Source organism: Chenopodium quinoa, unplaced genomic scaffold, assembly GCF_001683475.1.
Source record: "Chenopodium quinoa cultivar QQ74 unplaced genomic scaffold, ASM168347v1, whole genome shotgun sequence".
NCBI classification, from domain to species: domain Eukaryota; kingdom Viridiplantae; phylum Streptophyta; class Magnoliopsida; order Caryophyllales; family Amaranthaceae; genus Chenopodium; species Chenopodium quinoa.
In genome coordinates, this window is record NW_018744878.1 from 1333534 (window position 1) to 1405622 (window position 72089).

The 72089-nt window shown below is 35.1% G+C and overlaps 1 protein-coding gene across 1 annotated transcript; it reads left to right on the forward strand.

The window, feature by feature from the left end:
- Positions 1-11323: 11323 nt before the first annotated feature.
- LOC110705819 (LOB domain-containing protein 9-like) lies at positions 11324-12778 on the forward strand. Its single transcript, XM_021883751.1, has 2 exons — positions 11324-11817; positions 12637-12778. The coding sequence occupies exons 1-2, from the start codon at positions 11324-11326 to the stop codon at positions 12776-12778; spliced, it is 636 nt and encodes a 211-aa protein (XP_021739443.1).
- Positions 12779-72089: the final 59311 nt, after the last annotated feature.

Consider the following 72089-nt stretch of genomic DNA (forward strand, 5'->3'; position numbering starts at 1 on the left):
TCAAATTAGGAACATAAAGAACCCCGTTTAGGGTGAGCTTGTCCGACAAACGAACAGAACCAATTAAAGAAGCCAATACGGTGTCACCATTGGGAAGATCAACAGGACACTCAAAACCCTGCGTATCAAATAACCAAGACTTGTCTCCGGTAACATGATGAGTTGCCCCTGTGTCAATTATCCAAGAGGTAACATCAAATTTTCCTGTCAAAAAATTTTCGGGCATATGAACATTACCGAACAATCCTGTACAACACACATATAAAAGTTAAATTGGACAGTACAATTAAGCTCATCTGTAATTTGGGACACAGAAAGCAAATTACAACTCAAATTAGGAACATAAAGAACCCCGTTTAGGGTGAGCTTGTCCGACAAACGAACAGAACCAATTAAAGAAGCCAATACGGTGTCACCATTGGGAAGACCAACAGGACACTCAAAACCCTGCGTATCAAATAACCAAGATTTGTCTCCGGTAACATGATGAGTTGCCCCTGTGTCAATTATCCAAGAGGTAACATCAAATTTTCCTGTCAAAAAATTTTCGGGCATATGAACATTACCGAACAATCCTGTTATTGTCTCAACTGTAGTACTTGAAACGACATTAGCACGAATCAAAGTTCGTGGGTCTGGATGGTGCTCGGCCATGTATATGGTATTGTGATGTGTTTGTAGTGGAGGGAATGCATGAAAATCACAATTGGCCACTACATAGCAGCTTTTGTTGCAAATTTTATCTGATTTATCATCAAAATTGGTAGCTTTGAGTTGGGTAGAAGTTAAAAAATTCCTAGGTTGACCTTGCAACTCAAGGGACAACGGTGTATTGGTTGTAATTTCGAGATAATGAAGTGACAATAATGGAGACGTGTCTCCGACCATTGTGGAAAAAAAAATTCAACCTGCTCTTGATACCATGCTAAATTATAGAGAGAATATGATAAATTGAATAAACTCAATCACTTGCCTCCCATTGATACGGCCATAGCCAATATATAATACAAGGTTTCCCTAATGTGATAAAATTAGGAAATATCACAAAAATCTCAAAAGATTATATTCTAGGCACAAAATATAGCAACTAAATATTATCATATAATTTCCTAAAATATAATATTCCCAATACCTTTAAAGGATATTTTTTTTATATAGGTCAAATAAACTACAACCTATCAAACATGTTACTTTTTCTTATTCAAACACCACCTGTCCATTAGTTAACTTTTCAGGGGGTGAATTTAAATTTGGTTGTATTCAGGGAGGGCCGAAGGGGATGAGTAAGTTAATTTGTTGACTGGCCATAGGGAGGGGGTTTATTTTCGGTTGTGTTCAAGAAGGGAGAGGAGGAGAAAGTTGTTTAGGTAGTGGGTTTGGTCTACAAGTTGAGGTGAGGGATTGTCTGCGAGAGAAAGGGGGGCCGAGTAAGAAGTTGGTCTACAAGAGAAAAGGTCGGGCTCGGTTTAACTGACGTTTAAGAAAAGGGTATTGTGTTCGACGATGAAAGAAAGAGGGGGGAGGCGGTGATTTGGGAAGAAATGGGGAGATGGTAGATAGTCGAAGAAGAAGAGAAAAAGGAGGAAGGAAACTAGAGAAATAGGTGGCAGTTGAAAGGTATCTCTGGCGGGGAGTTGTCGGCAAGCTAGTGTGTAGTGGTGTGGCAGGTGCTAGGCTGGCAGGGGCAGGGGCAGGGGCATGGGTTTTGTTTTTATTTTTATTTTTTCAAAAATTAATCAAAATAATTCATATAATTTCAGTAACCAATCAAATTATGACATATGACATAATTTACCCAAACAATCGGTTAACCCCAAAACAAACAGGACATTACTCATTTTTGGAAGATCCTTTATAAAAGTCTACTTTTTTTTTTTAGTTTATCAAAAGATTGCTTATTAATTTTAAGCTAATCGTGCAAAGGTTTGCTTATTCTTGACAAATTTTTTCAATTTTACTATTCTAATACAATATCTATATTAATTTATGACAAAATTCTTAGGATATCTTACATAGAAGGCAAGAAATAACCAATTTCTAATGTCCTTAATTACATTATGATTTATGTCCTAAAGTGTTTGATACGAATCTACAATAATAACAAAAAAAGCGTATATTTTATGATACAAATCAAAGAGATTTGTATGATTTATTAGAAAATAATGTAACTAATTAATAATTAAAACCTAGTTATAGCGATTAGAGGGCTGGATCAATACTAGTTTTACTTTCAAATTATTTATCACTATGAAAACAACAGAAAGGTGGATGAAATTGGAACCGTGGTTTTTTGTCACGTTAATTCTTGATGTCGTGTCAAAGGATCAGTCCTTGATTTTGTCATCACATACATTATAAATACTACATCAAAATGACAAATTTATATATGTCTCTATCACTCTAGCGAAATCACTAACATTTTCCCCTTCTTTATTCCAATACTAAAATCTCTTTTGATCATTCTCCAATATCAATATTGATAGATCATATTCTTTATTGAATATGTGTATCCCATATATTCTTATTCTCCGCCGTTCTCAATTTACAAACTTTCATAATTTTCACTTGTTAGTTTACTGATTCACAAAGGCCACTTTCGAAAGAAAACAAAATTTAAGGCTTAATCTATCAAACCTTACAACATCAAATCAGTGAATTACCTGAATGTAAGTATAATTTCTATATTTTCTATGAAAGTAAACTTGGATGAACTAAAATTATATTAAATTAACCATTAAGTATTTACTTTGAAAAATTAATAATACTATGTTTATTGGTCATATTCTCGTAATAATTTCAATTGCATTTTTATTGATATTTATTTTAGCCCTAAAATTTGCTTGCATTGGTTTATTCTAATTTAATTGAAAAGTTAAGTTTATGCAAGATGGTCAATTTTTGGCATAATTTTGTTACAGATTTTTTTTTAAAATTTTTTTTTGAATTTTTTAGATTAAATTTTCTATTGTTTGATTTCAACAATACTAATGATTTCTTATTAATTCATTTAAATAAACAGATAAACTAAAATGTCTTCATCTTTGGATGAGCACGAGGAAGAGGAAGAGGAACAGTATAAGGACACTGGCAAGTATTACAGCAAATCAAGATAAATAAGGGGGACAACCCTCTCCCTACCCACACTTTTTAAGAAAATATCAATTTGTGTGCAATAATATAATTATTAATAAAGAGAAAGAGGTGGTTCTCCGTCAAAAAAAGAAAAAGAAAAAGAGGTGGTTTAGTGGTTAAAGTGTTTACAATTGTTGTTTAAGATCGTGAGTTCAATTCCTTTTACTTGACGATAAAAATATATTGTGATAATTGTTTGGTAAACATAGAATTATGAAATGATGACTTATGGTATTATGTATTTGATTCTAGCTAGGTTGTCTTGATTCGTTCTACACAACTACACATACTATATTCGCTTTTTATTATGTGGTACAAATGAATATTTTATATGCCAAAAATAATTCTTTTATTGCACATAATAAAAGACATAAGTAATACTCCCTCCATTTCATAATGTTAGTCTCATATAGAATCAATCACGTGAAATAATAAAAGAAATATATTAAGAATCTAATATTAAAGTACAACATAATTCATAATAAGTTAATTTTTTTAATTTTTATTAGGAAAACATAAGTCATAATTGCATAATTTAAGGTAAAGATTTCCTTATTTAGAGTCATGTCATCAATCCACAACTTATTAATTCCAAAAAAATCAAGTTATAAATGAAATATATTCAATATGGGTATATCTTTTTGAAACGCCCAAAATAGTATATGGGACTATCATTATGAAACGGAGGGAGTATATATTTTGGGCCATCGACACTACATTAATTAGCCGGCTGAGTAAATAGTTTTGCATTCAATTATTGATAATGAATTTTGAGTGTGTAATCCCCCGATATTTAAGAAATTTATTATTAAAATATAACCAGAATTATTTTCATGTTTTTTTGAGAAAATATTAAAAATTTGCTAATTATTTGAATTTTGAAAGTCAAAGTGTTATTGAAAGTTCTTGTATTCAATTATTTGTAAAAACATTGAGCCTACGCAATTAAGAGCAAGATTTGCGCAATCTTGTGTTAAGTCTATTATCCATTGCCACATTAGTTATTAAGTTATTTTTTTAATTTATAATTATGTTTAGACTTCTTAAGACTATATTTGATTTACATCTTTATCCCTAAATTCACTTAAAACTTCTCATACCAAATAATATTACTATATTATTTTATTTTTATTTTTTACACTTAGTAATAAAAAAAAGGAAAAATTGTCAGGAATAATCCGACCTTTGCCTCATCCGCCCAAAATAATCCCACCTTTCGATTATTTTTTAATAATCCGACTTTTATACTCAATATGCTCCTAATGGTCCCAAATGACTTGAAACCGGCTAAAGAGGTTACAATTTGTAACTTTTTGTTTGCACAGTGTCACCACGTGATTGGACCAAAGAGAAATAAAAAATTAATTAAAAAATATTGAAAAGTTAAACAAAAAAAAAACCACGGCCACCACCCCTCTGCGGCAGACCCCAACGAAACCACCTCCCCTACACAGCCCGGCCACCGGAATCTCCTCCTCTACACAGCCCAACCACTAAAATCTCCTCTTCTACACAGCCTAAGCACCGAAATCTCCTCCTCTACCCATCCCAACCACCGAAATCGTCCCTGTTTGCGATTTGGGTGATGCGGTGTGTTTGCAATTTTGGGTGGTGCGTTTGGTGTTTGCGATTTTGGGGCTGATTGGATGGTGCGTTTTTGGGGCTGATTGGGTGTTTGCGATTAAGGGGCTGATTTTGGGTGGTTCGTTTGGTGTTATCGATTTTGGGACTGATTGTGTGGTGCGTTTGCGAAGGAGTAACAGCAGGAGTATCGTTGCTGTTTTGGTGGTGTTGCAGGCTAGTGCTGGGATTGGTGTCGGCCGGAAACTGGGAGGGGAAGGAGAGGGGATTTGGTGGCCGGAAACAGGGAGGGGAAGGGATATGGTGGTCGGAATGGGTAGAGGGCGGTGGCTGAACTGCCAGAGGGTTTGTGGGTTTTTAATATTTTTTTTCTATTTTTTAAAGTTTTTTTTTAAAAAAATTTTAGACCAATTATAGGCCGACACGTGTCTAGCAACTTGTAATAACAGGTTGGATGACCGGTAGGGACCATTTAAAGCAGAAGAGGTATAAAGGTCGGATTATTAAAAAATAATCCAAAGGTGGGATTATTTTTGGCGGATGAGCTAAAGGTCGAATTATTCCGAGCAATTTTTCCTAAAAAAAAAATAAATAAATATAAAGCGCCACACTCAGGTCTGAAATATTTTGTTGCTTTTGTATGTTTATTGTTATGGTTTACAATGGATTATTATAGTTCTTTTGTTACAAAAGCTAGAAATATGCGAGAGTTAAATTGAAATACAGTATATAGAGTATCAAACAACATACACTATATAACTATTGAAATACCCACGTTTAATTTACCTCATCAAAATCCAAGAACAAATAAAAAAAATCACATGGTTAAAACAGAATCATTTCTTGAAACCCATTTCTTGATTCTTGATCGAACAAAAACCCAAATCATGTACTATATATATAATATATATATTAACATATACCTCTTAAAAAACCCATAATTCTACTTGACATTTCATAACATACTAAACCAACTTGATCATTTTCTCCCTTTGATCCACCGCAAAAACCATGGTCGTTCGAAGAAGTTCTTGCGCCTTTTGCACACTCCGTCGTAGGAGATGCGACGGTAAATGCCTTCTCAAGCCACATTTCCCCCAGGACGGCGGAAACGGAAAGGAGAAGCAAGCTTCGAAAATACTCAAAGTTTTTGGGTATGGTAGTCAACGAAACCCTTAAAACCCTCAATTCTAAGCTCCATACCGACTACATCACATCTATAACCTTCAGTGCTGACGCTCGTGTTCGAGACCTCGTTGGCGGTTGCGTACGTGCTCTTGAAAATTTGGCCGGAGTCCTAGCCTTCTACTCCGACCAACTTCATGTTGTTACCAACATGCTCTCGTACATTAAGCTTAATCCCGGTGAATATCCGACGCCTTTTCTTGTTGGTGATGATCTTGCTCAATCTTCACAATTGCTTCAGCCAGATGACCCATTTCTTCAACTTTTAAGGTTTCTATCATTTCCTTTGAATTTTTGTTATTTTAATTAATGATTTCATATGTCATAAGGCTTATTTATTAATTTTCTTGAAGTATAGTTTAATGAATTCTTATGATATTTTTATAGTGAATTGAACTTCTTTGTTATTTTTAAGTTTGATTATTGGTTTACTACTTAACCAACAAATTAAAGATTACAATATTACGAGTATAAATTGTATTAATTCCAAAAGTTGTCGATTGAAATTTTTAAAATAGATCTTAAAATGTAAATAGATCATAACTTATGATATTTCTATGAAAACTCTAACTTAACGGACATTCTTTAATTTATAGTGAACTTCTTTGTTCTTTTTAATTTTGATTATTGGTTCACCAACAAATTAAAGATTACAATAGTACGAGTGAAAACAGTATTAATTCCAAAAGTTGTCAATAATAAAATTGGTTATTAAACTAACTTTTAAAAAATAGATCTTAAAATTAAATTGGATATGCATGTATTTATTCTAATACGTAATGTGGTTCTAGCTATTGAATTGTTAATCACTTTTAATGTAACGTGTGGGATTTTTGTACGTCCAATAGCGAATTACGTGTTAATTCACATAAATCACATTATCGATCATGTTGCAGTGATCAAATTCCTAATGGTGAAGTAAGTAACGAAATTGAGATCGGACAAGCTCAAGCTACATTTGATCCGCCGCCTTATCGTGTTGGCGATAATCAAGCTCAAGCTCCACAAGAGTTCTTTCACTTCTTACCCGTGCCACAGCTTGATCTCAGGTTCGTTTCAATTATTTGCTTTTATTTTTTTTAATGCATTTATAAGGCTTATATAATTTTATCGATTAAAGTCAAAATAATTCTTAAAAGTATTTTTATGCACATTCTAATTAGATATTTGGACATTATTTATAGTGGACATCTTCCTCTTGTAGTTGTAATTGTTTGCCAACAAATTAAGACTATAAATAATCGTACTAGCTTAGCTAGGCTATATACTTATATTAGTTATTTGTTAAGTTGTAATTATATAAATGGATTTTGTACGTACACTTTAATAATTCAGATTCATTTTTAGAAAAAAGAAAAAAAAAAACACCTCTAAGTCTAGTTATAATTCACATTTTAACCATGTTGCAGTGGCCAAATTCCTAATGATGGGGTGGATAATCAAATCGACATTGGACTTGAGCCAAAACCTAATGATGTGGATGACCAAATCGCAGTCGGACTTGAGCCAGCATCTAATGATGGAGTGGATGACCAAATCGAACAAGAACCGGAGCCAAAGAGAAGACGATTCATCTGAAGATTCTACAAGATTAGCAAATTCTGATTGCCTGAGTTGAAGAAAATGTTTAATTTCTACGAATTTGTTGATAATTCTCTAGGTAGCTTTTACAAGTATGTAATAGTGTTATTGCAAATATCATTTTAATGCTTTAGTTCGTTTTTCACACCCTAGTTCGGATTATAAGAAATAATAAGTAATAATGCCAACGTTATTGTGGATTAACTACTATGTTAGTACTTTAGATTGTAGTGCTAGTGGCATTTGGCGTATATATATGTTTTGGACCTTGTAGTGGATTAAATACGTAGTTTGTATGCTCTATTCTGCATGCATCTTGGAATTAATGTAATGAGTATTCTTGATAGTCCATGCATTATATATTAGAGGCCTAAATTTTTTTTATATGGTTTTTATACTTTGATTTTAATTTAATATTCTAGTACATACGTCCAATATTTACACTGATTATGACAAAATGCTAAAGAGATTACACATACAACATAAGGCAAGACCTAACCGATTTCTTTGATTAAAAAATAAAATAAAATTAAAAAAAAATTAAAAAAAAACGTCAATATCCTATAATGCATAATTTATGTCCAAAAGTGTTTGATTCTTACCTAGAGTAATCTACATAACAACAACAAACATTCACACGATTAGCTCAAAATAAGCAACTTTTTAATAAACTGAGAGCAAGTTAACTTTTTTAGGGGTTTTTTTTCATAATGAATAATCAGTTGATTTTGAGGGCTACTGATTATTTAGGTTAATTATGACACATGTCATGATATTATTCGTTATTTTTAAATATTTAAATAGCCCTCCCCAGCACATAACAACCCCCACATCCTTTATCTGTTGGCTAGACCACCCCCTTGCCCACTGGCCAACCAACCACATGCACATATATACCACCCTTACTATGCTAACCCTCACCACAACCCCTTTCTCCCTCTTCCCTCCTAGCCGCCAAGCAACCCATCCCCTGCGACCAAACTCCCCCCTTCCCTAAATTAAATACCGACCAAACCCCCTCTTCAATTTCTCTCTTTCTCTCTTTCCTTCCTTTACCCTACCATGACCCCTTTCTTCCCCTTCCCTAAATTCAAGCAAACACGACCCCTCCTTGAATGCCAACTAAGGGGTGAAGCTGGCTAGTAGGTGGTTGGTTAAGTGGTGGTTGGATAAGGGTGGAGAAATTTTGAGAAAAGAGAATTAAGATGACTTGTTGACAGGTTGTAGGTCATTTTACCTGATAAAAGAACTTAAAATACTTTGTAATTTGTTAAATAAAAGGTTGACTTATTTTAAGCTAACCGCGTAAATAACGTTTGTTTAATTTTAAAATTTTAACTATTAGATTTATCATTGTTTAACATGTGTTAGATATCCTAGTATAACAATTTGTTGACCAACAGGACCTGTTAAAAGAATACAAACTCTTAAATAGACCTGGTTCACACTAATTTATTGTGGACCACTTAAAATAGAGATAATATGGTCATTTTATTAATTTAAAAAAAAAGGTCACTATGTTAAAATAATGATCATTATGTTAAAATAAAAGTGATTGTTTTTATAAAGGTCATAAGAGATAAAAAATTTTAAATGAAAATTTTTAAAATCCTGGTCAATATGATTAATATAAATCACTAGGTTAAAATTAGGATCATAACATCATACTTCAGGTTTGCAACAATATTAAAAATCATACAAATTTTATTAAAGGTTATTATGTTAAAATTAAGGTTACTATATTTAATATTAGGGTCACTATGTTCAATACGAGACCCGTTACGCATATGTTGAACTTCGGATCCACAATAATATTATTGTGAATCAGGCTCATACAAGTTATTCTGCTAAAAGAAAACACACCTTAAATTTTAAATTAATCAAGAATAATGGAATGTAGCTAGAATTTGTAAAACCAATTTTGCATTCCTTAAATCAATTTCCTATTTATTTTATTAGATATAGTACAAATAAATAATTTAGTGGAAGTGTGGAATACGTATAAGAGTTGTGATTGATCTACAATTGTTCATATACAACTACCTAGGGCATTGCGTAGGTCCAAAAATTAATAACCTGCATATAATTTGAGTTTAAAACTGGGTGAATAATAAAGCTTGGTTCATGGAGGCGGATGCACGATCCACATGGTGCATCCGCTTCAAAGTACAAAAAGGCGGAATGAATATGCAGGTATATACTAATGTACATGGGCATATTAAAGAACATAGTGTTCATTTATAATGTACAAGAACATATACATAAAAGAACATAGTGTTCATTTATAATGTACATCAGATTTTTGTGCAACAATTTTGTATATTATTTTTGTATGATATTATAATTTTTTTTTTTTTTTTTGTATAATGAAATAGATAAATAGTACTATAATTATTTTTTTTACCATACATTAATTACAAATCATTACAATAATTTTTTTTACCAAAAGTTCACTTTCTCTCTCCAAACAAAACTTCAAACCCATTTAAACTCCTCAAACCTCAAGCAAAATTTCAAGAAATTCGAAATTTTGAGTCCAAAATTGTTCAAGATGACAAATAAAAACGAAAGGTAAGACCAAATTCGACATTCATACTTGTTTATTTGACATTGATACTTGTTTATTTTGAGTTTGAGTGTTTGTTTTTTATAAATTTGATTGAAAATTGTAATATTTGATTTTATTGGGAACTAATTGCGATTTTGATGTTATTTTGTTGTTGCAATGAGAAATAAAATGAAGTTCTTGAAGAAGATCCTCCGATTAATCCATTTTTGAAGAAAAAAGCAAGTAAATAGACAATTTTAGAAAAAGTTGTAGATTCAAATAATACAATGTACATTAAAATACAGTAAAATGTTCTTTTTTCATATACTTACATGATGCAAATAATACAATGTACATTAAACATGTAACCAAAATTATAACATATATGTTCATTAGAATATAATACAATGTACATTATAATACAATAAAATGTACTTTTTTATATGCATACATGGTCATTTATACCAAATGTACATTTACTATATGAATAATGTTCTTTAATATTATCATGTTCTTTACTAATATTACAAATGTTCTTTAGATTTACAAAAAAAATATATAAAACTAGATGTTCTTTATAAAATAGCTATATGTTCTTTACTGAACAACTAAATGATTTTTACTGAACAACTAAATGTTCATTCCGCCTTTTTTTAAAAGAAAACCGGATACACCTAGTATGGTGCATCCGCCTCCACTGAAAAAATTTCAGGTGAATAAAAATACATGATAGAATTACAAATAATATAGAATCTTATAATCATATGATATTGTTATTGTATATCATATACTTGGTATAAGCTAAACAATTATCCTGACTACAAAATAACAACACTTGACATTTCATATTTTATTTTTCACCTCCCAACCAACAAATTTATTTTTCATTAACTTCACATCCTTCATATTTTATAATTTTTTTACTTTATTTATTCAAAAACTCCGCACATGGAGTCATGGAGATATATAGGCCTAAATTGAACTGAACTGAAATGTGAACATACCCACAGTAAGCAATAAAATACGGATGGAGTACGCTTTTTATTTATTAAAATATTTTTTTATAGAATCATTAAGATAATATTTAATTGTCAAAAAAGATTTTATATAAATTCCAAAAAGTCGGACATAAAACTACTGTCCATATTTATCCCAAAAAAAAAAAAAACCCAAAAAAATAAAAATAAATAAACCTTAAAAACCCCTCTACTTGAGATTCCAATATTAATCAAACCTACATTCTCACCGAAAAATTCTCCCTCAATCTCCTCCCTTTCATCCACCACAAAATTCATGATGAACACACCCAAAAGCGTCGCACAAAGACGCGGTTGCGCCGTATGCCAAATCCAAGGACTTATATGCGACGCAAACTGCCTTTTAGCGCCATATTTCCCCGCCGAAAAGGAGCAAGAAGCAACCAACATTCTCAAAGTTTTTAGTTATGATTACATCACAGATATTTTAAAAGACATACATTCTACGCAACATGACATCGCTATCAAAGTTATAGCCTTCAATGCTGAAGCTCGTCTTCGAGACCCCGTTGGTGGTTGCATGCCTACAATTCTTACTTTGCGCAGAAATATCGCCTTCTACCACAACCAACTTCGCGAGGTTCACTACTTGCTCTCGTACATTAAATTTCTTAAATATGGAACCCCCATTAATCCGGTTAATCCGACACCGTCTCTTGTTGGTGATGATCATATTCAAGCTTCGCTAGGGTTAGACGAAGATTCATCATCTTCATTCGACTTGCTAGAGCCAATTGTTCTTGATTTTTTAAGGTTTGTATTATTTCCTTTGATTTTATTTTGTTCTTTTTATTAATTTATAAGGCTTGTTTAATGAAGTACGGAGTAATTTACTTGAAGTAGTATAGTCTAAAGAGTTCTTTGAGTGTTTATGTGCAAATTAGGTCTTAGATGTTTATGGACATTCTTTAAAGTGAACTTCTTTGTCTTTTTTTTTTATTTATTTTTTTAAGAAAAAAAAAATTAATTTGGCTATTATGTTGAATATTTGCTCCAACTTGTTAGTGGAGTCGTAAATAAGAGTAGTGGCATGGGTAATATGAGGCATGACCGCAAGATAGATTGATGATCATGGGATCATGTTCCTTATTTTTAGCTTAGTTATGCACTATATAGCTTGTTATGTAGTTTCTATTCTTCAAAAAAAAAAAAATCTATTTAATTAATTATTTTTTTTAATAAAGATACATTCATAAATAAAAATAAATTAATTTTTGACACAATGAAAATAAATTAATTATATTCAATTAATTGAATACCCGTTAGTTTACGTTATTTTTATCCCCTCTCACATCTCTATTATTATAAATTCAACATCTTAAACTAACCTTTTTAAAAAGATCTTAAAATATAAATTGGATATTAGTATTTATTCTAATACGTAATGTGGTTCTAGCTATTGAATTGTTAATTACTTGTAACGATTTAAGTAATTTGTGGAATTTTAAAAATTGTTCCTCCAATTTGATAATTCAGAATTAATTTAACCAAAAAAATTATTAAAAAAGGAAAAAAAAAAAAAAAAAAAACATATCTAATATAGTTATTATTCACATTTTAATCATGTTGCAGTGACCATATTCCTTATGGTGGAGGGGATGACCAAATTGAAATTGGACAAGCTCAAGCTATGGTTGATCCGCCGCCATCTTATCGTGTTGGTGATCAAGCTCAAGCTTCACAAATGTTAATAGACTTCTTACCCTTGCCATAGCCGGTTGATCTTAATTCCAGGTTTCTATTTCCGCTTTATTTTATTTTTTTTTATTGAATTTATAAGGCTTATATAATTTTCTTTAATTAAAAGTCTAAATAATTCTTATAATAAGTATTTTTGTGCACATACATTCTTAATAAGATGATTCCGATCATTCTTTATAATGGAGTTTTTTCATAATATTAATAGGATTACCTTTATGTAGACCTGGCAATCTTGATCCAGACCCGATGAACCGACCCGAACGATCCGACCCATGATCCAAAATCGACCCGAAACTAGTGACCCGAAATTGACCCAAAACCCGAATTAACCTGACCCATACCCGACCCGAAGTGGAACTGACCCGACCTTGACCCGAAACCCGAAATTACCCAACCCGAAACGACCCGACCCGAGATGACCCGACCCAAAGTTGACCCGGGACCCAAAACGACCCGACCCGAAGTTGACCCGAGACCCGAAGTTGACCCGACCCAAAAATGACCCGACCTTTAACTTCTTTTAGAAAATAATTATATAAGTTATAAAAAGTTTATATTAGGAAACTATACGATTAAAATAGACACAACAACATCTTACATTACTACACTGACTTTCCTATAATAGCTAAAAAAGATGGTCAAAGTGAGATGTGTGAATAGTGCAAAATGTCAAATCGTTAAGAGTAATTTGGGACGGAGGGAGTATAAGAATAATTCAAAAAAATTATTACAACAATGACAATGATAATAAGAGTACACATTAAAACTAAGATCAATAAGAGAGTGAGGTATAACTCAATTAGTTAAAGCATCCCTCTTAGTTTCAGGAGATTTTGAAAGTGATTCTCAGTCTAAAGTTCTAAAAACACACACACACAAAAAAAAAATAAAAAAAAAGGGTTAATAAAAGTCAAACAATTACTATAATCCATGAAAAAATAACCTTAATAAATATAGTGAGTTTTTCGTCAAAAATAAATAAATAAATAAATATATATACAGAGTTGAATTTAACCCAATGAATCACCCGAATATGACTCGACTAGAAGTTGACCCGACCCGAAGTTGACCCAGAAATTGGACCCAAAAATTGACCTGACCCGACCCAAAAATTGACCCGACCCAAACTGAACTGACTCGAACTCGACCCGAAGTGTTGACCTGATACCCGACCCGACCCGATTATCAGTCGACCCGAAATCAACCTGAAACTCGAAATGACCCAACCCGACCCGAATTTGACCCGATAATCTTTTGACCCGACCCATACCCGACCCGAAATGACCCGACCCATACCCGACCCGAATGACCCATTTGCCAGGTCTACCTTTATGTTGTCAATCATATTGGCTAGTACATTAGTTAATATTATGTGATTTTTGTGCGTACACTAACAACACTTCAATCATTTAGATATTGTTTAAGAAACAAAAACACCTCTAGTATAGTTACACTTCACATTTTAACCACGTTACAGTTGCCAAATTTCTTATGATAGTGTGCATAACCAAATTGACATCGGACTTGAGCCAGGATCTTACAATGGAGTGGATAGATGACCAAATCCAAATCCGACCCCAGCCAAGAAGTAGACGAAGATTCATCTGATGTCCTGACTTGAAGAATGAATTTGATTGTTGATTCTCCAGATAGCTTTTATAATTATGTAGTGTTAGTTATAGCACAATGACTTAGTACTTTTATTCGTTTTTCATGCCCTAGTTTCAGATGGTAAGAAATTAGTCATGTTGATATTGTAGTGGATTAATTAAATTATAACTCATTGTGTCCCAAAACTATTGATAAAATCAAACTTTGCATGCATGGATGCACTAGTTTGAAGTAAAAAAATATAAATGAAAATTTTTAAATAAAGTTGTTTTATGAAATTTTATATCAACACTTATCTAACAACATATTTTATGATAAAAATATTGTTATTATGTTAATAAAAAAAATTTATTGAAAAAGTTAATATATGAATAGTGTGAAAGAAAGTTACATGTCAATAAGATGTTAGTACTTGCAGTTAGCTTAGCAAAAATAAAGTCCAATAAAGCTACACAAAAGAACGGACCATAAGACTCGCATAATAATCATATATATACAAATATAATTATTAAGAAATATATTCTACCTTGGGTTATTTATTATGCGTAATGTTTGGGTATTATTTATAAGATATAAAACATTTAAAAATTGTACTCATTATATAATAATTAATGGAGGTTGTATATCAAATTAATTATTATTGAAGAGAATAATAAAATGAAAATAATGAGGCTCACTAAGGATTGGCAATACATTATACAACCTCCGGTCCAAATTACTCGCAATTTTGAGGTATTATTTGTGAGATGTAAAATATACCAAAGTTGCGAGTAATTTGGACCGGAGACAGTACATGCAATGCTACTTGGACTTCACTTTGCCTTTATTGGGCGGTTGGGCCTTTTGCCTCAGGAGTTTGGGTGGATAATTAGCTTACATGATAGTCCATGCATCTTGGGCTGAGTACGTCACTCTAACACTTTTATTTTAATATTCTAGTATAATATCTACACTGATTAATGACAAAATGCTAAGGATATCTCCATATCTCAAATAGAAGGCAAGAAATAACCAGTTTTAAATGTCCTAAAGTGCATGATTATGTCCTAAAGTGTTTGATACTTATCTACAATATAATCTACATATTTAACCAAATTAAATGTATATAGTTATTTTATCCAAATCAAAAAGATTTGTATGATTTATTAGACAATAATACAATTCAATTAATCAATAATTGAATTTTAGGAAAATATCATATGATCTGTGGATATATATCACAATAATATATTTTCCTACATTCCTAACATTGAACAATAAAAAACTTATGGCTTGTTTGGCAATGTTTTTGGTTTTCATTTTTTGTATTTTTGAAAACAAAAAACCAAAAACAGGAAATTAACAAGAAAAAAGTGTTTCTACTTTTCTGTTGTCAGTTTTCAAAATTATCATGTTTTTAATAAGTTTGAATAATTTTTTATTCATTTTATGACATGTATCATATGAATTTGAAAAACAAAAAACCAAAAAACCACAACAATGCCAAATGAGCCTTTAATTGTAGGTTGAGGCTTGAGGGTCATTATTGGTTTTATATTTTTTTAAATCCCTTCTCAAACTTCTCTAAAATGGTCCAAGTCAACGAAAGTCAACAAACTTTTAATTTGGGTGTAAAGTGCAATAATTTCCCTCATAAGAGAGGACCATTTATTGACAGAAAAATAATAGTACCTAAATAATAGGTGAATGAAAGTGGAAATAACCATGATTTTTTTTTCACATTAATATTTGATGTCATGTTAAAAGACCAATCCAATCTGATTCAAGTCCCATGATTGTTTTTATCTCGTACAATATATATACTAGTACATCAAAATTGACAAATTCTATGTCTCAGCCACTCTGACTTAAATCACTTACATTTTCCCCTTTCTCTATTCCAATACTAAACGTCCCCTATTTTGACCATTCTCCGATATCATTCTTATTCTTATAGTTCCTATTCTTTAAAACACGTCGTAAATCCCATTTTCTTATTCCTTGTCAATTTTATTTCATAGATTTCATTATTTTCACTTTGTAAGGTACTCCACAATGTACACCAATTCCCAAATAAGCCTTATTTTTGGAAGAAAACCAAAATTAAGGTTTAATCTATCAAGCTTTACAACATCAAATTAGTGAATTACCTGAATGTAAGTATAATTTTAATCTTTTGTATTAAAGTTAACTTAGATAGTCCAAAATTATATTAATATTAATCCTCTTTTATTTTTGAAAAATCTCTACTAACTTTTGCATTGCCATATTCTCGTAGTAATATCAATTGCTTTTTTATTCATAGTTATTTTAGCCCCAAAATGTGCTAACATTGTTTTTTTCTGATTTATTTGAAATACTAATTTATGTAAGAATATGGTAAAATTTTGGAATAAATTTGCTAAATTTGTTATTTATTTTATATTAGACATTGTATAGAAAAAAATTTCTAATGTTCTATTTTATCAACACTATTAATTGTTTTTTAAATTCATTATGATCAGATCAACCCAGCCTCAACCTCAACCTAAAGGAGTCGACCCATATTTCATCGTCTGAGTCGTCTCCGGTGTAGAAGGCCAACGATGACGACCCAACTTCGCTCCCGAATGTCATCAGAATAATCCTTTCCATGGTTATCCAAGTAGGCAAGTATGCAGTGTTATACACTGTATGATTAATTGTAATAAGGAAATAAAAATTATGTATATGATCGATATTTGCGAAAAATTGTAGGTTAGAAAGGAGAAAATTTGAGATAATTATGAGTGTTTAGGGTAAACATGAGAAGGTGGTTAGGGTCGGTTGCCTTGGGTGATAAGGTTAAAATAATTAAAGCTTTTGCACAAAGTCTTATATGTAGTTGGCCAAACCGTGTGACAGGGGTTACTTGATCAGTGTTAAGGGAGTTACTTCGTCAGTGTGAAAAGGGTTACTTCGTTAGTATTATAGAGTTACTCGGCTAGTGATATAGGGGTTACTCAGTCAATATTACAGGGATTACTTTGTTCTTTTATAAGTGGTCACACGGTGTGGCTAGCCACACACAAGACGGGTTGAAACTTTTGAGGGATCACTTTTGAGGGATCAAATAATGTGACATTCAGATCAAAATACCTTGTACGTGATCATCGTGTCACATCATATATTCATATGTACACATCAATGAAAGTCCTAGAATGGTTTTATGGTTTTTCTCCAAATTCTCATAATGTTTTGTTCATAGAATATATATTTGTCACTCTATTGTTTCTTGCGTTTATTTCCTCATTATTGTTGCTTACAATTGACATAATTAGGGTCTCACAATCCTAACAAATCAATGGGCGGCCTTTGAGTAAAAATTAAAATGAAAAATTCAATCTACAGAGTAGACCTAGTTATTGGGTGGGTCGAGTCGGGTCAGGGTAAATCAATGGACGGCTTTGAGTAATAATTTCTTTTACATTATATCTACTGCAACTCTACGAGTAGTGTTTTCTTTACCTATTAAATTGGACAATCATTTTGGCCATGTATGATATATCAATCCTATCCAATAAAGACTCTGTCCTTTATATTCGTCAACGTCTCATCCAAACTTTCCAATACGTCGATCCCACGTACCATAACGACGCTATCACTGCTATAACCTACACCGCGAACGTCCGTGCTCTAGACCCTGTTGGTGGTTGCAAACGTGTGATTGATTCATTGCTAGCCAACCTCGCCCGCACTACGACCAAATTGATGATGTTCACGCTAAGCTCGCAGCCTGCCGTGGAGACCCTCCTATTAATAAGGCTACTTTGCGACCGCCTTTTCTTATTGGTGATCCAGCTCAAGCTTCACAAGCTTTGTTAAAAATCTTACCTTGTCAATACCGTTCACTATCCCAGGTTTCCATTTTTTGCCCTAATCTTTTTTTTTTTCTTTTTAAAAAAAAAATTATTTAGGGTAGGTATAATTTTGTTTAATTAGAATTTAAGGAGTTCTTATTTATGACTTTATGAGTATATATTTTTGTGCAAATTTGTTGAATTGTTGATCTTCGTTTTCAGTAATTATGCTTTGATCAAATTATACGTACCAATGAACATTTCCTTATAGTTGACTTCAATTCTTTTTAATTTGAAGATCATAACACTATAATTAAAGCCGTTAAAATCTTAATTTGAAATTTGTTAATCGAATTGCCTATAAAAATATAAAATGGATATGTATCAATGTTACAATGTAAGAGGTCCTTAACCAAGGTCTTGGGTTCGAGCCTTGGGTATGGAAAAAATCCCAACTAGGAGGAATGCTGCACATCGAGGTACCCATTCAAACTCCTGCCGGGAGATTTGTCCACTTACCAAAGGCTGTGGGAACTCCTCGTAGGAGTACCAAAAAAAAAAAAAGAAAAAATTCCACAAGATTAACAAATTCTCGGATGGTTTGACTTGAAGAGAGTGTTTCTACAAATTTGTTGATGATATGTTATTGCAAACTATTATTTCAATGTTATACTTTTCTTCATTCTTTTTCTTTTCACATGTTTTAAATAGTATATTGTTAGTAATTTAGTATAAAGTAGCAAATAGCAATGGTACTCAGGACCCGCGGGCGATTAAATCACATTTGCGTCATTTTTGTTTTGGTTCCTTATATTGCTATACAGGGTAACGAAACAGAGAAATGGTAATCTTTGATATTGATGTTAGATGAGAAGACTAATAATGAAGTCTAATTGTACTATATATGTAACAACTAACAAGGGTTAGATGAGAAATGGTAATCTTTGATATTGATGCATGCCGAACTTTATACACATATTCCATAAAATTCTTTATAAACTACTTAAAATTACATGTTATTATTCTATAATTAATAGGAAATATAAAAAATTTACTAGAAATTGATCTTGACATTCATGCATGTATCATAGTACAAGTATAACGTTGCTCCAATAATGAAGATGTTTTTTTTTTTTGTAAAAAATGAAATCTTGCACTACTACAAAAATAAGCAAACAAACCCGTCAAAATATATCTTACAGATCACCCTAGGACGGGTCTCTATCTCAGAGGTCTGTTTGAAAAAGAGATCCGTCCAAATGGGGTGGTCTGTTTTATAGAAAGAGCATACCCGTTATTTAGGAAATGGGGTCTGTCATGTTGATTATTTAAAGTACAATTAAATAGGCAAAGAGACCTGTTCTGCAGTAATGGGGTTTGTTTAAAGTATAGGTGAGACCCGTCACTAAAGAAATGGGGTCTCTTTGCTAAATAAAAACAGACCTCATATTAAAGATAGGTGGTCTGTTTGATAATTTAAAAAAAAATAATAATTTGATTTATTTTTAGTTTCGTTTTTGAAATTTGAAATTCAAAAGTTGAAATTTTGCGCTCTATTAAAATTGGCGGAAATGTAAATACATCAAAACAACCAATGTGTTCTTTTCGTACTAAAATCAACCAATGTGTTCTTTACATACTTAAATCAACCAATGTGTTATCCATACAAAATTTTTAAAAAACAAACTACTTGAAATTTACAACTAAAACTAATTGATGTATAAATTTATAAGTAAAAACTATATGAAATAAAATTTTACAAGTATAAATGACGATGATCTTTAGGCAGATTGACAAAATTATAGTACTCAAATCTTGATATAACCAAAGTCATCAACATTGTCATCTCTAAGTTCTTTTGACACTCGAGTCCATGTATTTCACTACAACCTGAATACAAATTGACAAGAATCACAAAATAGTGAGAACCATTATTAATTTAAAAAAGGAGAAAATTAAAATGAATAATCACTTACACAACTCTATCAAATTAAGTCCCGCTTTTGTCCAATCCTAATGACCATGTGTCAAACAATTTTACCAAATTTAGATAATAATAGAAAAATTCAATCCGAGAGATTGAACAAAAGTAAAAAAGAAAAAAAAAAGTAATTTCACTATTCAAAAAACAAGAAAAAAAATATAGCCAATTCATTACTCAAAAAACAAGATGGAACCAGAAAAAATACAAAAAAAAAAAAAAAAAAAAAAAAAAAAAAAAAAAAAAAAAAAAAAAACCCTGAAAGAACCATTCATTCGGTGCAAAGGCTTATGTTGCCTAACTATAACATCAGGCAACCTTGGTATGAAGATTAGTCTTACCCTTTTTATGTTAACCTTCACTGATATGACGAAAAGCTTTTTTGCTTCAGTGTTATTAGCACAGTTCACCACCGTCGCCAGTAGTAAACCCCCGCTGATATATAAAAGTGGTGAAGATTTAAAAATCAAATATTTCATTTAAGGTTTTTGAGATAATCAAATATTTCATTTAAGGTTTTTGAGATAATTAAAGGAGGTGAAGATTTAAAGAAGACGATTGTGGGGGTGATGATGAGGAATGGAGATGATGAGAGAGAGAGAGAGACAGAGAGAGAGAGAGAGAGAGAGAGAGAAATGGGGGGAGGCGTTAATAATAAGAAATCAAAGAGACAAAGGGAAGAGAGAAGAGATAACTAGGTAGAGGAAGAAAAAGGAAAAGGTAGAAACCCGTTATCTCTGATAAGGGGTCTCTTATCTCTCAATTTTGTAAAAATAATTAAATTGGTGGGTCCCGGTGCATATTAGAGATCCGTTATCTCTTATATTAGATCTGTTATATCAAACAAACCTGTTGGTTGGGATGACAGATCTTTTATTAGCGGTCTTTTTTCCCAATTTTGTAGTAGTGTTGTGACTTATTTAGTAATATTAAGAAAACTTGCCTAAAAAAAAAGGGTAATGCTATATTATAAGCATTTAATATACTTTCCTTTTAAGTATTAAGTTGGGAATTTATCAACAATTCACGAGTAAATCGGTGTAATAAATGTTTATATATTGTATTTTCTTTTCATTTTTAGCTTCTTATATGCAGCCCTTAGGACTGCGGGCTGCATATAAGTAATATTAAAATGGCCACAATAAAATTGTGGCCATTGTATTTGATCAAATCACAATCGTTCATTTCTTTTGACTAATGTGAACCGTTGATAAAATTGACCTTTGATTTTATTTTTTAGAAACGTTAATAAAAATAAATAATTAAAAATCTTACATTTTTTTTTTGTGACGGACCAAAAAAAAAAACTAATCTGTGAAAAAATTGGAAACCGAATGATAGTGGGTTTGAACATGGGAGATTTATAATTTTTTTTTGTCAATATTTTTCAAAAATAAAATCAATAGTCAATTTTATAAACGATTCACATTAGTCAGAAGAGATAAACGGTTGTGATTAAATCTAATACAACGGCCACAATTTTATTGTAGCCATTCAAAATTCATCCATTTAATAGATAAATAAGTAATACACAAAGAAAACACCGTATTTTCCAAAAAAAAAAAAACACCGTATTGTACTTATGAAGTTATGATCTTATTAACAAACGACTTGTGGAATTTATTCCAAAAAAATAAAAATAAAAAATAACGACTTGCGGTGAGCATAATTCAATAGCTTTCTGTTGACATAAATAAAATGCGCACAAGTATCTTGGGCCTTTTGCTTGATAGTCCACATGCATCTTGGGCTGAGTATTCATAAAGGCTCAAATATTAAAAATGGCCCTATTACTTTAACACAAATTTTCCAAAAGGTGGGTGTATGTTAGTTTATTGTAAAATGGTTTAAAATTAGATGAAGCCCATGCGATGTATGGTTTGTTTGATTTTTTTAAAATATTTTTTTTTTGTATTAATGTGCTAAAATTTGTTATATATTTGGATAAAATTCTTAATATCAAAAAAAATAATATTTAATTAGTTTAAACTTAAAAATTTCATTCGTCAATTTTGCTTACGTGGCATTTGAATTATTTAATTATAAAAGAATTTAATAATCTCCTATTTGATTGGCTACAACAAAAATTTATAATCTTACGTGGTGCTCTAAGAAAATTAGATCCTATGTGGCTCTCTAAAAACTCGGGAAAAAACTCCCCTTTATATATATATATATATATATATATATATATATATATATATATATATATATATATATATATATATATATATATTAGATTATGTATCTATATCTATATCTATATTTCTATACTTTATTAGTATTTAAAAACACAAACCATCATCCCTATAATGCCACATGTAAATTTCATTTTTCATCAATGCCACATGTCACCTCATTTAATCTTTCTTTTTTTTAATCCCCTTTCTCATATTAAAAAAAAAACTTTAATTCAATACATGTATGAATGTTGTTTAGTTCACTTTATTTCCGCCAACTTAATTTCTTCTACAATTAAATTTAATTTTCACCTCTTCTTCTCCTTTATAATTTATTCATTTTCCAATATACATATATTAAAAAAATAGTTATTTACATTGTATACCTATAAACAACCCATGCATTGCACGGACTAGAAGGCTAGTTTATATTAAAAGTACTTAAAGTTACCCTTTATATTACAAAAATTATTATTTTTTCTATTAATAAATTTTATCTTACAAAAAATTATAATGATTAGATTAGTCATATTTGTCTTTATACTACCTCCGTTAAATGTTATGTACTGTGCAACTTTGGGGTATTATTTGTGAGATATAAAATATTCCAAAGTTGAACATAACATTTGACGAAGGTAGTAGTATGTATTCAGGCATTAAATTAAAAAGAAAATAAACATTTATTTATAAAGAATGAACATCATACGACATAAAATGAACATTTTTTTTATAAGAATGAACATCATACTGCATGAAAATGAACATTTAATCATTGAGAAATACAAAACTATTGTAAAATACGTTTTAGTTAGAATATGTTCATTTTTGTTATAGTAAATGTTCATTTTGGTAGTGACCTTTGAAATATGTACTGGGCTCGACCTCAGCTACTAATGATCACTTTAATTTTAATATTCTAGAACAATATCTACACTAATTTATGACAAAAATGCTAAGGATATCTAATATAGAAGGCAAGAAATAACCAATTTCAAATGTCTTAAAGTGCATGATTTATGTCCTAAAGTGTTAGATACTTATCTACAATAATTAATCTACATTTAAACAAATTAAATGTATATAATTATTTCATCCAAATCAAATAGATACAATATCTACACTGATTATTTATGACAAAATGCTCTGAATATCTTACATAAATGGCAAGAAATAACCAATTTCAAATGTCATGATTTATGTCCTTAAGTGTTTGATACTTATCTAAAATAATTAATTTACATATAATCAAATTAAATGCATATAACTATTTCATCCAAATCAAACAGATACAATATCTACACTGATTTATGACAAAAATGCTAAGGATATCTTAGATAGAAGGCAAAAAATAACCAATTTCAAATGTCCTAAATTACATGATTTATGTCCTAAAGTATTTGATACTTATCTACAATAATTAATCTACATTTATCCAAATTAGATGTATACATCATTTCATCCAAATCAAACAGATATAATATCTACACTTATTAATGACAAAATGCTATAGATATCTTAGATAGAAGGCAAGAAATAACCAATTTCAAATGTCCTAAAGTGCATGATTTATGTCCTAAAGTGTTTGATACTTATCTACAATAATTAATCTACATTTAACCAAATTAAATGTATATAATTATTTCATCCAAATAAAATAGATACAATATCTACACTGATTTATGACAAAAATGCTAAGGATATCTTAGATAGAAGGCAAGAAATAACCATCAAATGTCCTAAAGTGCATGATTATGTCATAAAGTGTTTGATATTTATCTATAATAATTAGGCCTCGTTTACTCCATCTTATTTTTGATGAACTAAAATTATTTTTATTGAAACAAAATTATATTTGCTAAACTAAAATTAATTTTACTGAACTGATATTGTTTTTTTTGCTGAAGTGAAATTATTTTTCTGATTTTCTATTATTATTCATCTTTTAAAAAAATAAATTTTATTGAATAGAACTGAAATTAATTTTACTAAACTGAACTTATTTTTACTGAACTGAAGGTATTTTTACTTAATATTATTTTTTTAAGGTGAAGTAAACAGGGCCTTAATCTACATTTAACCAAATTAAATTTATATAATTATTTCATCCAAATCAAACAGATACAAATCTACACTGGTTTATGACAAAAATAAGGATATATTATCTTAGATAGAAAGCAAGAAATAACCAATTTCAAATGTCCTAAAGTGCGTGCATGATTTATGTCCTAAAGTGTTTGATACTTATGTAAAATAATTAATCTACATTTAACCAAATTAAATATACATAATTATTTGATCCAAATCAAACCAATATCTACACTGTTTTATGACAAAATGATAAGGATATCGTAGATACAATGCAAGAAATAACCAATTTCAAATGTCCTAAACTGTTTGATACTTACCTACAATAATCTACATTTAACCAAATCAAATGTATATAATTAATTATTTGATCCAAATCAAAAAGATTTGTTGAATTTATAAGACAATAATATGATTAATCAATAATTGAACAATCAAAAACTTAATTAGGTGAGAGTGAGGGATAGCTCAAGTGGTTAGGGCTCCCCTCCCACTTTCAGATGATACTGGGATCGATTTTCATCACTCGACCGTATAGCTCTCTAAACACACACACACACACAAAAAAAAAAAAAAAAAAAAAAAAAAAAAAAAACACCTTGATTATAGGTTGAGGGTCATTATTAGTGTTACATTTTTTAACATCCTTTGACAAACTTCTCTAAAATGTCAAAGTCGGCAAAATTTTAATTTGGGTGTAACAGTCACCCCGTTGAAGAATAAACCTATCAAGTGTCACCACATGTAAGTGTTCCACATTGGTTGAAGAAAAGAGAAAGAAACACTTTATAAGGCTAAGGGGCTACAACTCCTATTGCCATATGATTTTGGGATGAAATCTCTTTTGATCTTATGAAGTGAACTCTCTCTCTTGATTTGCGGCTGCGGCCCAAACCCACGTTTAATATGGTATCAGAGCCAAGCCCACGATATGGGACCTTAAATGGCTAAAATTCACTGGGCCAAAGTAGGTCCATGTGAGGGGGAGTGAAGAAGCACTCTAGCCTGAAAAATCACATGAGACAAAGTTTAAAAGGGACCTTACATGTGAGGGGGAGTGTTGAAGAATAAATCTCTCAAGTGTCACCACATGTAAGTGTCCCACATTGATTGAAGAAGAGAGAGTTGGACACTTTATAAGTCTAAGGGGCTACTCTTCCTATTGCTATATGGTTATGGGATGGAACATCATTTGATCTTGTGAAGTGAACTCTCTCTTTTGATTTGCGGGTGCGGCCTAGACCCACGTTTATCACACCCTCATAAGGGAGGGCCAATTATTGACCGTAAAATAATTAATAATAGGTGGATGAAATTGGAAATAACCATGATTTTTTTTTTTGTTGCCACAGTAATATTTTATATATGTATGTTAGAAGATCAATCCAATTAGATTCAAGTCCATGATTGTTTTATTACTTACTCGTACATTATAAATACTATATCAAAATTGACAAACTCGTATATGTTTTGGCCACTCCAACTTAAATCACTAACATTATCCCCATTCTCTATTCCAATGCTAAAAGTTCTATTTTGATCATTCTCCAATATCATTCTTATAGTTCCGTCCTAATCTTTTAAACACGTTGTAAATCCCATTTTCTTATTCCTTGTCGATTTCATTTCTTAAAATTTCATTATTTTCACTTTAGACAGTACTCCACAATGTACACGAATTCACGAAAAGACCTTATTTTATGAGCCTAAAATTTGTTATATATTTACATAAAATTCCTAATATTAAAAGATAATATATAATATTTAATTAATTTAAACTTAAAAATCTCATTCGCCAATTTTGCTTACATGACATTTAAATTATTTAATTCTAAAAGATTAATTTAAACTTAAAAATTTCATTCACCAATTTTGCTTACATGACATTTAAATTATTTAATTCTAAAAGAAATTAATAATCTCTTATTTAATTGGCTACTACTAAGATTTATAATCCTACATGGCGCGCTGAGAAAATTAGATCTTACGTGGCTCTCTAAAAACTCGGGAAAAAACTCCCCTTTATGTATATATATTAGATTGGGCCGAGTTATTTATTTCTTATTTATTTGAAAAGCTAATTTGAGTAAGGATATGGTAAAATTTTGGAATAATTTTGTTAAAAATTTATTTTATCTGTATTAACTTTGTTAAGAAGAAACTTTTCTGATGTTTTACGTTTTTAACAATATTTATTAATTGTTTTTTGAATTCATTATGAGCAGATCAACCTAGCCTTAGCCTATGAGGCAACCCTGAATCACCTTCATCACCTTTGGAGTAGAAGGGCAACAACGAAGACCCAATTTCGCTCCTTAATGTCACCAGAATAATTCTTTCCAAGTATGTAGTGTTATACACTGTATGATTTTTGGAAATAAGGAAAGAAAAATGATGTTCATGTAATTGTAGGAATATAGAGAAAATATGAGAAAGTTGTGAGTGTTAGGGTAAACACGAGAAGGTTGCCTTGGGTGATAAGGTTAAACAAATGTGATGTTCAGATTAAAATACCTTGTAAGTCATCGTGTCACATCATATGTAAACATCAATGAAAGTCCCAAGTGTTATGGTTTTTCTCCAAATTCTCGTGATGGTTTGTTCATATAATATATTGTCACTCTATTGTTTCTTGCATTTATTTCCTCATTATTATTGCTTACAATTGACATAATTAGGAAGGGCATCACAGTCCTAACAATTCAATGGGCCTTTGAGTAATTACGATGAAAAATGTAATAATCTAGCAACAAGGAGTAGACCTGATTATTGGGCGAATTGAGTCGAGTCGGGTCAGGGATTGGTGTAAATCGGGTCAAAGAGGTTCATATTTTATAGGGCCAACGCGGATCATGGGTCAATAATAACGAGTCAATCAATAATGGACGGGCCAATCAACTAACTATCGATTATTAAGTATATATATGAATACAAAATTATTATTAAGTATATATATGAAGGAAAACTTTTGTATACACCCGATTTTCAGTAATTTACTGTACATCGGGTATACTTTTGTCAGATTTAGTGTCACTTTTGTCAAATTTAGTGTCACTTTTGTCAAATTTATCAATGAAGCATAAATAACTCATATATATCAGGATAACTTTTATGCGTTTTAGTGTGATTTTTGCGTATTTTATTGTCACTTTATAATGGATGTTCAGTAATTTACTGAATATCCGTTTTATTTAAAAGTTTGTGATATATGAATACAAAATTATTATTAAGTATATATGGATACAAGATTATTTGTGTAATTTTTTATTAACTTGGAAAATATTTTGGCTATATATCAACCCTACTTAATACAACTCTGTCCATAAGTCTTTTAACCTTAGTCCTAAACCTATTATCAATGAGCTATCTTACCCAATAATTAACTTTCTTTTTTTTTTTTAAAAAAAAAAAAACAATAATTAACTTTGTCATCTAGCTAGGAGAAATTTCAAGAACGAGCTCCATATTTAATCAATAACACATGCAAAATTCATTTGGCTTCTAGAGTTCTAGCTAGCTAGGTCCTTAATTTAAGCCATACGTATATAGTTTATCTTGTTATCCAACAACAAATGATGACTACGTATATATATTGAAGCCCGAAATCCAAGAACAACAAAAAGAATTTTTTTTTTTTTTAATCTTTTCGAGATTTCAAATCTTTTATAAAAAACCCAAATAAAAACCAATTGGGTTCCTTTGAAATAAAAACCCATTTCTTTTATAAATAAAAACCCATAATTTCAATTCATTAAATTATACTCCATTCTCAATTTGTATTTTATTCTCTCTTCTTCTATTCATCCACCGCGAAAACCATAATGACCACCAACAACTTTAACCACTTTACTACAACGTCGCAAATTAACGACGCTCATCCAATTACAACACAATCAAGCGTCGCAAATACAACTTCTTATACTTTCTCCGACGACAATTCTTGCACAATATGTAAAATCCTCGGCGAAAACTGCGACGCAAGCGCGGACTGCCTTTTACTAGCGCCATATTTCGACATCGAAAAACAGGAGCAAGCCATCAACGCTCTCAATCTTTTTGGCCGTGAACGCATTATCGACACTTTAAAAAGCGTCGAATCTAAGTACCATTACGACGCTATCAATGCTATAACCTACACTGCTGACGCCCGTGCTCGAGACCCTGTTGGTGGTTGCAAACGTATGATTGATACTTTGCTCGGCAATCTCGCCCTCTACTACGACCAACTTTATGATGTTCGTGCTAAGCTCGCTGCCTGCCGTGGAGACCCTCCTATTAATAAGGCTACTTCGCGACCGCCTTTTCTTACTAGTGATGTAGTTCAAGTTTCACAAGCTTTGTTAAACGTCTTACCTTTACCAAGACCGGTTCACTATTCCAGGTTTTTATTGTTTGCCCTAATCTTATTTTTGGCTTTTTTTTTTTTTTGAAATTTTTTTGGGGTAGATAATTTTTTTTTTAATTAGTGTTTAAAGAATTCTTTTGAGTATTTATGCTTGGATCAAATTATACATATCAAAGAACGAACATGTGTATAGTTGACTTCTTTTTAATTTTAAGATCATAATAGTCTTAATTCCATCTGTTGTTAATCAAATTGTATATTCAAATACGTAATAATAGGTTCTCTTGTTAATTACTTGTAAGTTGTAACGTTTTAATGCATCTATTATTATTTTTTTTTTTTTTAGTTTGTACGTTCATTAATTTGATAATTCAGATTTAATTTACGAAAAAAAAACCTAAAGTACAAACTCATATATGAATCATGTTGCAGTGGTCAAATTTCTTCAGATGAGATGGGCGACCTACTCGACTTCGAACCGGAGCCAAAGAGAAGACGATTCATCTGAAGATTTTACAAGATTAGCAAATTCTGATAGCTTGACTTGAGGAGAATGTTTATGTTTCTATAAATTTAATTTGTTGATAATATCTCTAGGTAGCTTTTACAAGTAGCCAAGTGTTATTGCAAACTATAGTTTTCGATGTTTTACTTTTCTTCATACTTCTTTCGCATGATTAAAATAGTATGTTGTTAGTATATTCATTTTTTAGAGGATGATTTTACAGTAGTCGTTTGAAAAATGATTATTATATTATTTTAATAGTATACAATATGATTGGTTTATTTTTTTACCTTATAAAATAGTCACAATTAGTCTTATTATATCTACTATGCATACATATTTATTGAAAATTTTAATCCAATATATAATAATTGTCGGCGGCTTTTTGGTGCAGCAGGCCACACCGTGTAGCCTGCTTCCAAGTCAGCAAAATAACGGAGAACGACGCGCGTATAACGGGATTAGGAAACAAGCGCTGAACAAAATGGCTTTACAAAACACGCGCAAATTTCTAAACCTTAAAACCCATAACAACTCATTTACGAGGAACAAATACGAAAATTGAGCGAAACCTCACACAATTTTTCTTCCAGAAATTAAAGAATAACAAATGGCAGAAGAATTCGAAAAATTACCTGATTCACAAGAAATGTTTTTTCCCATTGTAGAGCAACAGTAGATGATGAAGAAATTAAAAGAAATTGCAGAAAACAACAATGGAGAAATGAGAATTGAAAGAATAAAAGAAGGGAAGAAAATGCAGAGGAGAGAGGATTGTAGAGGAAGGAAGTGACAAGGGAGTTGAAATATGGTGGTTCACAAATCAAGAGCACAAGTAAATCATAAAAAAAATTGAAAAAAATGTAGTATAACAGACTTCATAAAACGCTTGAGTCACCCAAGTAAAGTGCTTTGGCCTAATTTTGTGGTTAGTTACATATAAAAGTTTGTGATAATTAATAGAGGTAGAATAACAACATTTTTTTAAGAAAGTAATTTATTGGGAAATTTTTTACTATGTAATAATATGTTGGTAAGTGTTTCCTTGGTTTCTCTTTTATTAGTATGGACTATCTATGGAGTATGTAATGTTTGCATTTTATTTACATCAACAGAAAGATAGTTTGGATAACGCTCACCAATATGGCAATTTTAATTCTATATGTCGATTTCTTAATGTGGTCACAAGTACAATGATATTTTTTTTTTAAAATTTTTTTTTTCTCTTAATATCAAGATTATGTGAGCAACATTATACTGGAAATAGTTATATACTTTTACTATGATACATTGTAACATTCATGAATGTCAAGATCTAAATCCTGGTTAATTATTTGTACTTCCTCCGTTTCTTTTTAATTGTTACACTTTTCTATTTTGGAAATTGCTAATTAGTTACAATACTTTCCAATTTTACAATTCTTTCTCTCTATCTCTCTCCTACTCAAATGGATCTCTCTTATTTTTCTCTTTATCTCTCAGCTCTAAAGAAATAATTGTCTAGGTGACCATGAAATTAAAATTGTACTCCATAGCAACTGAAAAAACGAATGAAGTATATACTATTTATTTTAGAAAGTAACATGTAATATAATTTACATAGCATAACTTAGTGGTTAGCACTTAAGCGTTTAAACTTGAGGTTATAGGCTCAAATTTAGTACAAAAATCCATCTCACCACTACTCGATTATATTGCATCAATTAAGTAGTTCATTACGGATTTTATTGAATACGTATAAACAATAACTTGGATGTATAATCATATCCTAGATCAATGCACTTGGAAAAATACATTCATTATTGATTTTCACATCTAACAATCACAATATCAAAAGTTTCAACTTCTTTATTTTTGTAATGATATTTGTAATTTCTTTGCTATGCATGTTCTAAGTTTAGCAATTTAAGGAACCAAAATAAAAATGACACAAATATGATTTAATCACGGGTCTTGAGTATATTGCTACTTTATATATCCCTCTAAAAAATGAAAATTTTACAGTAGTCATTTGAAATATGACTACCATAATGTTTTCATGATTATAAAGTTTATAATTGATATTTTTTCTAGATATTTAATTATTTTACTTGATTTTAGGTATAAAATAGTATTATCAACATTTTTTAAATTTATCAAATTTTTAGTAACATTTATGTAATTTTTATTCTTATTTTATAGTTTCTCAAAAAAAAATTATTGGCAAATTTTTATATGTGGCTGGCCACATGGTGTGGCCAGTCCGTTTCATATAACGGACTCCGTTATACCAAACGGGTCCGTTATTTTAAATTAAAAAAAAAACGTGTCTTTCTTTTTTTATTTTATTTTATTACATCAAAAGGTTCTTCTTTTCCAAAGTTTTCTCATTTTCTCTGTTTCTATTTTCTCTCTCCTCAAACTATTCTTCTTTCATTTTCTCTCTCCTCAAATTCTTCTCCTCAAATTCTCTCTCCTCTAAATTGTTCTTTTCGTTGATAATGTCTAAAATCAAGATAATCTTCCCCAAGGGAAAGAAAGGATCGACATATACGCTGAACTCTCCTAATTCTGATATAAATCAAACCCTAATTTTAGTAATTTTTCGATTTTCCTGTCATCTATGCTCTGCAATTTGAACAAGCATCGTGAGATTGTTTTTGGTGGTGTGAAAGAATTCGTGAGTAGAAATCAAGCAATTTATGAAGAATTTCTAGAGAATGAAAAGAAAAAAAGGCAGATGAAATGGAGGTTGCTAAGAAGATGCTGGAGGAGCTTGCTAATGTAGAAGATACAACAATAGTTACTTTTTTTATTATGTAGGGATTACTTTTAAAAATTACAGTGTACTTGTTTTAGGGGTTACTCGTTGGTTTTATAGGGAGGGGTTACTTGTTGATTTTACAAGGTGTTATTTGTAAAGTTTTAGGGGGTTATTACTTGTTACTCGTAGTTTATTAGGAGTTACTTGTTAGTTTTACATAATTTGTTGTTAAGTTAGAGGGGTTACTTGTTAATTTTTGTTAAGTTTCAGGTGTTACTTGTTATTTTATAGGGGTTACTTGTTATTTTTAGGAGTTACTTGTTAATTTTTGCTAGGGTTACTTGTTTATTTTAGTGGTTATTTGTTAGTTTAACAGGGGTTACTTGTTTATTTTCGGGGTTACTTGTTAATTTTTGTTAGGGTTACTTGTTAATTTTTGTTAGGGTTACTTGTTTATTTTAGGGGTTACTTGTTTATTTTTGTTAGGGTTACTTGTTTATTTTAGAGGTTACATGTTAATTTTTGTTAGGGTTACTTGTTTATTTTAGGGGTTACTTGTTAATTTTATAGGGGTTACTTGTTAATTTTTGTTAGGGTTACTTGTTTATTTTAGGGGTTACTTGTTAATTTTTGTTAGGGTTACTTGTTTATTTTAGGGGTTACTTGTTAGTTTAACAGGGGTTACTTGTTAATTTTTGTTAGGGTTACTTGTTTATTTTAGGGGTTACTTGTTAATTTTTATTAGGGTTACTTGTTTATTTTAGGGGTTACTTGTTAGTTTAACAAGGGTTACTTGTTAATTTTATAGGGGTTACTTGTTAATTTTTGTTAGGGTTACTTGTTTATTTTAGGGGTTACTTGTTAATTTTTGTTAGGGTTACTTGTTTATTTTAGGGGTTACTTGTTAATTTTTGTTATGGTTACTTGTTTACTTTAGGGGTTCCTTGTTAGTTTAATAGGGGTTACTTGTTAATTTTTGTTAGGGTTACTTGTTTATTTTAGGGGTTACTTGTTAGTTTAACAGGGGTTACTTGTTAATTTTACAGGGGTTAGTTATTAGTTTTACAGGGGTTATATGTTAATTTTACAGGGGTTAGTTACTTGTTAATTTCATCAATTTCATTGTATCTGTTTTCATCTTCCAGATCCAATACCTGATTAATGGTTTGGATTTCAAGATTCATCAAAAAAATCATCTATTGTTGCTCTACAATATGGGAAAAATCAATAGCCGGGTAAGGGCAACAATATGGTTACTTGGGTGCGTACGTGTAGGAAATATGACTAATGACAATTAAAATAACTAAACGACTTATCAGAAAATGTTGTTGCATGACAATAAATCACTACCTTAAAGTCAAATTTGTCACACACCCGCGGACTCATAGCAACCGACCTCCAAGGATACACGATTCTAACTCTCCGGTGTACTATGAATAGATTAGTTATTGATTTATTTACGATAATGCCCCATGAAAAACAAATTTCGTTTCTCAATATGATAAACAGGAAATTTTCCCACTTTTCAATGCCCAAAACTAGAGAATATATTTTTGTGTAACATTTTTGAAGGCAAGAAGATAAGTATATATCTTTTTTGTGTGTCCTCATGAACTGGAGGAGAATCAACTTATAGTTGAGCACTCATCCCAAAGAAGCAACCCTCTCACGGTTATTATATATAAAGCCCCAAAATCAAGGAGTATATATCTATAATAATCCATTACCCATTACCTCCCTTATAGTGATCAAATCATCAAACATTATGGACCTAGACTACTTAATACTCATGCATACCCCAAAGGCCCAAAGTCAAGGAGTATCAAATTACCTCCCTTTAATTATGCCATACATGTCTATCAATTAGCTTCCAACTATGTAGAGTATCAATAAGTTAGTAAAGACAGTGACGGACCTAGAAATTTGACAATGAGGGGACAATTTCGATAAATCAACTAACAACAACCTATTAAAAAAAAACGGGTACACAATACAAGTAATTTGGGTTTGGTTGGGAAATAGAAATAAGGGAGTAGTCGAGTGGTAAGGTTGAAATAAAACACCCCCCCCCCAAAAAAAGGAGTGATGTTATAGGGGGGATTTGAATGTCATATTATCTTGTGATGTTAATTTCTTAGCAAATATTTGCCGAAGATGCTTGCTGCAGTCCGTAACTCGTGGCCGCGTGGGTGGTGGTTCGTGCCTCGTGGTTGGGAAATAGGAATAACGGAGTAGTCGAGTGGTTTGATTAAAATAAAGGAATTTTTGTATTTTTACTACCTCCAAAAAACAACTTTTACCACTAAAGGGATTCGAACCCTGATCTAGATAAACCTGAAATTGGGCCCCTTGACAAATTGTTTATAGCCCACTACCAACTTAGCTAAGGCAAACTTCTAGTTTATTCTTACACTCAATTTTATATAACTATTTTTCCAGTTTTATTTTTTTTCCTAAATTTTTTTTTCCTCTGTTTTTTTTTTTCCGAAAATGGGGGGACAATGGTCTCCCTTGTTCCTTCATGGGTCCGCCCATGAGTAAAGAAATGGTGATTAATATAAGTCAACTAATTGATATGTGATATTAATTAAGTCAATCAACCTGAGTTTTGATCTTTTAAAGCAAATGTACCTAGACTTGGAGTGTTTAACTATGGGGAATATCTAAATCTCCAACAGTACGTACACGGTACACTAATAGAAAAAAGTAAATGGCAAGCAGCGATTTAAACCCCCTAATGGAAATTGGTTTTGAATTACTTGGGCTTGGGGGACTTTCCGTTGCCCATTTAAATGGCAAGCGATTCAAGACAATAAGAATTGGTCCGGATTCAGTGCTTATGGTATTATTAGGCTCTGTTCTCTTAAGATGTTCAGCTCTGCCCTCATCTGATTTGCTGAAATCTACTCTACTTAGAAGCTCAACCGAACATGGCCTTAGTCTATGTATTTTGATTAATTGGTGATGCAAATTGCAACTGTTTTAGTAAGAGATCAGAATTGCTTGGTGTGATTAAATCTTGTCTAACGTTTTGTAAGTAAATTATTTGATTATCTATTTGTTTTTTGTTTTTTCAATAAATAAAAGTACTAGCATGTATATTTCTATAATATACATGCTTTCTTTGTTTTTTTTTTTTATACTAGCAACACTTTTTTTTTCACGATTGCCGATATATTAAATTATTTTAATCGTCAATACCTTTAATTGTGAATATTTAAAAATTATAAGCATTAGATATTAAAATGATATAAATTGAGACAATCTATCAAGATACCACATGACTATATTTTTGTTTAGCTATAAATCGTTAAAGCTAGTCAAAGTAGAGCACATGAACAGTGTAAAAGTCAATTGTTGCAACTATTAAAAACGGAGGAAGTATCTTGTCTACATATATCAAATGTATCACACGTCAAAAAAACTAAATTATAATATATTATATTATCTAAGATTTGGCCTTCAAGGAAAAAAAAAATCCTAAAATCCAATCAACAACTTAGGTACCACTCAGACACAAAATGAGTAATATATATTAATTTATTTAGGATTAAAATAGTGCATTTGTGTGTCAAATTTGATTAGATCAGATATTCAATTTTGAATGAATATTAATTTATTTTATATAGATCCTTTATAATGTTGTGATAGCTAAAATGAATTTTTACTTTTAAAGAAGGAAATTTTGTGTAAAACTACATTAAAGAAAGAATATTTTGTGAATAACTACCCATTTTTTAAAATATTATTTAGAACCACTCGTAAGATATTAAAAGCTTGTCTAGCACTACCCATAAACGGTTTCTGTCAATTGAGTCATTTGTGGATCCTACTCCCACGGTTTTCCACTCAATTCTCCCCTCTTCAACTATTTTTCCTCCAAACTCATTCAAAATATCCAACAGAAAAAATAATTTGAGCAATTCAATCCAATTTCTCACCAAACCGAGTAATGATTTAAGCTATTGTTTTAATTCTTTGTTTAATGAATTGTTTAAAATTTTTAATTTACTTTAATTAACATAGTTAGGGATTCAATTAGGGTTTAGGGCTTCAATTCAATTTGGGATCTTAATTTTTAAGTTTTGTACCTCGAATTGGATTAGGGGTTTACTTATTTCGTCAATTAAATTTAGGATTTTAATTTAAGCCATAAAAAATTAAGGTTTGCCACATTATACTCAACAATATATAAATTTAAACGCCACAAATTACATAAACTTTTAAAAAGTGCATATGGATTTAGAGATTTTCTTAGGTTATAGTTAATTTGAAAATTTATAGTTATAGTTTCATGTAATTTATATTTATAGCTTCATGTAATTTGTTAATTTATGAGTAATTTCTATATAATTTTTTTATGTTATAAAACCCACTTGTAAAATTAAATATAAGATTTGTCACTACTTATCAACCAATTAAAGAGATTGATTTATTGAATATTTAACATATCAAAAAATCTACCCTTGTATCTCCCGCTCCATCGAATCAGTGTGACGGGCGGAGTGGACGGATCAGGCTAACCGAGTGAACCGATTAAACCTGGAGGACCGAGTGGACCCTCAGCCCCGGTCGAACCCTTAGGATCGGTCGGATCTCAAAGACCGCTCATACCTTTAGGCTATCGCGGATCTCTACGCCCTCCCGGACCTCTACGACCGGCTACAAAACAAATATAATTAAATCATACAAGTTCTTTATAATTGTTTTCATTCTCTTTAGTTTTTCAATTTCCTAATTGTTTTGCGAGTTCTCCGTTATTTTAAGAGAAAAAAGTTTGGTTTTCAAAAACAAAAATCTATTTGTGATTTTCTTATAACAATTATAGTTATACTAGATTAGACTTGTGCGTTGCACGATTTAAATAATATTATTATCATGCATTATACATATATATATAAGTGACAATTATTTTTTGTTTGAAAATTATATAGTGTAGAAACTGTAGATTAAACAAAATTAATAATTGATGACATGACAGATAGAAATGAAAGGAAAATTTTTAATGTGAGAATGACACGTATGATAATTTAGGAGTCAATAATGTCAGCAATATTTTGTTTAGTTATAGTTAATTGATGCCGTAATTTATTATTGATTTAAGTCATATTCTATACATGTTAAAGCATATAGTTCAGTAAAAATAAATTAAGTTCAATTTATCAAAAATAATTTAAGTGCAATTTAGCAAAAATAAATTAAGTTCAATCTAATAATAAAAATAAATTAAGTTCAGTACAATAAAAATAAGTTTCAGTTCAATTAAAATCATAATTTTAAAGAATAATTTTATTGACAATTAGTAAAAATAATTTCACTCCATCAATAATAGTTTTTGTTTCGTAAAAATAATTTCAATTCAGCAATAATAATTTCGATTCAGTAAAAATAATTTAAGTTCGGGAAAAATAACCTATTGTATTTTAAATAATTTCATTTCAGCAAAAATAAGGTAAAGAGGATAGAGCCTTACTAAAAGATTATATTCGTGTGTCATAATTTATGATTTACCAGAATTGTTTTATTGAAAATATTGAGGAAAAATGATATTATGCATTATGTTGGTAAGTTTTACTTGATTAAGGTCAAGTTCTCTACACCTAATAAGAAAATTTTAAATATTAAAAGTTTGGATAAGTTATGTTCAATTTAATAAAGTCCAATATGTTCAACAGGGTCTAATAGGTTCCAATAAGTTCAATATTAATCATGTCTAATGTAATTATATCAAAACTATTTTTTTTTTAAAAAATATATTATATATATATTATATTAATGGTACCATTATACTACATAGCTGTTTGATTTAGTATTACAATATTCATTTTGCACTCCATCTGTCTCAGAATAATTGACACACTTGACTTTTTTCACTATTCACATATTAACTTTGATTATCTTTTGTTTAGTAACATAATTAAAAACATATGTTTTTTTTTTAACAAAGACATAAAATATGTTTTTAGATAGGTATGAATATAATATAAGGTTTGTTGGTAAAAAATTTTTATGTAAATTTCATAATTTAAAAATAGGGTCAAATTAACATATCGGCACGTGCATAAAGTTTGAACGTGTCAATTATTCTGAGACATAAATAGGTGTATACGTAGTGAAAATAACTCTCCAAAAGATAATTACAACATATAATAATGTCCAATCAACTCTAAAAGTTATGATAAGGTCCAATGAATTAAGTCCAAAAGTTTAAATAAGTTGAATAATATCTAATAAGTTCAATCGAGTCTAAAATTAAAGTTCAACAAGGTTTTATAAGTTCAATTTAGATACACATAGGTAAAGAGAACAAACTCTAAGGGCATGTTTTGTTCACCTTATTTTCACATATTTCAAGTCTAATAATTTCAATTAGTTCAAATAAATTAAATTCAAGGAAAATAAGGTTTGATAATTAGGATAACCAGAGTACAAATGACAACTAAAATGAATTTTAATAAATTCAAATAAGTTCATCACTTAATTTCAAATATGTGAAAAAAAATCAGGTAAATAAAACACATTGAAATTTAAATGTGATGTATTATTTTAACATCAAATTAACAACAATACTCTCGGCCTCCATCCCTAAATAATGTATCTCTCCACTATTTAATTTAAACCCTTATCTTCACTGCTTGATTTTAGCCCTTTAATTTAGGTTTTGTTGTTGATATATGGTGGTTGAAGTAATTTTTAAATACTTAAATCGTTAGTCCTTACATTAATAATATTTAGTTTTATATAATTATTTTATTTTTTGAAATGATATCATACTAGTCTATTAGTAAGGATATCAATTAAAATGTCTTTACAAGAATTAAACAAAGCATAAAAAAATTTATGTTTTATTATAAATATTTTATAAATCATATAATACTATAAATTTTTTATTTATATAGTTTGGCAAAATGCTATATTTATTAGTAACTTATAATTATTTTATTATTGCATTTGTTATTTTTTAACCCTATACTATTTGATTTTAACCCTTAATTATTTGATTTTAACCTGCCAACTTAAATTTTTTGTTATTGTTGAATAGTAAAATTGAATTTTTTTAAACATTATTTCTTACGTTGTAATCATTTATTTTGATTTAATTGCACTACTTAATTTGATAAAAACAATAGATCGAGAGTTAGTATGTATTTATATATTACAAGATTAATTAATTGAAGTGTCTGAAATAATAATCAGTTGTCTAATATAATATTATAGATAGATTGAGATCATTATGCTAATAAATATTGGAAAAAAAGAATAATGATACGAAAATTAATTAGAAATATACTTATCAATTTAAATACAAAGGTAGATAAAACCACATAACATAAGTAATTTTCAGAGCAAATATTTAATTTATTTCCTTATAATATTATGTATTAATGCAAACATTGCTTCAATAACATTTAACCGGTTTATTTTTATTTTTATTTTTAATACTATTATTCAATAGTATATGTATTCACGTAATTTGTTAATTTATGAATAATTTTTAAACAATTTTAATGTAAATATTATTCAATCGTAATATTGGAAAAAAGTATATAAAATAAATATTATTTGAATCAATACACTGTCCAACAATTGATATGATCAAGAGTGAGATAGAAGATAGAGTTTTAGATTCTCGTATTTGTATTAATAGTGTAGTAATGTAGTGGTTTATATATTGCAGCTACGTATTAATAAGTGTTACTCAATATTAAAATACTTTTAATTTTTTATATTGTACGGATTAAATTTTCTTTATTTTCATATTGTACGGATTAGATTTTTTATTGTAGTTTTTTGTTAATACTATGCCAATTTTTACTACTCCCTCTATTTTATCGGTGGGAGTACAAATTAAATTCTTTATCGTCAAAATAAATTTCAATACCGAGAAAATTATTCAACATGTAATATTTTCAAACACGAAAACCACGGGTAATATATTCAACATGTAATGTAAATATAATCTAATGTGAGGGGATACCATCACATTAGATTATTCAAAGTTTGAAACAACCAATTGAAAAATAGACCTCCCAAGTATCACAACAAGTAAGTGTCCCACATTAGTTTAAGAAGAGAGAGTCAAACACTTTATAAGATTAAGGGACCAACTCTCCTATTGCCATATGGGGTCACCATAATGTATGTAGGTTACTTAAATGAGAAAAGGGGTTACTCTCTTAGATTAGTAGAATTATTCTTTTATTTTTTAAACAAACGAATAAAGGTTACTCGAATGAACAAATATGGTTACTCATTTCTAAATTACTTGACTTCACTCATATAATGAATCTGAATTACTTTTGTGGACCTACAACAAGAGGTATATATATATATATATATATATATATATATATATATATATATATATATATATATATATATATATATATATATATATATATATATATATATATATATATATATATATATATATATATATATATATATATATATATGAGGTTACCATACATATAATTAAATATTACCCCTATAAACTAATATGGTCACATTGTGTGGTCAGCCACATTCAATACTCACCCATTTTTTTTAGAGGATAATCCTATACTTAGGGTAAGTTTATCGCAAGTTTTGAGAAAAGTCTCAATATGAGTGTTACTCAAGATTCTTGCAATAAACTCATCTAAGATTCATGTGAGTCTTACATGGAGTTTGAAAAATCCAAACCCATGTCAAGACTTTGCAAGGCCAATGAAAATTAGCCACCTCACCAACCAAAAGTTTACAATAATTTTAATATAAATAATAAAAGATATTTTACAACAATATATATATATATATATATTGAAGAGGATTAAGTGAGTTTGCAGTGAGTCTTGGGATAATGACATAATGTATAAATTTGCAGAAAGTCTTGTATGAATCTGAATAATATAAAAGTATTTTAAAGTTAGTGAAAAGCTGATGTGACAGAGTCTGAAGTCTGGGTATGAAATATATAACATTACCCTTTTTTTTTTTTTTATGGAAAATGCTATACATAGCCCTTAGGGATATATATATAAGCATTAAATTTACACTAGAAAATCGTAAAAAGTTAGGAAATCATGAAAATATAAACACTAATTACACTGAGTTGCGCATGTTTTTGTAATGAATTCCTAATTTTATACAATTTTCAAGAGTGTATTTAATGCTTATATATAGCCCTTAGGGCTATGTATAGCATTATCCTTTTTTTTTTTTTGAAAGGAAGCCCCAAAGAGGCAACTAATTATCATTACTCGGGAGGTCAGAATTTAGCAAAGAAGCAATACAATCGGGAAAGTTCGAAAACCAAACCCGTTCACTTATAGCCCAAGGCATACAATGAGCAAGCTAATGGGCTACCTTATTACCCTCCCTCCTCACAAAACTCCAACTAATAGAAGCAACAATACTACTAACATGATAGATATCATCTAAAACAAGGTGAAAAGAACTAATCCCTCTCTCTCGTGACTTAATTGCATTAATCAATCCAAGGCAATCACTCTCCATGACCACATCATTATACCCAAGCTACATCGCAAACTTCAACCCAAAGAGCATAGCTTTGGCCTCCGCAACATCAGGCGCCCATCGGTCCTCCACCATACCTATTATAGCAGCATAAGCCGTACCATCAGCACGTTGAACAACATCACCCATACTCAATCCCAAGCCCTCCCAAGTGCCAGCATCAACATTAACTTTAAGCGTCCTACCCACAGGTGCCTGCCACTTTTTTCGACCAGCAGACCTCCCACTAGACGCCCCATCTTCCTCTTTTTGCAATTCAGCCATAAGCTTTTTCACATAGCTCATAGAGCCACAAGGATCGCAAGCTTCTCCCTCAAAAAGCCACTTATTACGTGCTGTCCAAATAGCCCAACAAGTAGTCATGAAAAGGCCATGCTACTTACTTGGTAGGCAGTCCGGCTTAGTCAATGCCATATCCCCAAAGTTCGTGAACACACCATCCAAGCTATCTATCACACAATCTCGAAGACAATGAAGCTCTGTTTCATCTACCACACCACATATACTACACACGGGATTCATGCTCTCCACCCTCCTCTTTAACCCCGCCATAGTAGGAAGAGCTCCATAACAAGCACTCCAAAAGAAAATATTAACTTTTGGTAGAGTATTAGCATGCTAGAGCTTGCCCCAAACATTCATACCACTAGAGGCCGACGCAATTTCACTTGCATCAACATCACCAAAAATCGCACGGTATGTAGACCGTACCAAATAATCCCCATGCTTCTCAAGTTCCCAACATATCGTATCGTCCGGAAAACGGCATCTTAATGGAATGCTCAAAATTCGGTCCCTCTCGAACAGAAGGAACAAAGCATTTAACATATCGACATTCCACGAAGCGGTGGTTAGATGAATCAAATCACATGCCTTCATATCTTCGGCCACACTCCCTCTAGGCGAGATAACCATTCTTGATTGTGTTCTAGGTATCCACGGCTTGTTCTATATCAGGATAGATAAACCATCCCCCACTCTCCAAAGAATGCCCCTATTTATCACCCACTTTACCCCCCAAATGCCTCGCCATGTGTAGCTTGGATTCGTCCCAATGTCCGAATCTAAATAAGAGCCATTCGGGAAGTATCTTGCCTTGAGAATTTTTGCAACCAAACTCTCCGGATGTTGAATGAGGCGCCATGCCTGTTTACCCAACAATGCAACATTACACAACTTCAAATCACGAAACCCAAGGCCACCACAAGCTTTAGGAGCACACATCTTCTTCCACGCCACCCAATGAATTTTTCTCTCACCATTCTTATGTCCCCACCAAAAATTTGCCACCAAATATCGCAATTCGTCACAAAAAGAAGACGAGAATTTGAACACACTCATCGCATAGGTTGGGATAGATTGGGCCACTGCCTTAATCAACACCTCCCGACCCGCTTTAGAAAGAAATCCCCCCTTCCACCCTTGTAGTCTTTTTCAAATCTTTTCTCGAATACCCTTCGTCAACACCTTATTTGACCTACCAATAACCGTAGGGAGCCCCAAATATTTATTATGAATATCTACCACATTCACCCCCAACACTCCCCTTCTAGTAACATCAACCCCCTTACTAAAAGAGACCGTCGTTTTCCCTAAGTTAACCATTTGGCCCGAAGCTTCCTCATAAACCCGAAGGACCTCACCTATAGTATCAACCTCTTCCTCCTTTGCCTTCGAAAAAATAATGCTATCATCTGCAAAAAGTAAATGAGAGATCGAAGGCGCCCCTTGAGCCACTCTAACACCTGTCAATCTCCCTCCCTCCACTTCTCTATTTAGCAAACCCGACAAAGCCTCAGCACATAAGATAAACAGATACGGGGATAATGGATCACCTTGCCGAATACCCTTAGTAGGAATAAACTTCCCTGAAGGTGCTCCATTTATCAAGATAGAAAAAGAGACCGTCGAAACACAATGCATAACACGATCAACCCAACAATCCGTTAGTCCCAATTTTGTCATAACCGCTCTAAGAAAATCCCACTCTACTCTGTCATAACCTTTAGCCATATCAAGTTTTAGAGCCATAAAACCCTCCAAACTACTAGAATTTTTCATATGATGGAAAACTTCAAAAGCCACAAAAATATTATCAGTAATGAGCCTTCCCGGGGTAAAAGCACTCTGATTAATCGAGGTAATCTCCGACAAAAAAACTTTCAGACGATTAGCAAGAATTTTGGTAATCAGTTTGTACACCACATTACACAAACTAATTGGTCTAAAATCAACCATTTTGTCCGGAGCTTGTTTCTTCGGAATCAGAACAATAAAGGATTTATTTATAGACTCCGGAATATGATCACCATTTAAAATACCAAGAACCAGATTAGACACAGCAGGGCCCACAATATGCCAATAAGTCTGAAAATAAGGGACACATACCATCTGGCCCCGGGGCCTTCAGCGGATGCATTTTCTTAAGAGCGCCAAGCACTTCATCAACTGTATAATTTGCACTCAAAATATTGTTCATCTCATCCGTGACCCTCCTCTCGATCCCTGCCAAAGCAGCTTCAAAATTTTCCGGATATGAAGAATTGAACAAATTTCGAAAATAACTCACAGCCACTCTCTCAATGTCCTCTTCCTCCTTATGAACCACGCCATCATCAGCTATCAAACATGATATTTTATTTTTTTTGCTTTCGGTGGGATGTTTTCCGGTGGAAATAATTCGAATTTCAGTCCCTTGATTCTAGCCACAAAGCTCTAGATCTCTGCTTCCAATATAACTCCTCATGGTGAAGCAAATTAGTAATCTCCTTCACCACCTTCCTTCTCTCCTTCACACGGCTCTCTGACCTTCCTCCTTTATTCAAAACACCAAGTCTTTTTCTCCTCTTTCTTATCTCTTTAAAAATGTGGCCAAACTCCTTGTCACTCCAAGCTGCTAATTCCATAGCACAAGAAGCCAATTTACTCTCCATCGAGCCTTAAACAGCCCAAGCATGATCAACCATGCCCTCACACCCCGCATTCTCCGTCCACCCCTGTTCGAACCGAAACAGCCTGCTCTTCCTACGCACCTCACTGCCATCAAGACCAAGAACTAATTTCAATGGAGCATGATCACTCCACTCACGCTCAAGATGAATGAGCATCGCACTCAGGAACAAATCCCTCCAACTTTGCAAAACAAGGGCTTGATCAAGACGACATTGAACGTTGTCCTCCCCCCATTGGCCATTATCATAAGTAAACTTGTATCCCGAGAAAGGCAAATCAACAAGATTACTCCTATCAACCGCATCTCGAAAATTTTCCATTTGCCAAAGTGCACGATCACGACTACCCTTCTTCTCCGATTCATGCAAAATTTCATTAAAATCTCCCATACACACCCAAGCCATACTACACTCCATAGCAAGACTCGTCAACAAATCCCAAGACAAATGTCTGTTATGCACCTCGGGCCACCCATAAAAGCCAATGAAACGCCAAGGGGCATTCCCCAACCCTTTCTTCACAAGCACATCAATATGATGAATAGACATCGAACGAAGCTCAATCTCAATATCCTTTGCCCACAACAAGCCAACACCACCCGAACTTCCACAACTATCAACTGCTAAACCATCATAACCCGCAAATTTGGCACGAATTTTAGTCATTTCTCTACTACTCAGTTTCGTCTCCATTAAGAAAACTAGAGACGGGGCCTCACTCCGTACTAAGTTCCGGAGATTATTAACTGCAGGGGTATTGCCCAACCCCCTACAGTTAATACTTAAAATACTCATTGAGCTTGGCGGGACTGTTCATCGACAGTCTCCGCCTCCCGCAATCTAGAAAAATTAGTAACATCAACCATCATCTTCTTCGAACACACACTCTCCAAATTTATTTCCTCCTCTTTTCTGTCCCTTTTCCCCAACACTCTATGCTCCTCAACATCCATCGGTACCTCACCCGGCCCTTTTTTCCTCACAAATTTTCTTATCCTCCTTATGTCACCCCCTCATAGCTCAGTTTCCCCTCCTTCTCTCCCACTAGGACGCACCACCCCACTCCCTACCTTACCCGAATCAGCACTGACCAGAACAGAAGAAAGGCTTCCCTTCCCCCCACTCTCACTCTGCCATAACAGAGTATCCCCCTCCACTTCACCACTAGTCCCACTCAAAAGCTGCTGCTCTCCATCAGCTATTGACCACTCCTTCACTACCACTCCACCCTTCTTCCCAGTCGCACTATGATCACCAACACATTCAGTATCCCCCTCCTCATTCGTATCTTTACCATGGTTATTATGAAGAATAATAGCCTCTTCTTCCTCCTCCTTCTCAATCAGAGGAGTCTCCACCTCCTTAGTTACAAAAAGTTGCTTGTGAGAAGATAATACAACATCAATCTCTTCTTGTCTCGAGCCCTTCCCCTAGCTTCCTAGGAGAAGCTTTCAACCAACTCCCCCACCCCAATCTTGATTTCTTGCTTTCCTCTGACACCATACAACAATCTCGCCCTAAGTGACCAATCACTCCGCACGCAAAGCAGAAAAACGGAAGTCTTTCATAAGCAAATTCCACAAAAACTTCCTTTCCACTCTTATCTCTAATTTTCTGAAACCTTCAAAGAGGCTTCGTCACATTAATCATAACCCTAACACGGCAGAAACGATCCAACCCAAGGACATCCTCTTCTATCTCCATTACATCTCCCCAATTCATCACTAATTCGGTTACATCCTCATTCGAACGACAATTGAAAGGCAAGTGCTTTATACGAACCTAAAAGAGAGAATGCAGCAAAGAAAATTGTTCAGGTTGTTCGTCTCCTTCCACTTCCTTAAGAACAATAAGCATAAAATCAAAACACCATGGGCTCCCCTTCAACACCTTCTCCTTATTCCTCCAATGGAAGAATTGAAAGGCATAAAGATTCGGTCCATGCACCCTAATAATCAATTTTTCCTAATAACGCCCAAACTTTCGTCATAGTGTTTTTGAAGGCTTCGACATTATACGGTCTTTCAGTCACCAATCTCCCAATCAGCGTAAGTTGAAATTTATCAGTGAAGGGTTGAGAATTCACAGCACCAAGGTCTACTACTCCCCCACCCTCTTCTTCAAGATTGAGATTCGCATATCGAGCAATAATATCATCAGTCATGATCGGAAAACGCCCAAAAAAGCCACAGAAACAACCCCCAGTCGCCCCCCAAACCCTACCTAGTAGAGAGAAAAACCCCTTTCTTTCAAGGGAGCATTTTTCTTTCACCTTATTATGATAATCTATAGCATTACCCTTTTTTATTTACTTATAAGATTTTTTTTTTTTTTTTAAAAAAAAAGCTATTAAATTTTCTCTTCCCTCCTCTATCAAATTCTCCAAAACTCTCATTTTGTTTGTGAATCACCGCCAACCCCACGCTGACGCGCACCCACACCGCCACACGATTGTCCAGAGTGTCACCGTTTCAGGTAACATATAGATTGTTCGTTGGATTATTGAATTTTATTTTTTAGACAATGTTGGATTATTGATTTGTTGTTCAACTTTAGGGTTATTTTAATATCAACTACGGAGTACAATTATTCAAATATTAGAAATTGATATCCTAAATTGGATATTCGAATCCTCATAATTATTGTGGCGGGTGCAGTGGCGTTCATTATTGTCTCCGACTCACCTCTCCCCGTTCTAAAGTTTGAGGTGGATTATCTAGACATGAAATTAAGTAATACTGATAAACGCGTAACAGTTGATTTTGACGTTAACCTTACATTTAACAACACTATTGGATACCTACTTTATTTTGACTCTACGCTTGTGTCACTAGAGTATCGCCACTCTGGGGATGGGTTCGGGTTTCTATCCTCGACCACACTCGAACCCTTTGTTCAAGGCCAAGGCATAGGCCAATTGAAATTTCATATGAACATCAATGAGGATGATGCGCGAGTTGAGAACAAGACTGTGGACTCCATCTCTCGTGATTTATGGGATAAAAATGTGTTACACTTTGGGTTAATAGCTCAGGGTCGCTACAATTATTTGATAGAAGCTGGTATTGAAGAATGCAGCATCAAAGTGATTTGCAATGACATCAATCTTATGTTTTTATCCGAGAGTGGGAATGAGAGTATGATTGCTGCACCACTTTCCTGCAAATGCAACTCTGATTGTTTTTTTTGTTCAAAATAAAAACATACATGCTTCTACATAAGGTTTGTATTAGTCTATTTATTTTGCAAAAGATTGGCTTTTATTTTGACTAATAATCAATCTCATTGAACCTTATGCACCTTAATTATTGTAGTTGCCAATGATCAAATTTCTTGTAGTGTCTAATTTAACCTTATGCAGCTTAATTATTATTGGCTATTTCATCCGTTTGTTTTTCTTCTCCATAGAGTTCAAACATTGATACATTCATTCTCTTACAAAACGCCTAAACGATCCGTTCTCTATTCTTTATACATCGCTTAGCAGAAGAACGCCCCTGAGGCGATCTATAAAGCATATTCTAACAGTTCTCTAAGGCCTTTTTTGTAGTAGTAAAAATTTATCGTAAATCATAGACCCCAAGAATGTTGGATCAAATCTTAGGGAAAAGATGTTCAAAACCCAATTCGTAACAAAAAATTTATATCTTCATTTTTGTATTAATAGGTAATCATTTTCATTTGGATACATAAAGTAAGATCAAATAGTATAGATACATGTATTCTAAGATTTATTCTTGTTTGTTTGACAAAGTAATTGATGTTCAAGAAAACTATATTAGTATATATAAGGAAAATTCTTCTGTATATTAAATCACTTATATGGAAAGTCGGTGAAGTAGAACCTATATAAACTAACCGTTAAGAGTTTAGGGTGTCCTAAAATGGCACTACACGGCTATTTCAAAATTCTCCTACTTTTATTCATGTATAATTTCATATAAATGCTCATTGACATTCCAATACATGATCATTTCATTCTAATCAATACTCATCATTGCAAAGATACATAATTATTATTCACATATTGATAAAATGAATAATCATGTGTTACATTAATACATGATTATTTACAAAATGAATAATCATATATTATATTAAGACATGATTATTCATATATATAAATAATCATGTATCAATACTTTTTGGCTATTTTAACATTTATTCTCACTTTTATCTGTGTATATATTTATATTGAAAAATGTTCATTTTCATTCTAATACATGATCATTACATTTATAAATGTTCATTTAGATAAATCAATATGCTCATTTTCTAAAAGAGATAAATGTTCATCTCTATAAAATCATATGAACTTTTATAAATTATAATATTCATCTCTTTTTTTTTTTAATAAGTGGTCATACGATATGACCAATCACTCAACAAGCAAGCTATTATAAAGAGTAGTGTTTTGATATGTAGCACAATGACCGCCTAGCTAGTTTCTTTGATGTAATGTTGCCATATCTCTCATTATAAATCCAAAAACACCATAATATATGCTCTAGATAGTCTACTATCATTCTTTTTTCTTTTTTTTTTTGATGAATACTTTATATGCATGCATTGTAATAAATATACTTTCATCGTACAAAAGGTAATTATAGATTTATAATGAATAAGACCATTTTAAGAGACATGTGTTATTTGTACATTTACAAAGCTACATATAGGTTCATTTTCAAGGTCACAAGATGAACATATATATAATATATATGCATGGTGGTTGGAGCTTTACTCATCTCCAAATCTCCTCCTCATCAATCCTTTGATATGTAAATGTTTTGTCTATGCAACTTCAGCCACAATAACTGTCGTCGTTGCCAGCGCCACCACAGTGCAACATTAGAAATTAAAAATCATCATCGTGAAAATATTTGTGCAAATCCCAAACAAAATTAAGGTATTTTGGCTTATATTCTCTAAACTATTCATGTGCTATTGCTTCTATTAGATTTGTAGTTTACTTGTTGAATTAATTGAATTTAAGTAATAAGGATCATCAATTTAAAATCATTACAATGAAAACTATGAAATCAAATAATTATAATAGAACGATTGCAATAGAAAAACAGAGTATCATCATAATTAAAAATCAAAAAAACAAAATCAATTGATTAAATTGTCATTAAAATTATGAATTACTCACAATCTTGATATAAAAAAATAATAATAAAAAAAACAACAATAATTAAGCCAGAAACTCAAGGAAGAAGAGAGAATATTGAAAGACAATAGAAAAAATATAGGAGAGAGAAAATGAAATCACTTAAAAAAAAAGAGAGAAAATGAAGCAAATTATACTACTCTGCAAATTAGTAGTCCGTAGTAAAGAAGGAAAAAAAAAAAAAAAACATGCAAAACATAACGAAGGAAAAACGTCGTAGTTTTGGAGGGGGTGTAGGGAGAATTGCATAAACTATAGTTTAAGGAAAATTTTGACTGATTTTACATAAATGGCAAAAAAATAACTAAAAAAAACCCTCTGCATAACTTCAAGTAAAAGAAGCACACAACGAAGAATAATGCACAAAGACCACCAACAACTCTCTTAGTCAGATCGGCCTGCAAAAAATTAAATTAGTAAATAAATAATTATCGGCTCATGAACAATGTCAGTAATAACATTTGACCGATTTATTTTTATTTTTAATACTATTATTCAATTGTATATGTATTCACGTAATTTGTTAATTCATGAATAATTTTTAAACAATTTTAATGTAAATATTATTCAATTGTAATATTGGAAAAAAATATATAAAAAATATTATTTGAATCAATACACTGTCCAACAATTAATATGATCAAGAGTGAGGTATAAGAGAGAGTTTTAGATTCTCGTATTTGTATTGATAGTGTAGTAATGTAGTGGTTTATATATTGCAGCTACGTAGTAATAAGTATTACTCCATATTAAAATACTTTTAATTTTTTATATTAAAATACTTTTAATTTTTTATATTGTACAGATTAAATTTTCTTTATTTTCATATTGTACGGATTAGATATTTATCGTAGTTTTTTATTAATATTATGCCAATTTTTACTACTCCCTCTGTTTTAACGGTGGGATTACAAATTAAATTCTTTATCGTCAAAATAAATTCCAATACCGAGAAAATTATTCAACATGTAATATTTTCAAACACGAAAACCACGAGTAATATATTCAACATGTAATGTAATATAATCTAATATGAGGGGATACCATCACATTAGATTATTCAAAGTTCAAAACAACCTATTGAAAAATAGATCTCCCAAGTATCACCACATGTAAGTGTCCCACATTAGTTTAAGAAAGAGAGTCAAACACTTTATAAGGTTAAGGGACTAACCCTCCTATTGCCATATGGGGTTACCATAACGTATGTAGGTTACTTAAATGAGAAAAGGGGTTACTCTCTTAAATAAGTAGAATTATTCTTTTATTTTTTAAACAAACGAATAAAGGTTACTCGAATGAACAAATATGGTGGGAGTGGGAGTATTATTGTTGCACCACTTTCCTGCAAATACAACTCTGATTGTTTTTATGTTCAAAATAAAAATATGCATGCCTCTATTAGATACAAGTTTCATCCCAGTAAAATCCGAAGGTTGATCAAGATGCAAATGCTATGTTTGCAGGTAATTACTGTCTTCTGTCTTCTTCTTATAGTAATGGGTGGATAGTGGACAGTGGAGCTAATGATCATATATGCCATAGATTGGACATGTTTGATTCATATGATTTAGTTCATGACCAGAACTGTTATATAACCATACCTGATGGCACAAGAGTCAAAGTGACACATATAGGGATAGCTGTGTTAGACAACAATATCACCTTGAAGAATGTCTTATTTGTTCCCAGTTTTCAGTTCAATCTTATCTCTGTACACAAGCTGTGTCAAGATGGTGGTTACACAGTCCAATTCACTTCTGATCAATGTATTGTCCAGGATTAAATGTCCTTGATTCCACCACTTGTTCTTGGTAAAGTGGGTAATGGTCTCTACTTCACAGAAGCTTCTCACAGAGCTGCTGCTGCTGCTTCCAGTTCAGGTTCTGCTTCTTCTTCTGTTGTTTGTCAGTCTTTTATAGATCAGGCTAAGTTGTTGCACCTTAGGACAGGTCATGTTCCTTTTACTCATATGAATATGATTCAGAATAAAGTTGATTGTAGAAATTGGGAAATGAGGTTATTTGCAGTATCTGTCCAGCAACAAAACAGCATAGAAAGTCTTTTTCTAGTAGCTCTATTAAAACTGCTCATCCTTTTGAACTGATTCATGTAGATGTGTGGGGTCCATATCAGTAAAAAACTCATAATAATTGTAATCTGTTCCTCACTATTGTTGATGATTACACAAGATGTGTTTGGACACATTTGGTGAAGTATAAAACTGTTTCTGTTGATATTTTAGTCAATTTTGTGACTTTTGTTGAGAAACAGTTTGAGGTTTCAGTCAAGATAATAAGGACTGATAATGCAAAGTGATTAGGGGATTTTTATCCACCAATCACCGTCTGACAAGTGGACCAACCAGGTTCCGCCACGTGTCCTTCACTAAGGCCAACAGGAGCCTGCCACGTGTCAGTCACAGATACGTCCTCTACGGACCACTTAAGACACGCCACGTGTCCGCCCATGCCAAATGGGAAAACCGGCCATCAAGGCCCAGTCCAGTCTAGAGGCCCGGTCAGCCCTAGGTTTACCTTAAACCTAGAGAGTTGCACGCTTCTCAAGGCTATAAATACTCGATTAATCCTCATTAATCAGAGAATCGAATAATCAAGAGATCAAGCAGAGAAGAACAGAGTTATTAACAACCGGCTAATCTCGCTAACGACGCAGATTACCAACACCAAGCACTCTCACCTGGAGAGATCTCATTACTTTAATTTCTGTATTAATTACTCCTTAATCAGGTACTAACTTGACCGTTGGAGGCGGAGCTCTCAGGAGTCTCCGTTATTTTGCAGGTACAGGCGTCCGGTTCCAGTCTCGGAATTGTAACTCTCCCGCAGGACATCAGAAAACCCCGAAACATTTGGCGCCGTCTGTGGGGAGAGTACTTCAGAGATGGCATCCAAGTCTGTACCAACTCCAGAAGAGAGGCGTCCCCTAGACGACCCTCAAGTTCAGTCGGACCATGATACCGAAAGTGAATTTGAAGTTGAAACTCATACAGCTCCAGACGGGACCCTAAGGGCCCGACGTACCCGTCATACCGAAATGAGGGAACGGGAGTATCTTCAAACAGGAAGCGAGCCAGCAGGCGCACCGCTTGCTCGGCAACAGCCGACTGATGGGTCTGCTCCCATCACAAGGAACGAACTCATGACCTTCATGAGGGACTTCAAGGGAGAGATCCAAGAGTTGATCAACAAAAAACCGCCTGCTTCAGTCAAAGAGCAGTCGGCCAAGAAACCTTCCACTTCACTGAAGAGGAAGCCAGTTCAAGGGCGAGAGGCGACTCCCCATCCTAAATCCAAGAAGCGGGAGCCATCTGCTCTTGATTTCACAAAACTCCGTTATCCTACGGGAAATAGGAAACCGGTTCGTCATATTCAGGCGGACGGGTCAAAGCAAACGTTCACAGATGCTCGGCACCTGCTAGAGCAGAAGAAGAATGACCGATTATCAGAGTCGGCTTCTACTTCAAATTTTCAGGACAGTTTGCGAAATGCCTCGATGAGGCATACTCAGTCGTACCATGAGAGTCAGTCAGGCGGCACCTCCCGTCAGTCCGGCTTTCATAGTGCCCAGGCGGTACCAAACTTACCATTTGTGCCGCAACAACAGTATTTTATGCAGCCACCTCCATTTGGTGGACCTGCAGCAAAAAACGTCCAACCTATGGACTGGCAGCTACGGCTACTTAGACTTGGTGAACAGCCGTCGGCCTTCTCCAAGGAAATTACTGAAGCCGCTCAGCCGGCCAAAGTAAAAAAATGTTCTAGTAGGCGCCTATGACGGCACTACTAACCCAGAAGACCATCTGATGGCATTCACCAACCTGATGTACCTTCAAGGGTTGGATGATCCCACCTGGTGCAAGTGTTTCCCAGCGACTCTCAAGGGAATCGCACAGCAATGGTTCGGCAACCTGCCGACTGGTTGTGTAAACAACTTCAGGACGCTTGCTTACTTATTTGCCTCCAACTTCGCTATGAACATCCCTGCGAAGAAAACGACCCTTGATTTGGGAACAATTCAGCAGGGTGAAAAGGAGGGGCTTCGTTCCTACATCAGGCGGTTCAACCTGATGAGAATACAGATTCAAGGGTTACCGGATGAGGTAGCTTATACTGACTTTTTTAGAGGTCTCAAAGACGGGTCTACCTTCAAATTTGATTTAGTTCGAAAAAGGGTGGCGACTCTTCAAGAAGCCTTGATTGAAGCAGAAGCCTATATACAGGCAACTGATCTGTGTACGATGAAACAGTCGGACGGGAAGAGGTTCGACAAAAGAGAGGGACGACAGAAACAGTCGTCCAACAAAGATGAGAAAAGAAAAGAGGTCTGGGCGGCTGATTCCTCTAAACAGTCGACTCAGAAAAAGAAAAAAGAATTCAAACCATACTCCCCGAAGTATGTGTTTAACAAGGATAACCAGTTTATCCTAAAAGAAATAAAGGGACGGCTCTCAATTGAGAAGCCGCTCCCCATGAAGGGTTCTGTGAGCAACCGGAACCAAGACAAAATATGTGCTTATCATGATGACGTTGGGCATCACACCAATGACTGCATCAGTCTCATGCGGTACCTAGACCGCTTGGCTGATCAAGGTGATCTTGACACTTATGTCAAGAAATCTACGGGGAACACTTCCTCAAAAAAGCAGTCGGCCAAAAAGAAACAACAGGCCGACAGTTCCGATACAGATGATGCAGTCGTCTACACCATTGCAGGCGGCTTCTCAGGAGGCGGCCCCACTATTAGGGGCAACAAAGATAATATAAGGCGGTTAGATGTAAATTCCGTTCACCAAGAACAGCCGCCCAAATATACATTTCCTGAGATTGTCATCACTGAAGAGGATCTAGGAGGAATAAGGGGGCCGCATGACGACCCTCTCGTTATTGAATGTAAAGTGGCCAACCAGAGAGTTGGCCGAATTCTTATAGATACCGGGAGCTCCTCAGATCTCATCAGCAGCACATGTCTGTCAAAACTGAAATATCAGACGGACTGCATACATCCGGCCACCCACCCTTTAATAGGTTTTGGAGGAGGAGTCGTCCACCCACTGGGACGAGTAGATTTACCCATTCGCCTGGGCGAAAAAGGGGAAGGACGACACATGGTAGTCCGATTCCTAGTAGTAGAGGAACTCTCGGCCTACAACATGATTCTGGGTCGACCAACCCTGAATAATTCCAAGGCTGTTATAATCCCGTCACTTATGCTGCTTAAGTTTGAAAGGGATAATGGAACAGTCGGCTCCCTAAGGGGAGATCAGAGGATGGCCCGAGAGTGCTATCTCTCGGATGTCAAGCCCACTGTTATGGCCACTGGGTCAAGTGGAGAAAAAACAGACCTTGACAACGTCAAGGAGAGTGCGCCTGTTCAAGAAACAGGCGACAAAAAGAGAAAGGCGCCCCAGACAGAGTCCGCAAGAAAAGCAAGAAAATAGCAATCATTGGCAGAGGACCGGCCGGATGAGTTCCGCCCTCAGCCGGCTGGTGAGCATGCAGACCTGATATTAGACGACTCTCGTCCTGACCGAACAGTCAAAGTTGGGACGACTGCTCTGAGAAGCCTTGGTGATGACTTTCACAACCTGTTGAAAGAATACAAGGACATCTTTGCATTTGAAGTCCATGAAATGCCAGGCATTAGTCCTGATCTGGCAGTACATAAACTCGCTGTGGATCCGAAAAAGAAGCCGGTACGGCAAAAGAAGCGGAACCATGGTGAAGAAAGAAGTCAGGCGGCAGCCGCCGAAGTCAAAAAATTACTTGATGCAGGGTTCATTGGGCAATGTTACTTCCCAGATTGGGTTGCAAATGTGGTGCTTGTTAAAAAGCCGAATGGCACCTGGCGAATGTGTGTAGACTACACAGACTTGAACAAGGCGTGCCCCAAAGACAGTTACCCTCTGCCTAAAATTGATAACCTGGTCGACTCAACAGCCGGCCATGCCTTGATGAGTTTTATGGACGCCTATTCTTGTTTTCATCAAATTCCTTTATGGAAGAAGGATCAGGAGAAGACGGCCTTCGTCACAGATCAGGGATTATACTGTTACACGGTCATGCCGTTTGGTCTTAAGAATGCCCCGGCTACCTTCCAACGAATGATAAATACAGTATTCTTTGATCAGATTGGGAGAAACGTCGAGGCATATATTGATGATATGATTGTCAAGACTAAACTTCAGAAAGATCATCTGACGGACCTCCGAGAAACTTTCGCCACACTCAGGCGGCACCATGTCATGCTCAATCCCAAGAAATGTGTATTTGGAGTTGAGTTTGGGAAATTTCTCGGATTCCTTATCAACCAGAGAGGAATAGAGGCGAACCCTGAGAAGGTACAGGCGGTCATTGACATGCAGTCGCCTCGTACCGTCCGAGAGGTTCAGAAGTTAACAGGTTGTCTGGCGGCCTTGGGGAGATTCCTAAGCCGATCAGGCGACAAATGCCTATACTTTTTCCAGGCAATTAAGAAAAAGGCAAGGTTTGAATGGGGGCCGGATGCTGAGGCCGCCTTCCAGAAATTAAAGGTTCACTTGCATTCCTTGCCAAGGCTGGTCAGTCCTTTGTCCAAAGAAAATCTCTACATGTACCTGGCCGTCTCTGATCATGCGTTAAGCCGCTGTGCTCCTTGCTGAAAGGGACGGCTGTCAACTCCCGGTCTACTTTGTCAGTCACGTACTGAAAAATGCCGAGTTGAGGTATCCCCTAGTGGAGAAATTTGGTCTTGCACTCTTCATGGCTGTTAAAAAATTGAAGCCCTACTTTTTGGCACATGCAGTCGTCGTGTATACCGACCAACCAATCAAGCGGCCCCTTACCATCATGGAGTCGTCAGGACGAATGATCAAATGGGCCATAGAAATACAGAGCCTCGAAGTTACTTTCGAGCCTAGAAAAGCAGTGAAGGGGCAAGCCTTTGCTGACTTTATTGTAGAGATGACTCGTCCTCCTGACTCTCAAGTTCCAGACCAAGTCTGGAAGGTATATGTGGACGGAAGCTCTACTTCAAATGGTTGTGGAGCAGGCGTCGTATGTCAATCTCCAGAGGGCGACAAGTTCGAGTATGCTCTACGCTTCAGTTTTCAGGCTTCAAACAATGAGGCAGAATATGAAGCTTTACTAGCTGGGATCCGCATGTGTAAGGCGGCAGGGGCAAGAAAAATAGACGCCTGTTCTGATTCACAATTGATAGTGAGTCAGTACAACGGCGAATACGAAGCAACACATCCGGCCATGATCAAGTATTTACAGGCGGTCCGACAAGCAGTCGGCTCCCTTGAGGATTTCCATCTGATCCAAGTGCCGAGATCAGAAAACAACCAGGCAGATGCACTTTCGAAATTAGCATCATCCGCCTCCTCCGATACTCCTCGAACTGTTTTTTGGGAAGTAATGGAGAAGAGAAGCATCGAGGAAAATCCTATTGGAATCCTAGACAGAAGCTCAACCTGGATGGATTCAATCAGGGCATATCTGACAAACGGTACACTGCCGGATGATCCTCAACAGGCGGCAGCACTGAAAAAACGAGCCTCCTGTTTTGAAATGATACAGGGAGAACTTCACAAGAGGGGGTACCTTCAACCCTTCTTAAAGTGTGTTACGCCTGAAAAGGGACGAGAGATACTAGATGATCTTCACTCTGGTTTCTGTGCTTCCCATATAGGTGGTAGGATGCTTGCTCAAAGGGCAAGACGGCAGGGCTACTTTTGGCCTACTTTGGAAGCGGATGCAATGGAGATGGTGAAAAAATGTGACAAGTGCCAAAGGTTTGGTAAATTAATTCACCGTCCGGCTACTGACCTCACTACCATTCACAGCCCACTGCCGTTTGCTAAGTGGGGCATGGACATTCTGGGTCCATATACGCCTGCTACAGGCGGCAGAAGGTATATACTTGTTGTCGTTGACTACTTCACTAAATGGGTAGAGGCGGAGGCTGTAAAGGGAATCAAGACGAAAGATGTAATTTCATTCATTTGGAAAAACGTCATCACTCGGTTCGGGGTTCCCATGTCTATGGTTTTTGATAATGGTCCCCAATTTGAGACACCTGTTCTCAAAGGCTGGTTGGGAGACCAAGGAATTGCACATTACTTTGCATCTGTCGGCCGTCCACAAGCAAACGGCCAGGTAGAAGCCTTTAATAAAATCATCTCAGACGGTCTCAAGAAAAAGATTGAACGAGCAGGCGGCCTATGGGCAGATGAACTACCACATGTTCTCTGGGCCATTAGGACGACTGAAAAAGGGGCGACTGGAGAAACTCCATTCCTCCTAACTTACGGTGCAGAAGCTGTCCTTCCAATAGAACACTACGAGCCGACTCTTCGAGTAATGCTATATGACGAAGAGGCAAACTGGGAAGCTATGCGCCTGGCATTAGACTCACTTCCTGAAAAGAGGGGCAATGCTGTTTTGCGCCATGAGATCTATCGCCTGAGAATGACTAGATCATACAACAAAAAAGTACACAGGCGTCCACTCAAAGTAGGGGACTTTGTACTTAGAAAAATGGAAGCAGTTGGTAGGGCTAAGTCGGTATATATTTCCGAACACTGGTGGTACGTTCTTTCCCATGAGGCAAAGTCGGCACTGGGGAACAGTCGTTCCCAGGTCATGCGTTGGATTTGAGCGGAGTCTTCCACCATCTCCCGGACGAGCTCTTGTTTCTCTTGCTCGGCCTTATCCGAGAGCTCTTGGGTAAGACTCTTCTCTTGGTTCACCAGGCGCTCTTTTACGTTGGCCAAAGATTTCTCCATGGCTTCGTAAGAGTGCATTTTTTGGCGAAGAGGTTTCAGCTCGGCTTTAAGGTTGGTGACGGTCCCCTCCAGCTCGTCAACCTTCTTTTGGGCCGCCTCTAGCTGAGCCCGAACAGCGGCGGTCGCCTGCGCCTGATAATAAAGAAGATCAATGGTCAGTACTTCATTTTGGGCAATTTGAAACATTGCCTTGTCACAGCTGGAGGCGGCCATAGCCTTTGCGGCCTTTACCTCTTTGTTTTTCCGATCAATCGGCTTGCGAAGGCTGTTGACTCGGAGCAGGGCCTAAGTACAAAGAAAAACAGGCGTCAGTTTCCAGATAAAAAGTTAACAGGCGTCCTAGAACTCAAAAGCTCAGAAATATACTAAGTATACCTCAGCAAGGACCCCTGAAATTCCATCAAGGTCAAGGGTGCCGGCACCCCTGACCGCCTCCCTGTCAGATGGAGGAACTACTTTAACCATTGACTTGGCTACCTCAACCAAGTCAAGTCCCTGGGGGCCGGCTGCATTAAGCGAAAGGATAAAACAAGTTAGACCTAATCAAGAAGGAAGCAAGGGTAAGTTTTTACAAGTGAGTGTCCATACATCTAGGCGGCCCCGCCTGGGTTTTTGAAGAAGTGGCCGGCTGCTTCTCAGCCGCCACTGTTTTCCTGGAAGACCCAGGAGAGCTTGCAACAGTCGTCCTCCGGGCCTTGGGGTCCGGCTGTTGCGAGGAAGAAGCCCTTGGAGTGCCAGACTGAAAACAAAAAGAGTTAGTATATGCATAAGACGACTAAAAGGGGAAGAGTTTTCAAAGCTTACCAAGGGTGCCTCCTTGTTGGGGGAGTCGGCATACGACTGCTTCATTAGCGAGACCCGCAGCATGGCCGCCGCAGTCTTAGATGCTGTTATTTTACTCATGGCGTCAGCTGCAAGAAATAAGCAGCAAAGTTAGTAAAAATCCCAAGTAAACAAGGCGTGAAAAAACAGAGTATTCGTCAGGCCGGCTACCTCTAGAGCACCGACTGCCGAGGCCACAGGCGGCCAAAAAGTACTCGTCATAGAGCCACTTGAAGCTCGGGACGCAGTTTAGGGGTACTTGCTCTCGTACCCCTGAAGTAGAGTTCACCCTAGTCTCTACTTTGAAGAGTCCTTTGTCTAGGATCTCTTTTTTAGCCTTTGGGGGAACAGGCGGCATGCTGCGGCCGCCTGCGAGAAGAGGCGGATCCCTATTCCACTTGTTAAAGCGTTTGTTCAGCTCCGTGTCTGAACCCTCGATAATAAGGAAGGTGTTCCGCCAATCCTTCCATTTGTTTGCCTTACCTCTAGTCATGAGGTAACCCCTATGGCTTGCTAATTGATACCAGCCGGTACCTCCCGACTTAGGGGTCCGGCTGAGATAGTTCATATGGGCGAAAGCCTCAAAGCTTGGCTCCACCCCGTTCAGTTTGCACCCGGCCACATAGCCGAGTACGTTTACCCAAGAGTTGGGGGCTAACTGCCATAACCCCAGATCATACCCATCTAAAATCCGCTGAACAGCCGGATGTAATGGGAAGCGTAGTCCAGCTTTGATGGCCGCCACATAGCAGCCAAAGCAGCCGTCACCATAGCTGGTACCAGCCGGCCAGACGACAGTATCTTCTGGATCCGGCACAAACAGTAAAAACTCCGGGCCCATTTTGTGGTTAGCAATAAAGCTCGCCACGTTGTCTTGCATGGTTGCGATCCGGCCCCGGGGTACCCTGCAGTAGTAGGGGGCGTTTTCCTCTCTGTAAGAGGCGGACGGCTCCGCCCAATTGTCCCCCTTCTCAACTGCATGAGAACGTCTCGCCTCTTGTAGGCGGCTATGTTTTTCTTCTGAGCCAGGAGAACTGTGGCCAGAAGAACTGGACTCAGACTCGTCCTCTGACGAGTCCGAGGAGGACGACTCCTCCCCTTTCCTAGAGGGGCCCGCCTCCTCTCCCTTAGAAGGAGCAGAAGGAAAATTAGACATGTCCACGGTAAGATGGGAAGGGAACACCTTGGCCCCTCTCTCAGAACTGTCGGCTTGACAGTCGCCTCGTTCTACATCTGGCGCCTGGTCAGATGTTTCACTAAGGAGCACCCTTTGGGAGGAGCCGTCTGAGTTTGATATCATAGCAGTCTTTTTTGTTCTGGCCATCACGTTCTGCATAGACACAGATACAGTCGGACTTTGTATAAAGGGCAAAGACGGGTCCAGAAAAGGGCAGGCGGCACTCCTAGTCCTAGATTCAGCCGTCCCCGGTGACCGGCTGATCACTAACTTAGGGCGTGTCGTGTGCTTCCATGGTGCCATTTCAAAAAATAAAAAGAAAATTAAGAGTAAGAGAACTAAGTTACCTGAACGAGTGACGGTTGATGAAGTCCTGAAAGTTCGGGTCAGTCGGCTTGTCAGAACAGGCGGTAGGCAGAAAAGGTCCGAAATGTCAGAGCAAGTTCAGGGGTCCGAATGTTCTCGCAAAGTTCTCAAATGTGAAAATGACCGAAGTCAGCACTTCCTTTTATAGGCAAAGTGAGAAGGCGAAGGGTCGCTTCCAAATTCAAAATTTGGGCGGGAAAATCTCTCGGCCGTTTGCAAGGTGACACCTGTAACAGGCCGTCGCCTGTCACCGTGCGACACCTGTCACAGGCGACACGTGACCAGTCACATGCCACCTGTGAGGGGCAAATGATTAGGGGATTTTTATCCACCAATCACCGTCTGACAAGTGGACCAACCAGGTTCCGCCACGTGTCCTTCACTAAGGCCAACAGGAGCCTGCCACGTGTCAGTCACAGATACGTCCTCTACGGACCACTTAAGACACGCCACGTGTCCGCCCATGCCAAATGGGAAAACCGGCCATCAAGGCCCAGTCCAGTCTAGAGGCCCGGTCAGCCCTAGGTTTACCTTAAACCTAGAGAGTTGCACGCTTCTCAAGGCTATAAATACTCGATTAATCCTCATTAATCAGAGAATCGAATAATCAAGAGATCAAGCAGAGAAGAACAGAGTTATTAACAACCGGCTAATCTCGCTAACGACGCAGATTACCAACACCAAGCACTCTCACCTGGAGAGATCTCATTACTTTAATTTCTGTATTAATTACTCCTTAATCAGGTACTAACTTGACCGTTGGAGGCGGAGCTCTCAAGAATCTCCGTTATTTTGCAGGTACAGGCGTCCGGTTCCAGTCTCGGAATTGTAACTCTCCCGCAGGACATCAGAAAACCCCGAAACACAAAGGAACTTTGTGAAGGCAAGATTTTATCCTTGTGTTTGGGGTAAAATTACCCTCTATATGTGGACCAATGCCACCGCGACACGTGTCCGCAAGCTCAGCTCTCTATGAGCCAATTAGAGCATGACACGTATCACTCAATGATAGAAGAGTGATAATGGGCTCTAAGCCCATAAACCTAGTGCCTTTTAGGTTGAATGACCTAAAAGGCACATATCCCAATGCTCTATAAATACTGATCATTACATCAGTTTCAGGGGATCCAATTGATTCTCCAAAGGCCATGTCCCCCACAATCACTCTCCCTTCTCTCTATTATATCGATCACTGACTTGATCGTCGGAGGCGGACCTCCGGCCCCGCGGGGTCCGTTGTTTTGCAGGTGATCGGGCCGTTTGAGTGTTGCATTGCGGATCTGTCTCCCGAGGGACGTACATACCCTCCATTCGGGTACGTAAAAAAAACCCCAAAACATTTGGCGTCGTCTGTGGGGAGGCACATCTGTAATGGCACAACGGTGGATCATTGACTCAATAGGGGGAGCCTCCTTTAGGAGGCGGCAGGCGTCCTAAGGCCGGATGCTGAGTACATCTGGTGTCTTGAGGCCGAATGCCAAGAGTCAGACGGTCAAGAAGGCTTGTTAGACTAAATCATGCATCTTTTATTCTCTTAATGGATGGTTAAAAGGCAATGCCTTTTGATCTAAGTTGGAGGATGGTACATTAGGGTGAGGCGGCTAAATTGGTCAACTCCACTATTTTAATCTGACTCATTTTATGAGTCGGCCGCATGCTCAGGCCACCTCAACCAGCCGAATGCATACAAGCGGTAGCCGCATGCTATTTTAATCATTGCTCATTTACTGAGCCAGCTAGATGCAACATTCGTACTCCACCATGAGACCAAGACATCTAGCAAAATTAATTCAAGCCTATCCAAGCTATTTTCTTGAAGATAGGACAGGCGGCATCCGTATGCAATAAAGCAGGCGGCATGCGGCCAATCATTGTGATTGATAATTTGATACTATCAATATCACATATATTAACATATATATATATATATATATGTTAATAGTTGTATTATGCAAAATATTTTTTCAAGAATAAACTCTTGAAATTATGCGGCCATACTTGAGCATTCGTCCTTTATGAGGAATCTTCATCTTGTATCACTAATACAAGTGGTAATTATTTACACTCAAAGTGGCTGCCATCTATGCTACAAACGGCCCACTAATAAGCTCAGCCGTATGCTCAGCCGGATCCCCAGCTACATGAGTGCATATAAACCGGCCATGTATGCCACAAAACCACCAAGCTTTCAAACACCGCTAATACAAGCGGCACCATTGAGCTGCTCCACCATTAATATACAAGCGGCTCTAACGTCGAGTCGACTGGGATTATGTGCGTGAGTACACTACAACAAAATAAAGCAAAGTGGTAGAGATTGCTTGTTACCCATTGTAGTACAAGAGCTCTCTTACAAAGACACAAGCGGCATTACTAAATTTCTTGCCGCAAAGACAATACTACTAGCTTAGTTTGTATGTATTACATAGGCGTCGGCAAGCTTCTTGGCGTCTGCTACTTCTTGCAGCAAGCGACATTCTATCATTCAAAGCCTCTTGTGACTATAAGAGACAGGCGGCATTATACAACCAAGTAGCTTCTCAATCAGCCAGGAGCCCAAGTTGCTCCAATCCAAGTGGCAAAAATGCCGACTCGTATTAAAGCAGCCGATTACCACTATAAAAGGTGACGACTAGTGATCACAATCAAGGCGGCTGCAGGGCTGCTTTGTTCCCGATTACGCCGAATATGGGGCTGCATCCTGCTTCAACCAAGCCCAGCCGTAAGGGCTGCTCTGTTCTTTTATCAAAGCCGGCCGCGTGGCTGCTATGTTCTTCATATAAGTGGTTGCTTTAATAACCCTCAAAGCCGGCTTCAAGGGCTTCTTCGTGCATGCTCAATCCGGCTGCATTGATGCTTCGATCATCAAATAAGCACAGCCGTAGGGGCTGATTTGTTCTTCATAAAGACCGGATGTTTCATTGGCTCATTGAGCTCGATGACTGGGGCTGCTTTGTTCCCCTACACATCCGGATGCTCTAAACATCATTATCATCATTGTGAGCTTAGTCCAACAGCTACTAAGCCAAATAAGTTGCAAACTCAGTGACATGATTGTCAACCGGCAACTAAGTGCCAAGCTAAACTCAAATACAGGCGGCATAAGAGCCGAGTGAAATGAGCAAGCTCCCCTTAATGTGAGGGAAACCTCAATATCTTGTATCCGAGCAGCAACATACATACATAGTCATCTCTTAGCTTAAAATCCGAGAGGTCGATACGTTGTGCAAGGCACCCGGCCATGGAGTCGAGTGTGATGCCGAGAGTTTGCTCAAACATGTGTGACATGGCTGGACAACTACTTGGTTGAAAGGCCGCATGAGTATTATGCAAATCAATAATTATCATTATCATGATTAAAAAAAAAAAGCATGCGGCACTAATTAAGTATATATTATACATGAGTAGCACACTACTTGAGTATATATTATACAAGGGTCAGACGGTATTGAATCTCGGCTATACACAAGCGGCTCTAATGCCAAGTTGGATGTGTTCGTCTGTGTGAGCAGGGGCTGCTTAGCTCCCATTACCGATAGCAGGGGCTTTCTTTTATATAAATTAGTGCTATCAAGGAATACATGTCAAAGAAGCAGAGCATCTGGCTACTACCGTCTGGCAGCAGCTCTAGCCCGTTTGTAACACTAAAACATGAAGCCATGAAGCCATTATGGTATTTTGTTACACTCGGCACTTCAAGGTTGAATAAGTAAAGTAGCAAGAATGCTCACCCCTTTGCAAGCTTACCCAAGCAGCCGCAAATGGGAAAAGAGCAGTCGGATTCCGAGAACTTGCGTCCTATCTTGTATGAGTTAGCATAGGAGGCAAACTAAATTGAAAGCAAGCGGCAGATGCCGCATGGCACTCTAGCAAGGAGCTGAAATATCTCCGGCTCCGATTTTTAAGCATTTAAAGCAACTCCAAATCCGGCTGTCATTGCATATGCTCCAGGCAGAAAATAAGCCGACTCACCTTAAGGAGTCCAGTCGGCTAGCAGCATTATTATGAGCTGCAAGTTCACTTAAGTGGCGTGGAGCCGCATGTTTATATGTGAAGCTGCTCTCTCATATAAGTGAAGCAACATCACCTCAAGAGTATGTATCTTACTCTCACCGATGTGAGCATGAGAAGCCGCATGTATATTTGTGAGATCGACTCTTTGGGAGTATTATGGTCAAGCGGCATAAATGTCAAGCAACCTTTGTATTCGGTTAAGCTCGGCAACCGGCCTTTCATGGTCCTTCAAGTAAGACGGTTAAAGCTTATTTGAATATTATTATTATTATTATTATTGAATATTGATTCATTAATTAAATAAACTAAGTTTAAAACTTAGTAGCTAAACAAACGTCCAAGTGACGTGAGGCCAATGGCCGGATGATAAACTAAGTTTAAAACTTAGTAGCTAAACAAACGTCCAAGTGACGTGAGGCCAATGGCCGGATGATAAACTAAGTTTAAAACTTAGTAGCTAAACAAACGTCCAAGTGACGTGAGGCCAATGACCAGATGATAAACTAAGTTAAAAACTTAGTAGCTAAACTAACGTTCAAGTGACGTGAGGCCAATGGCCGAATGATAAACTAAGTTTAAAACTTAGTAGCTAAACTAACGTCCAAGTGACGTGAGGCCAATGGCCGGATATTATTATTATTAGAGGCCGACGGCCACAGTCTGCTCCAACATGAGTATGACCGTCTGCTCCAACATGAGTCAGATAACCGGCGACGTCCATTCGGGCTAATTCGTCGAGGAGAAGCATCTCCCATTTGGGTGGCACATTGCTCTACTAAAACATCAAGCGGCCCTACCGAATGCTAAGGCAGCACTCGCAATTGTTTGATTTAATCTAAAGTGAAATCTAAAAAGCATAAAGTTTTCCAACTGTTCTAGTACAAATGAAAAACGGCTACTGTTTCATGATTAGAGGCTATCGAGGCCAATGACCGGATAATAAACTAAGCTAAAAACTTAGTGGCTATACAAACCGTCTTAAAAAGACATGAGGCTAATGGCCGGATGGTTATCTGTTTTCTATAAATTTGTTTGCTCCAACATGAGTAAGGCCGTCTGCTCCAACATGAGTCAGATAACCGGCGACGTCCATTCGGGCGAATTCGTCGAGGAGAAGCATCTCCCATTTGGGTGGCACATTGCTCTACGAACACATGCAGACGGCAAAGATTGAACGACCTAATTGGTCAACTTATAGTCGCCTGACCTGGGTAATCTAAAGAACGACTAAGTTTTCGGGAACCGAATGTCTAAAAGACATCAATAGGTGACCGGCCGAAGTTCTTACCTAGATTACCTTCAGAAATTATACAAGTCCTCCAAATGGGGTAAAAGGACATTGAAAGTGTAATTACAAAACTTTCCAGGCGGCCATTTGCCTCCTGTCTTGTCAGGCGGCCATTCGCCTCCTGCCTTATGAGATATCAAACGTCTCGAAAATATCCTACCATAGTGGGGCATAAAGAAATGAAATTCGTCATCTGTCTAGTTCAAGCGGCAATCATTATTATGATTGATTACCTTAGAAAATGTCATACCATATAAGGTATCAAATTTTCCAAGTTAATCAAATCTCTCTTTTATTGACCTAGACACATGCCGACCAAAGAGCTTTTGAACAAGCGGAAAAGCCTTGATTTCGAAAGGAGAAATTCCTCTTGAAAGAGAAATTACCCCTTCCGAGGGGCTAATGTTTGGGGTAAAATTACCCTCTATATGTGGACCAATGCCACCGTGACACGTGTCCACAAGCTCAGCTCTCTATGAGCCAATTAGAGCATGACACGTGTCACTCAATGATAGAAGAGTGATAATGGGCTCTAAGCCCATAAACCTAGAGCCTTTTAGGTTAAATGACCTAAAGGCACATATCCCAATGCTCTATAAATACTGATCATTACATCAGTTTCAGGGGATCCAATGGATTCTCCAAAGGCCATGTCCCCCACAATCACTCTCCCTTCTCTCTATTATATCGATCACTGACTTGATCGTCGGAGGCGGACCTCCGGCCCCCCGGGGTCCGTTGTTTTGCAGGTGATCGGGCCGTTCGAGTGTTGCATTGCGGATCTGTCTCCCGAGGGACGTACATACCCTCCATTCGGGTACGTACAAAAAACCCCAAAACACCTTGTACAGTGGTAAAGGGATTTTACACCAAACCAGTTGCAGTGATACCCCACAGCAGAATGGGGTTGTTGAAAGGAACCACAAGCATTTGCTTGAAGTTGGAAGGGCTCTATATTTTCAGTCTAAGCTACCTATTTCTTTTTGGGGAGAATGTACAGAGTGTGCAGCCTATTTGATAAACAGAATGCCTTCTCAAGTTTTGGGGAATTTATCACCATATGAAAAGCTCTATAACAAATCACCTAATCCTGACCATCTCAGAGTTTTTGGTTGTCTGTGTTATGTGAGTACAGCAAGGCAACACAAAACAAAATTTGAACCTAGAGCTGAACCCTATGTGTTTGTAGGATATTTTCCTACTCATAAAGGATATAAGGTATTACACCTATCCAACATGAAGATCTCAGTTTCAAGAGATGTAGATTTTCATGAAAAACACTTCCCATTTCATATTTCAGCACATCCTCAGTCAACACCAACCCCTTTCTTTTTACCCTCTCATACACCTACTCCTTCTCCTTTTCTTACTATTGATATACCAGACATATTTCAAATTACACCTCACAATAGTCTTGTTCCCAACAGCCCTGTTCCCTACAGTTCTGTTCCCAGCAGTCCTGTTCCCAGCAGCCCTGTTCCCAGCAGCCTTGTTCCCAACAGTCCTGTTCCCAGCACAGCTGACTTACAGTCTGGAATTTTAACACCTTCTGATCACCCTACATCAGTAGTTGATATTACTCTTGATACTCCTGTTCCAATACCTGCTGTGCAGTCTGTGAGGCATAGAAAACCACCTAAGTGGATGGGTGATTATTTTTGTGGGGCTTCCATTGTCTTCAATGATCACTGGTGTAACTTGGCTTCCTATTCTTCATTCTCTTCTGAACATAAAGCCTTTATCTCTCAGTCTCTATTAAGGAGCCTACTTCATATAAAGAAGCAGCAGGGGATCCAAATTGGGAAGCAACTATGAAAAAGGAGATTAAAGCTCTATTTGATAATAAGACCTGGGAAGTGGTAGATTTACCATTTGGAAAGAAACCTATTGGATCTAAATGGGTTTTCAAAATCAAGTTGAGGAAAGATGGTTCTATTGAGAGATTCAAGGCTAGGTTGGTAGCTAAGGGTTACAACCAGAAATATGGGATAGACTTTGAGGAGACATTTTCTCCTGTTGTTAAGATGGCAACAGTCATAGGTTTGATTGCTTTAGCTGTACATAGAGACTGGACAATCTATCAATTAGATGTCAATAATGCCTTTCTGCATGGGGATTTGGTTGAAGATGTATATATGAAAATGCCAGATGGTGTTCCAAACCCTGGAAATAAAGTCTTCAAGTTAAGGAAGTCCTTATATGGTCTCAAGCAAGCAAGAAGAAAATGGTTTGAGAAATTGACTTCTGAGCTAGTTGTTCTGGGTTTTGTTCAGTCAAAGATGACTATTCACTCTTTGTCAAGCACTCCAGTCAGAATACTACTTTTGTGGCAGTCTATGTTGATGATATTATCATCACAGGTACAGATCTTCTTCAGATTGCAGTTTTAAAGAAACACTTGCATGATACTTTTAGTATCAAGGATTTGGGTATTCTGAGTTTCTTTTAGGGGATGGAAATTGGTTATAATGGTAATGCTGTTATTCTTTCTCAAGCCAAGTTTACTAGGGAGCTCTTGGCTGATAGTGGTCTCCATCCTTTCAAGTCTGTAGCTACTCTCTTGCCCATTCATTTGAAGCTTAGTTCTGAAGATGGTGATCTACTGCAAGACCCTTTGCAATATAGATGTCTAGTTGGGAAACTTAATTTCTTAACCCATACTAGACCTAATCTGGCATTTACTGTCCAATGCTTAAGTCAGTTCATGCAATGGCCTCGTTCTTCCCATATGCAAGCTCTAACTCATACTCTGAATTATGTGGCTTCAACTGCTGGTCAAGGTATCATTTTTTCTGGGGGTATGGATCTGAAGTTGCAGGCGTTTTCAGACTCTGATTGGGGTGCATGTGTTGATACCAGAAGATAATCACAGGGTATGTTATGATGCTGGGTTCTTCTCCCATCAGCTGGAAATCAAATAAACAACCCACAACTTCCAAATCCTCTTCTGAAGCTGAATATAGGGCAATGTCAACTGCTTCTTCTGAGGTTGCTTGGTTGGTCAGGTTACTAGGTGATCTTGGAATCTCTGATTTGAAACCTATTACATTACACTGTGACAATCAGTCAGCTCTGCATATAGCCAAGAACTCTGTCTTCCATGAGAGGACAAAGCATATTGACATAGACTGTCATTTCACAAGGGAAAAGGTTCTTGAAGGCCTCATTCAGCTCACCTATCTTCCCACCAGTTCTCAGTTGGCAGATATTATGACTAAGATCTTGCCTTCTCCTCAGTTTAATATCCTGAAGTCCAAGCTTGGCATGTCTTCAAATCATCACCCCAAGCTTGAGGGGGGATGTGAAGTAATGATCTCAGCCACGTCAGCACACTTGCCAGCTCATAAGAAGTTAGTTAGGACAATTAAAGTTTGTTATTAAGTGTTGTATTAGCAGAGCATTTATAAGCTACTGCTTAGCTTTCTGTTTCACTCATTCAATAACAACTTCTCTCTCTAAAATTGGGATTTTCCTCTCTTAGCTTTCTCTCTCTATATTCTCTCTTTTACAGTGTATAATCTGAAACTCTATTAATGGAAACTGGATACTTCTTCTTCTCAAATTGTTGATTCAATTAGTACGGATTTCATTTTCTTGTTCATAACACCCTCCTGCTGGAGTTATTTAGTTAAATTCTGATGCTTCTCTTGCTGTTGAAGGGTGGGTGGGTCTTGGTGTGGTGGCTCATGATTGTGAAGGGAAGGTTCTCTTCTCAGCCACTAGCTAGGAGAGTTAGAGCTTGGTGGCCCTCCGAAATTGCAGAATGTAAGGCTGTTAGCATGGCTGCTCGTCTAGCTAGAGATTATGGGTACAAGGATGTGGTATTTGAATCTGATAGCCAAGTGATTATCAATCGCCTGTCAAAAGCTACTGTGCTCTTTTCTGATTTGGATGGTGTTTTAGAAGATGTTTTATTTTTATGCTCTAGTTTTAATTCTTGTTTGTGGGCTCATGTAAGAAGAGATGGCAACAATGTTGCTCATCATTTAGCCAAGCTTTTTCCTTTCGGTGTAGAACAAATTTGGGTGAATCATTGTCCTCCGGAAATTTCACCTTTTGTACTCTCGGACGCTTTGTCCATTAATTAATACACCGTTTGGTTTCCCTAAAAAAAATGCTTAGTGTTGTTATAATGTTGAAATTATTGGTTTGTTCTTGTATTTTAGAATTTCGAATTTCAATTGAGAATTATTTAATTTTGTTTATACAATAATTGTTTCGGACCCAGTGTAAAATTGCTTTGAAACCTTACCCACCCATTTCCAAATTTTTTTTTGTATTTGCACAATTCAGTCGCTTGATGGTAACTATAGGCCCACTCAATTTATGCTCTACAACTCTTAGTTTGCTAGATGTCCTATACTAATGTTTGTTTTAACTAGTAGATGACATAATGCAAGGTAGGAATAAATATTTGAAAATTTTTAACTACAACTTTGTTTTCACCAATTCATACTCATGATTGTAGTTTGAAAAACTTGGATTCTTGGAGAGCGAAAAAAAATAGAGAAAAAATTAAGTAAGTGGGTAAGTTTTGTATGTGACTATGTGGGTAGCCACACGATGTGACCTCATTAGTTTATATGAATAATCTTCATTTATATGTATGAGCAACTTCGTTTTTTCATAAGAGTAACCCCCCATATTGCCCATAAAAGTAACTCAAATTTATTATTCGAGTAAAATCAAGTAATTTAGAAATAAGTAACCTTATTTGTTCATTTGAGTAACCACTATTCTTTTGTTTTAAAAAAATGAAACAATAATAATTCCACATATTTAATGGAGTAACCCTTTTTCACATTTTAGTAACCTACATATACATTAAGATAACCCCCCATTTGCTCATCAATGTGACTCCTATTACTTAATTGATTGTCTTATATGTGATTATGTGAAGTGGTCACACCATGTGGCTAGCCATATATAAGAATTTGTGTAAATAATTAAATTGGAGACGATATGAAGAAGGTTTCTTCTATTTTTGGATGTTAGATATTGTTGTTTTTTTATGTCGGATGCTGTTGTTTTGACGTTCACAATTTTATTTTGCTTTGGAATTTCCGAACTTTTTTTAAAACTCCAATTAATGCCTAGGTTGGTTAATTAGCTTTTAGATGGGTTAAATTGCTTGAGAATTAATCACATGTGTCAAAAAGTGAAAGAAAACGATAATTAGAAAACGGCCAATCCAGTTTGGTTTGGTCCATGGCAAGGGTCCAATAATAGTGTAGTTGGGTCGGGTTTGAAAAGAGCTTTCCAACGATATATTATAAGCCCAATTCCGATGAATAATGTGGAGTTTATGGCCAAATTACTAAACTGGGTCCGGTTTGATCTTTAAATGCGGCCCAATGATCAAGAGGAGGGCCTAATATTGATTTATCATTCCTAATGCAATTAGAATTGATTATAGTTTTCTAGAAAAGAAAACGTTGATCATATGTAAAGTTTCTCACAATGTCATTTTATAAACTCATAAACATTATTTCTTGGTCTAATAGTTGATATGTAGTTATGTACTAGTAAATATGTTTGCAATTCTAATTGAACTTTTCAATCAATAGTAATCATGAAAACATCATACAAACTTGCTTCTTTTCAATCACACGAACTCTCATTTAAAAGGAACTTCAGGTCCATATGCATAACTATTTCATGTTCAATTTATTTATCATTCTCATAATCCAACTTCATGTATATAGTATAGGTATATAATCATTTTTTTTAAAAGTAATCTTGTACTTATCTTTTTGAGGTTTTCTATTTTTAAGATAAAAAATAAACCTGTTCAACTCTTAAACTCTCTCTTTCCTCCTTTACTCTTTCCCAATTCCCCGTTCTAAAGTTTGAGGTGGATTCTCTAGACATGAAATTAAGCAATACTGATAAACGCGTAATAGTTGATTTTGACGTTAACCTTACATTTAACAACACTATTGGATACCTACTTTATTTTGATTCTACGCTTGTGTCACTAGA

Coding starts and splice junctions, on each gene's coding strand:
- LOC110705819 (XM_021883751.1), top strand. CDS start 11,324: ATGAACACACCCAAAAGCGTCGCACAAAGACGCGGTTGCGCCGTATGC. Junction 11,818..12,636: donor ATTGTTCTTGATTTTTTAAG/GTTTGTATTATT, acceptor ATCATGTTGCAG/TGACCATATTCCTTATGGTG.